The following is a 72,089-nucleotide window of genomic DNA, read 5'->3' as shown; positions in this document are numbered from 1 at the left end:
TCTTTGAATATTATTCCACTATTGCTTTATGATATCGTGATGAGATGTCTTACATGTTTGTGAGAGAATTCTTCATGAATATACGGCAGTTGACAGGATCCTGACTCACAATCTCAGATCGAGGGCTTGACATATATATGGGAGACAGAGGTAAAGGAAAACTCATTATATGAGATAAAATAGGATGGAAGGACTTGATATCTTAATATTTTTGATAAAGTATGATCATAAACTAATTGAGACTTAAGAAATAATTCATATACTCAATCCCAACTAATTTGAGATTAAGGCTTAGCTGAGTTGATTTGAGTACATTTATCATACCATTATCATTTATAAGTCTATCTAGTTACAAAAGATTACTTTAAACTACAAGAAGTTTGGATGTAAAGTAAAATTAAAAAATAAGGATTTTACTATTTTCTTGCCGGGGGGGAGGAGATAGGGCATCACTTTAAGACTGTATTCAAATGGAGAAGAAAAGAAAGAGCATTGTAATATTCTTTAATTGTCCTTGGAAAATAATTTTAGCCTATAAGGTTGGTCATTTGAGATTAGCCTTAAAGCAAGACAATATCAAGTATATATAATGAGCAGAAGCAAGACAATAACTTTCTAAATATATATTAAAATGGTGAATGCAATCTCACTTGATTGGTGTGATTGCATTGTTCTCTTTTAAAGAAGATAAAAAGAGGAGAATGTTTACTCAAAAACAAAGAGAAAACATGAATGCATTTATTATGCTTCATGTCGGAGATTTTAAGGTATGTATATGGAGGGTTGTCCATTGAATCAACTTTGCATAACTATCATTAAATCCTAAATTATGAAACTACAATTGTAGTCACTGTAAGCAATGCCTAAACTAGTTCCACTATTTGGATGCTTGCATAATCTATTCATGGAGTATTTGTATGGTCATTGGCGGGAATAAGTTAGTAGTGGAAGAAGAGGAATTCTTTCTCATAAATCTTTAAATCATCAAATCTGAAAAAGATCAAGATACTGAAAACCACCTTTTAGAAGAAATTCAATATCCTAATTATTTAGCAATGCACACTAGGGAGGAGCTTCAAATTCACTTATTAAGTTTCAATAACTGCTCTTCCTTTCTTTTAGACCTTCTCCAGGTTTATTTGTGGATAATTCATGTAGTCCATCTAAAGAAGACCTTATCATCCATGATATTTGGGATGACTATGATAATTAGCATTATCACATAATAAAGAAGTAAAAATTAGCTCAGGAAAGAAATAACTTCCAGGGATTGTTACATAAGCAATAAATTTCGAGGAATTGATCTTCTAATCAAGAAGAATTCCATAGTTCTACTTCATTGGCCTGATGACTGCCACAATCTAATAGTGATTACATACACTAATGTTTGATATTTGATGATAATTAAATCTTGATATAAACCCAAATTTTTGATCAATTACCATGCAAAATCTATAAAACATAGAACTTTTAGGATCCAAGGTGTTAAATTATGTATTTCCTACTCCTATAAGATACTTCAGGTCATAGTAATCACGATAGAAAGTACACAAAATCCACGATTAAAGTGCTTTCGATGCAAGCATAAGATGGGAAAAAATTTATTATTAATTGTTGTTTCTTTTTCTTTTGGAAAAAATAACTTCAGATATTTGTTGGAAGTCCTTTTGACATGAAATGAGTTCTTAAGAAAAAAAACTATCTCTAATATTTAAATTTCTTAGATGATTTTTGTTGAGCTAGCCCATCATGGGCGGCCCATCTAGACCTAAAATCCAACATCTCCCACTTGCACATGATGGGCTTAATAAGATTCAAAAATATTTGTATAAGAATAACTCACAACTTTCATCCAAATTTAATTCCATTCATATTCAATAACTGAATCGTGCAATCTACAAGTACACCTGCACTTAAGAGCTCAATGCTATGTACCTGTTAGAAAAAAATATATCGGCTATCACCTAAAAAAATATAATAATTAGAATAATTATATCTCACTGTGCCCCAGACACATTTTGTTATATAAGTTAAAGCATATCTAGTCTCTCTAGGACTATACTTAACTTTTTTTTCCTTGCCATATATCGATAATTATATTTAAGCCATATCAAGCAACATAACTGGTTAATAGGTGAATACAAGTGGTAGATGTAATCAATAATGATCTTTCTCTCACCCTTATACATCTTAGTTTATATCAATTATTTTCTTAGATATATTCCACAAGGCTAAATTATTTCATCACTATTAGAAATACGCTAAGATAGCAAATGTTGGCCTGTCAATTTGAAAACACAATTGAAAGTCACATAGGGCATCAATTGAGGCTAATTTTGAATGTTATGCCGCAAAGAGGAACTTACATAGTGAGGATGTAGTGATTACTATATTGAATTACTTACATCTCTTTTAGATCGAACCAAACATATGAAGTATATACTATATGCTATGATGATTTCTCTAAAAGAGTGTACACCTATTTATTAATCATTACCACATTATAGATCTTGACCTGACTGTAATTTTATATTACATTCATATGCAATTAGTCTAGGTTTTTCATTAGCTAACTATTAATAGTGCCTTATCAAGTACTTGCATCCAGCTTTTCATCTATGCTTATATGATTGCGGGACTTTATGTTTGGTCGAAGAATTGCATATGTATGTTAAATATGGACCTCATCTTGACTTAGATCAAGGCGACATTTATGATCCAAAAATTAATTTAAATATTTTAACTTACTTTCTCAATGTCAAACAAATATATTGGTAAGGTTACATATACAATGCCTAATATCATAGTATCTCATCTTAGCTTGGTCTCAACACCTAAGATGATCGCTTTTATGAGAAAACCAACCTATACTTAATGATGCACTTTTACTGTATGTATTCCTATGCTGGTTTTATAAAAAAATTATTTCATTCAATCATAAAATAAAATAAACTAACATAGAACAAATGTCAATTTATTAATGATAGAATATTATACATTAAATTTACAATGATCTTTAATAATATGATGTCCCACTAAACTCAATGCAATCCCAGAGTTTTAACATGAGATAAGAATATATCTCTGGGACTAGGTTTAGTAAAAGGGTCTACAATCATCAAATGTATAGAAATATATTTTAAGACCACTTCCTTCTGTATTACTATGTCTCTAACAAAATTATTTTTAGTATCAATATTCTTCATCCTATCATGATACTTAAAATCCTTCACATATGTAATGGCAGCTTGGTTATCATAATGAACCGCCATAGATTTTATAGCACTGGCTATAACACCCAAGCTTTAAAAAAATCTCGTAAGTTAAATGGCCTACTGCACTATAGCTGAACAAGCAATAAGCTCAGCCTCCATTATGCATAAGGTTGTATCATTTGTCTCTTGCTACTCCAAGAGAAGACTCTATTATTAAGTAAGAACGTATATCTTGAAGTTGATTTGTATTCATCCAGATCTCTTATCTAATCAACATTGGAATAATTACTCAAGTGCAAATCATTTTTCTGATAACATAAGAAGTAATATACAATGTCATTAAGATACCTTGAGATCCTTTTAACCATCTTTCTAGAATTAGCTTGATAGTAGCTCACCAACCTGATGATATAGTAAATATTGGACCGATATATATCATGGCGTATATTAAACATCTAATAGCATTAGAGTAAGGAATATTAGTCATTTCTTTCTTCTTATCTAGAGTCTTAAGATGCATTTTAGAGTTTAGGCCTTCACCTTTTGCTATAGAAGTGTCTATAGGGTTGCATTCTTGCATGTTATAATGTTATAAGATCTTTTTAATATAAGTTTTCTGCATCAATGTAATAAGCTTTCTCAAACAATCCCTATAGAATTTAACACCAAGCACATAAGTTGCTTCTCCCATATCTTCCATGCACCTCAACTTGTTGTATAGATGTGCCTCTAATATCAGGATCTTTCATTTTTGAAAAATTAAAAATTCTTATCAACCTCACCCTACTAGAAAAATTAGTCTGTAAGAACATGACACCTTGTAATTCAATTTTGGTCCAACATCTATCATCTGCTCACTAATAAACATATATTCTTTGGAGTATTCTGAGTATCTTATAAAAATACACTTCTTTTCTCTCTGACCCAATTTTTCATTTTTATGAGAGGAATTCTAAATATAAGCAATAGATCCTTAGGGTCATAAATTACTAAATCCACCGTTCATAAGATATGGAAGGGATCGATTTAGAGGATAGACAATTAAGTATATAGACAACTGTCAAAATAGCATCTCCCCAATATGAAATATAAAGTTTCTCTTGTGGCATTATTGACCTAACCATCTTCAAAAATATTTTGTTCCTTTTTTTCTATAACACTATTTTGTGACAAAGTTTCGGGAATACTCAACTATCAATCTGTACCTTTGTTATCATAGAGCATCCTAAATTACTATTATAAACATTCACACCCATGATCAGATCTCAAAATTTTGATTATTTTATCTAACTAATTCTTAACCAAACTCAAATATCATTTAAAATAATTTAATGCATGCGACTTATGGGATACTAAGTAAACATAACTAAAATGTGTGAATTCACATATAAATATGATAAAATATGAGGTCCTATGCCTCACGTTCACATTCATAGAATTATAAATATCATGATGAATTAATTATAATGGAGCTCCAGCTCTATTTTTTTACCAAATAGTTTTGTAGTTATTTTGCCTACCAGGCAATACTCACAAATAGACAATTCTATGTTAACAAGTGAGCCCAAATGTCTCGCATTGTGAAGGTTTTAAAATTGAGATGGTATTATAGTTCATCTAATCTCAGACAATATACGGTGCTTCTCAATCAACTCAAGCTCTTAAGTCATTTTGTAGAAAAAATTAACTTCTCCCTTCCTATATTTTTTCTGTAGAGTGAATGCTACAGTTTTCTATTCTGTGGTAAGAAATTATACAAAGTAATAATCTATTTCTGAATATGGACATTGATTCCATAACATCTAAGAGATCTGATTAAACTATCCAATCTTCCATGTATATTTGAATAGTATATTTAGAATTCATTTTATAATTTTTGAGCTCTTTATGAATAGTGTGCATTCCATTGTCTATTTTTTACTGTATGCATATGCATGTTGTATATAATATCAACATTATTTCATTTAACAACTTCATGCATAATATTTTCCTTAAAAATATATATTTTTTAATTATTTAAACCATTTTGAAAAAAAAATAAAAAAAATTATTGCACAACATCAGGACCCGCTGGTGTACAACGGAATGTAGTATTCAGAAGTGATGTGGATGCACAGCACAGCTTACCCAATTGTGGGACCTTGTACGTTGATGTTTCTTTTTTCTTTTTTCTTTTTAGACCATGTGGGATACAATGGCTAGGCACTTGCGACGTGTAATCATTTGGAGCGCAGTGATCATCCCATACACTAGATAAGATTTGAAATAAATTTTTTGGGGAGAGAGCATCTTTCACTACATTGCTCCAAAAAATACATATAATATATCATTGAGAAGTTTATTATGAAAACTTTCAAAGGATATACTTGAATATAAAAATCATTATATAAAAAGATATTTTTATTCAAAAATTTGATTTTTTAATTTATAGAATGCAATATCTTCCACTACATTGAATATTAGGCTATAAGATTTTTCAGATTAAAACAACACACGTACGAGTACATACCCCTACAAAATCTCAGTCTAACATAAGATATATAAAGAGATGGCTTAGGTTTTAAGAAAGCTAAGATTGCAAAATAAGAGAAAATTGATATGACAGTCAATAATAAAACAGATCACAAATTCAATCATTAATGCTCTGATACCAATGGCAATTAAAACTTGATGTAAATCTGAATTTTAGATGAGTTACCTTGCAAAATGTGCAAAAAATAAACTATTGGGATTTGAGGGGTTGAATCGCATGTTTCCACTCATGTAAAGCACTCCAGGTTGTATATGCAATTACAATGAAAAGTACATAAAGAAACCCATAGCCCAGGTTCTTTTGATGTAAGAATAAGATAAATATATATATATACATATTATTTCTTGTTGTTTTTTTTCTTGTTTTTCTTTTTGAGAAACCAACTTCGGATATCTCTAGGGTCCTTTTGACGTGAAATGAGTTTTTGAGAAAAAACGAGAGAGGGTGAATGAAAAAACCACCCGCTGCCCCCAACTATTCCATCCAATATTTAAATTTTTTAGATGACCTTAATCGAGCTAACCAATCATAGGTGACCCAACCGAATCTAAAACCCAACATTCAGGATGTGGGCTAGTTCCTTAACTATGTTAGATTTTTCAATGCATTTCAAGGTAGAAATCAAGTTATAAGTTGGGTTGCCAATAATGTTGTGGATTGTCAAAGTATTGTCACAAAGACTAGAAACCTACCGACATGATTGAAGGAAATTGTGTATATTGATTTTCTATATTTGTATGTTTATACGAGGAAGATAATCTTAGCCTTTGCCCGACTATGAGACCATTTGAACACTTAATAAAGAATTGGTTATACATCCTCTCTTTCATGTGCCATCCAAAGTACATTCTTGTCTTTTGGTCTCCTTTCCATCCCAAGCAGCTTGAAATTTGGATCCTCTCATCCAATACCTCTTGTTTAGGTTGGAAATCTATAAACGTCTGGCCCAAGGAGCAAGTAGGCTAAGCATTGTCCTATCTATTGCGATCAATTTTCTTTTGCATTCATCATCGAAGAAGAGTACCTGCAAAAAAAATTCACACTAACTGAAATTATATTCGACGGAGACCTTCTGAAGCCTAAGTAGGTGGAGAGTGATGAACAACAGATAAAGATTTTGAATAGTAGAGTCTCAGCCAAGAATTTCCTTAGCAATGCTATTCATTTAATTCCCTTTTATAGATGATTCAGATGTAATCGTCGAACATGTAGTTCTGCTTTTTATGGCATTAAAGGATAATTATGTCAATTATTGGATCATAATCATGGAGTTAATTGGCTGTTTATGTCCACTAATGATCGTAACACGTAGTTGATAACTGTTTATAACAGTTAGACATGTGGGTTCCGCACATTCCGATATTATGTGATCGTGAGAAATAAGCCGACTATATGTCGGTAGTCGTAGAGATCCGAATGAGCATCGGTCAATAACTCTAATACATCAATAGCCATCGGTCAGATATTAATTGAATTGTCATAATTGTCTGTTGATGGTTGAGAATAGTTGACTGTCGATATGGTGAACTAATTGTTAGTTAGCATATTGTATTTATGAGACTGATTTAGAGTTGGAATTGAGAATCAGTTGAATTGTCCCAATACTACCCAAAGGAGAAAGTAAACTATGGATAACCAATATAATAGCAAATGCACGTTAATTTTGTATTCATTTAACGTGATAGATGATTTGTGTAGATTAGTTGTTACCTATACATACGGTGGCCCCAAGAAGTAGTGTCCTTTGTCCTAATCAAAAGTCTCAATCGTTTGCCTTCATTGAGATAGGACAACGGGAGATATAATTATCTATTGCAATGCATCACTTATTGGATTTGTACAGAAGTGTTATGTAAAATTATCCATCGCTACAAAGAGCATCAAAATACCTAAAACAACCCATAAAGTCTGTAGTTGTATTTGTACTCTTATTGCATGATATACCAATTCTTGTTAAAATTGTAACAAGATATCGTTCTGTCCTCGTTATCCACTTCTTATCGTCAAGATAGCCGTATATGTATATCATGAAAGTGTGCAAGATCACATGTACACTTTGTAGTCTCATGTAATAATAATTATCATTAAAATGCTTGCATGGGAAGATGAGGTGATCTGCCATCTACTGCATCTCATTGTTAATATCCACCTCTTATAGGGCAAAGGCGATTACAAGGATCCTTGATTCTATTTCAAATAAACTAATAGATCTCATATCCCCGTTAGACTATTAAGAACTTTAGGAGGTGCCCAAGAGTGATCAATTTGAAAAAAGGTCCCCTACTATCTTATCTGGTCCATGAAGCAAACCAATGGTGAATGAGGCTTATACCAATGGCCAGGCCTCTCTGTTCAGAAACAAAAATTTCGAGTTCAAATGTTGAGTGATGCATCTCCAAGTATTTGAGCCTAAGTAAATATAATACAGGTAGGTCTCCCCTCACTCTAAAAAAATTAGGATTGGCCATTATTCGTATTGTTTAATGCTATAATAATATATAGTTTTATTATCTTAATTTTGATCGACAAATCATAGCCATTCATGCTTTTGCATATGCACACCTGCTCAATGCTGGTATACATAGAGAAAACTTGGGTATGACTCTCTCTTGTAAATCCAACTCTAATATTAATTATTCTACGGCGTAGCGATAAGGATAAGGGGAGAAGCTCCTAAGTTATAATCTATGTAGTATGGCTTATGCCCCAGGTATTACTGACTACAAGATGAAGCAAATCCAAGAGATTGATTGCAGACCAATATACATACTCATAAATGGTAGCTCTATATTTGGCCACCCAAACAATAGGCCAATTACCATCATAGTAAATATGAACAGCCTTATAATAGTCGATGATTGAAATAACAACTTGGATACCAAATGGATAGGGATAAAGAGGTCCCCTATCTAATGTTATCCAAGAAATGATTGTGCTTCAATCATCATCAATCAAATATTGACCACCCTTAATCGATCGGAGGATGTTGTAATCGCAGCAACTCAAACTCATGTGATTATTGCAAATGAGGAATGAAAACATAGAACCTGTAGAAAACTGAAGAAAAATGTGTAAGTTTGATTTCTAAATAACAAAAGATGAGACAAGCAATAATCCTGAACAAAAAGAAAATTAAGGGAATTCGGTGTAAAATTTGTGCCAACTAGACAGCTAATCTGACCATATGAGGCAATTAGAAAGCATCTTTATTACATATAGTACAAGAGACCCTTTAAGATTTTATATACACAACCATCTAACATTTCTTAGCTATTTGGCTTCAGCTTTATGGATCCTTCTTAGCCAAATATTTCTAAAGAGAGCCATCTCTGATGTTATCTCATATCCGAAGTTATTCATATTTGTGGTTCCATGTACACAGCTTCATAATACTCCTGAAAGCCTTTTCAATGGTTTAAGACATTGAAGACATGGAAGCATAAGAAGATTAAGAATAGTTGGAGGAAAGGAAATTGACAATCTAGCATATTTGTTTTTCGAAACCCAATAGCATATGTGGCAGTAGCTAGCTAGATATCCTCTTTTCATGGAAAGGCATATAGTATATAGCTAACTTCAGGAAAATTTTCAAAGTCTTGCATCAATCACTTATAGAATATTTCATTAATCCTTCTTTGCCATTGTCTTTGTTCCCAATAATCCACATAAAAGACTCTCAGCAGACACTTAGATGTATCATTTATGTTTTTCACAAAAAAAAAAAAAAAAAAAAAGGAAATACTACATCATTAATTTGCATTGCTTCAATCATCTTTGGCATTCATATAGAGAGGAAGTGGTGTTAATGCACAATTGTTTAGTGAATAGATCTAGGCAAGGATGCCCATTGGAATAGACCCCCCATCCCTTGGGTTCCCAGCCCACATTCTCAATTTGGTTGGATTTGCGGTAAGTTTTTGGTTGGGTTAGGTTGTCCTACCCACATTTCAGGCTTGACTTAAGATCACTGCCACCCATGGGTGCAACCTCATCTCCATCTCTTGTTAAGAACAAGTGAGGGAGAAATCTTCACCCTCTCCAAATTTCTGAAAATCATATAAAATCAATCATGTCACATCATGGATTATAAAGTAGTATATCTTCTTCACTAAATCGCCCCTGAGAAAAAAAAATATCCTTTCCATAATTCTATCAAAATAAAAGTCTTTAATTTACCTCCTTGAATCAGAAGTTTCACTTATCCAATATTTTTTTTTTGTTTAGAACTAAGCTTTTATAATTAAAAAAATGATAGATTAAAAATATAAACTAATATATTATTCATAAAATAAAAATACTTTTCATGTGAAAAATTTTATCCTTGCATGTGTATTCTACGTGCTCAATGCTAATATTTTTTAATTAAAGCATCATATTTCTCAGTCCTTAGATGTGTTCATGTTATTTAGTTTCCTTTTAGAGTCCCAACATAGGAACGCAATGGAATTTGGGGAGATTGGAGATTCGAGAGTAAGATGCTTTGAGATCAAAAAATATGGGACAGTGCTTATGGTTGTATGGTAGCATAATTCACCTTGCATTGCTACCATAGTCATGCGGATGATGGTTTCGATTATTAAGCACATAATTGTTGGAATGGTTTCTATACCTTCCTTTCCATAGAAATGAAATATCGATTTTTATTTATTCTTTTGAGTATCTTCAAAATTTTGTCATATAAAACAATCAAAAGAATGTTCACAAGGTCAACAAAACTTTTGTGCATTTATATATTTTTATTATATTTTTAAATAAACTAAGTAACCCATGATTATTTTTTATCTAAACTTCATCTAAAGAGCACTTCAGAGTGTACTTAACACTTAGGAACATTATTCTCACTTTGTATCCAATTTTAATATGTTTTATAAATTTTAATATATCTTTGTCAAAATATGATCTATCAAATTGAACGAATTGTCAAACTAGATAACCTAACCTCTTGGCCAGGCAGACCTCTTATGTAGATTTAATATTCATGGCTAGAAGAACAAGATTTTACAAACTTGATGGAAAATCCAAAAATGTTAGGTGACATTAACTAGATGAGATATGATTTTTACCAAGAGAGGTGCATATTTTATCAAACCTTTTATAAATTATCGAGCATACCCCATTAATCACTATTTGTATTGCCTCATTTATCTGGCATTTTATATAATGACTCATCTCGATTTAAAATTTTATTTTTTCGATACTTTTGCTGCTCCGGCACCACTTCATGCAGGAAAGTTCAGTGAATGACTTTGGGTTAACCAAAATAGACAATAAAATAAAATAAAAAGAAATGAAAAAAAAAAAAAAAGAGCAAACAAGAGATCCAAGTAATGATGCCCATTGGGATGGATCAGTCCACAGCCTGCTAACCTCAGACCAAATCTCTTTTAAGTGGGTTGCACCAAGATTGGTTAAAACATTGGAGGCCTAAGTAAATGCTGGGCTGGACAGAAGTCAGTGATTGGTGATCCTCGTTGTCCAGCCTGCTTTCACCCATAAGTTTTTGTAGTATCTTTCAACCATAAGCATATTGGGCACATATAAAGAATAGATACAACACCTATCAACTTAGCCACTCTTAGTCCAAGTTTAGAACTGTTTCTTGAAGCTAATATTGAATGTGAAAGAAATCAGTGCTTTCTGGTGTTATCTAGTTGTGATTGACAAAATTTGTGGCTAGCAAATGTTAGGTTGAACTTAGGCTAAGGGTCTGGTATTTCAGACCGAACTTGGCATCACTTGTTACCCATCCCAAGTGATCTGGTGTGCATCTCATAGCCTCAGTCAACAAGGTTTATAACTTTGCAGTAATGTTATGGTGGCTTCGTTTCAAGAAAGGTAGAGCATTATTATACTGTGGTGGCCAAAAATTATCCATCTAAAGATGGTATTGTTGTGCCAATGTGTAATGCTAAAACTATTTTCAATACCCTTCTCTCTTGAAAAGGGTATGTCACATTTTTGTACTCAAGGACCACTAACTCACGTTTCTTTCTGGAATAAGTTGTAACAAGCTGATTTTTGACACCATCAGGAGAAAAAATATGTCAAAATCTATAGAACATTGATTTGATACCAAATGACTGAAGAAAAAATAGGTAGTTCAAAGTATATATTTTTAAAATTTTACAGCAGAATAATAAAAAATTAAATATTCTAATATTCTAAATATGTCTTAAATCAGATTTAAACTATCATTAAGGATCTATGACATGAAAAATTTACATATAAAATCTGAAATAAAATAAAAAACTGCATCGATCACATCGATGCCTTGAATTTGATCAAACCTTTAGATTATGTCAATAGAGTTCCGAACTCATCACCTTTTCGTGAGTTGATGATCTCCACTGTTGGTAAGCGTGGTATGAAACTCTCGCTGATGTCGAGCAGCCGCACAAGTGTCCGACCTCTATGGATAGTCCACACGAAGCCCTTCTGACCGATCAGCCCTCCGTGGGAGTGCTAGCTCACGCAGTCGGCTTCTGATGACAGTGAACCTTTCCGATGTCGAAGATGAATCAGAGAAAGATGCTGAATGGTGGAGAAAATTTAGATGAAGACTCTCTTCTCTTTGATTTTTCTCTCACTCAAAAACCTAGAACAGTTCTAAGTCTCTCACCTAAGAGGAGAACGGTCTCCTCTTTTGTTCACGCCAAAGAAGAAGGAAATCCACCCAATCCTCATGTCCCAAAGAAGTATTTTTGATCCTCTTTCTCTCTGGTATCTCGTGGTAAAGAGTTCTCATCTTTTGGCATACAAAATTATGATCTTTTTATGGTTGTCACACAAACCAGATAAAACAGGATAAGGACTGGAGTTTGTTACAATTCAAACTCTTTTGAATTTCAATTTGACTTCAACTTTTTTTCACCCTTATCTAACTTAAAGAAGGACTTATCAGAGAAAATTGGGTACGAAAACTAGTTGGAAAAATCTCCTTTTCTCGTACACAATAGACTCCTTTAAAAATAGCCAACGTGTGGAAGGATATGGATAAGGTTTTAAGTTAAAATTCAAACTAATTTGAATTTAAATCAAAATCAACCAATTCCTATCCTTAATGAGCGACAAAAGAAGGATTATTTTCTGATTTTCTTATGTATAAACTAATTTTGTGTGGTGAGAAAAGATGTGAGACAATTTAGGTGGTGCAAGGACTAGAGTCTTACTTATTTGGGACTCTATGGTTTAACCAATTGGATATCTTTCAAACTCAATCTAATTAGATCCAAATAAAATATGATGAACCTAATCTAATTAGGCTCTTATAACCTCAATTAAATTTGATCAAATCAATAAATTAATTGAGCCATAGATCTGATCAAATCAGGATCATTTCTTTCTTACCAATTAGGTCATCTCATAACCTAATCAGACTTGACTTGATTGAATCAAATTCAATCATATTTGATCCAGACTTTAATGCTCAATCAAATTGAGCTAATTAGTAATCTAATCACTAATTAATCCTCCATTAATGATAGAGTCCAAGTCTAGTGGGACTTTTCTTTAGAGTCTCCGTCTAGTAGGACTCTTCAGCAGAGTCCCCGTCAAGTGAGACTCTTCACCAAAGTCTCCGTTGACTGGGACTCTTCAGATTAGCCAAGTGATCAGAGAGAAACTTCTAATATGTGTGACCCCATAGGTTCGAATCTAAGCCAGTAGCACAGAAATTGATTTCTGTACCAATCGGAGTAACCATCTAGTAATGGTACCTGACGTCCGGATAGATCGAATGTATGCTAAGTAATACTCAAGAACCTATTTGAATATAGTTACCATATAATTCATTCCTTTGATCCAAATGCTCAAGGTGGCTAGGGTTTAACTGCCAACCCTAATATAGTCATCCATATTGTATTTTAATTTTCAAAATCCATCACATGGATTATCCCAATTAAGATTTTACTGAATTGAAATACACTGATACATTAACTCCTACTTATTCAGAGGGATCAATTCCATCTTGACTCATACACCAACTTCACAAGTACTTGACTATGCCAAAAAATCTTTCATCGCTGAATTAAAAATTCAGATAGTCCGACATCAAAGCATAGTGAGTTGCTTGCAAGTCACCATGGTGATCTCAGATCAGAGGGACACTTATACCTATATCCATTCAGAGTGACTCTTGACAGTAGAGTACTTCGGAGTTGGTCACGTTCAATGAAATGTACTCCTATATTTCACCTGCATGCCATACCAGTATTTCCATACTCCTTGGTCAAGAGGACAACCAATCTATATGGCACACAACGACCTACACTGGATATGTCTATCGTCCTAGTAATAGCATATCATTTGGTTGCGAATTCATTTAAAGACTAAACGATATATCCTCCTATATCAAATCAAATAGTCCCAATGACTTCATCATATAGCAGAAGTTCAAAATGAGATGTACATAGTGATAAAAAACTAAATAATATTTATTAATTTAATAATTTATATATAATTATAATAATAAGTACAACTGTCAACAGGCTGACGATTGACTTTGGGACATAATTTTCAACAACTTTCACTTGAACTAAAGTCAATCGGTGCAGTATCGTATACCTATCTTTGATTTGTAGTCTTCAAACTCCTTGATGTCGAGGACTTTAGTAAATGGATCAGCCAGATTTTTTTTTCCGTCGATCTTCTAAAGCTCGACATCATCTCGATCCACGATCTCTCAGACTAGATAGTAGTGGTGCAAAATGTACTTGATCCGTTGATGTGACTTCGATTCCTTCGCTTGAGCAATGACACCAGTATTGTCGCAGTACAATAAGACAGGGCTGTCAAGGGAGGGTGCCACTCTGAGCTCATTGATGAACTTTCATAGCCACACAGCTTCCTTCGCAGCATCGGATGTCGCGATATATTCTGTCTCACGAGTAGAGTCGTCCACAGTGTGTTGCTTGAAACTTTTCTAGCAGATTGCTCCACCGTTCAGGATATAAATATATCCCGATATGCTTTTGCTGTCGTCATGATCTGACTAAAAACTAAAATCTATAAACCCTACAAATTTTAAGTCAGATTCTCCATAGATAAATCACTGATCCTTAGTATTTCTCAAATACTTAAGGGTGATCTTTACGACCTTCCAGTGATTCTCACCTAGATTGGACTGGTATCTGCTCACTACTCCAAATGAGTATGCCACATTCGTTCACGTACATGTCATTGCATACATAATAGATCCTACTATCGAAGCATATAAAATTCTACTCATATGCTCTCTCTTTTGAGGAGTTATCGGACAATCATAATTCGAGAGAAAAATTTTTTGGCCTATCGGAAGATAGCCTTTTTTGAAATTCTTCAAACTGAACCTTTTCAGCACAGTATCAATGTACGTCGACTGAGATAATCCAAGCAATCTTTTAGATCTATCTCTATAGATCTTCATCCCAATGATGAAGGATGCTTCTATGAAGTCTTTCATGGAGAAATGTGATGACAACCAAACTTTTATTCCCTATATTGCAGGGTTGTCATTCTCGATTAAGAGAATATCATTGACATACAAAATAAGAAATACTATCACAGAATTATTAATCCATTTATATTTGCAGGGTTCCTCTCTATTCTTAATGAAGTCATACGTTCTAATCACTTTATCAAAACGTATGTTCCAACTTTGAGATGCCTGCTTAAGTCCATAGATGGACCTTTGAAGCCTGGACATCTTAGACTCGTCTGTGGATATGAAATCTTCAGATTATATTATATACACCTCTTCTTCTAGCTCTTCATTTAGGAAGGCTGTTTTCATATTCATTTACCAGATTTCATAGTCTAGATGTGCTGCTATCGCAAGCATAATTCGAATAGACTTGAGCATTGTCATAGGAGAAAATATCTCGTCATAGTCAATACCATAACGCTGACAGTAACTCTTGGCAACCAGAAGAGCTTTATAGATCTCCACCTTCCCGTCTGTGCTCCTTTTCTTTTTAAAGATCCACTTACACCCTATGGATTTATCTCTTCAGGTGGGTCAACCAATGTCCATACATTGTTGATTTTCATGGACTTCATTTCAGATTTCATGGCTTCCAACCACTTATCAGAGTCAGACCTCTGCATCGCATCCATATAGATGATCGGATCCTCATTGTTCTCATCGAGTTCAACTGGATCTCCGTTCCGGACTAAGAAACCGTAGTATCTATCCGGTTGATGCAGTATTCTATCAGATCTCCTTAAAGATGTTTCTACAATAGATTTTGAATTTGATCTAATCAAGTTCGACTCTATGAGTTTACTAGATTGTGTCAGTTCTTCTACCGATCGAACTTTATCAAGTTCAATCTTTGAGGCATTAGTTTTTTCACCAAAGAACTCTTTTTCTAAAAAGATAGTCCTATTACTGATGAACACTTTCTGTTCGTCAGCAAGGTAGAAGTAAATCTTTTGATCTCTTTTGGGTACCCTACAAATAGATATTTATCAGACCTAGATTCAAGCTTGTCAGTTTTCAATCGTTTGACATAAGCCGGACATCCCCAAACCCTCAGGTGAGAGAGTGCTGGCTTACGTCCTCTCCATATCTCATGTGGTATTTTACTTACAGACTTACTCAAAATTTTATTTAAAATATAACAAGCTGACTCGAGTACGTATCCTCAAAAAAAAATCGATAAACTTGCAAAGCCCATCATGGATCAAACCATGTCTAACAGGATTCGATTCCTCGTTTCTGATACATCATTATGCTATGGTGTTCTAGGAGGGGTCTATTGTGAGAGAATCTTATTCTCTTCTAAGTATGTCAGAAACTCACTAGAGAGGTATTCTTCTCCTCGGTTGGATCGAAGAGTTTTAATACTCTTTTCAGTTTGTTTCTCTACTTCATTACGAAATCGTTTGAACATTTCAAATGATTCTGACTTATGTGTCATTAAGTAGATGTGCCCATACCTCGATAGGTCATTTGTAAATATAATAAAATAATAATATCCATCTCTGGCATTAGTATTCGTAGGTCCACATACATCAGTATGTATTAGACTTAGAACTTCACTAGCTTGCTCACCTTTTCTAGTAAAAGATAATTTGATCATTTTTTCAAGAAGACAGGACTCACAGGTTGAAAGTGATTTACAATCATTGACTTTGAGGATTTTTTCTTGTGTCAACCTGTTTATTCTTTTTTTATTAACATGACCTAACCTACAATGCCAAAGGTAGATATCAGAGACATCACTAATTTTAAGATATTTGTTGGATGTGTACATTACACTAACAGATTGTAATAATATATAAATATCATTGTTCAGTTGTCCATTCATCACATTAACACCATTCATAATGATATTAAAATTATTTTTTTTATTAAAATTTTATAACTGTACATAGCCAAAAGGCCTACAGAAATAATATTCAATAAAAAAGAAGGACAAAAGTGACATTCACTTAGAACAATTATATTAGATTTGAATACAAGCTTAATAGTCCCTAACGCTAGAACTGGAACTGGTCTTCCATCTCCAACATTAAGAAATCTTTCACCTTCTTCAAATCTTCTACTGACCTGTAGACCCTACAACGAATTGCAAATATTAAAAGAGCTTCCGATATCTAATACCTAGGTAGTGGAATCATAAATTGAAAAATTACAAGGTGTTATCATATAATTACATTATCCAGCAACAACTTGCTTTTTTCTCGATCTGTTCAGATCCAGAGAGGCAATGAATTGAGGATAATTTCTTTTTCAGTGCCTCTGCTTCTTATAGTAGAAGCATTCCGTTTGACTCTAGTCAGACTTGGATTTTTTAGTCTAACTAGGTTTGGGTGCCTCAGCACTTTGCATCTTTTTCTTGTTCTTCTTTTTTTTTTTAAAGGATCGACGTCCAGAAGAAGACCCTCCCACAACATTCACCGACTCTTTTTGGAGCTGGTGATCCTTTTCAAAGTTTTGTAGTAACCCCAGCAAACCGTGGTAGTTAACTGTAGGCTTTGTCATTCAAAAATAAGTAAAAAAAAGAAGATAAGACTTGGACAGAGAGTTCAGAATAGCATCTTTTTCCAACTGCTCATGCAGAAAAAAGCCGAGCTTACTTAGGCACTCAATCATCTCGATCATATACAATACATGATCAGTGACTGATGCTCCTTCCTTCATTCGAGTGTTGAAGATAGCATAACTAGTCTTATGCCTCTCAACGTCGTCGGGTGTGCTAAAGGACTCGTTCAACATTTGCAACATATCCTATGGCTGAGCATTCTTGAAATGATGGCTAAACTCATCATTCATCACCACCAGCATAATACAATGAATCGTAGTTCGATCGTTGAGCTACTTTTGATAAGTGTCTCTGATCGTGCTACGCACATTCGGAGCTGGCTCCTCCGGTGTCAGATCTGTCAATACATACAAGATCCGTTCGTGCTCCAAGACTGTTTTGAGCTTTCAATACCAGCTATTGAAATTTAGTTCCATCAATTTATCACTATCTAATAGTGATCAAAGTGACAAGATGGTGGCCATAACTGCAAAAAAAAAATCAGAACCTAATTAGTATATGAATTGATTAAGCCTAAAGACATGAATTTTAGTTTAAAGATTCTCTCACTATTTTATTCAAATTGATAATCTCTACTTTCAATTCGAGGAATTACACTAATTTCTTAGTAGGTACTAGAATCCACATAGACTGCATATGGGCCCGAGTGTGGCTCGATCAATCTTTGTGTACCCATGGATAAATTTTTAACTAATTATTTTATTAAATAATTTTTAATATTTAATTTTATCTCAGATACCTCTTCAGCAGGCATGTGGTGCCTCCACTGAAGGTTCTGGTTAGGTCCAACCATTAAAATGTCAGAATTTAGTGTATCTAACAAACGAGTGACCGGGTCCGAGTGTGACTCGACCAACCTGACCATCATCAGAAAGACACAACTAAAACAACATATTATGAATGATAATTCAGACAGCCAGATGAGCACCAGGCGTGTAGCGTCTTCAATGATCATTTAAACCATTGGACTCATTATCATCCAATTTAATCGGAGGCTATGATCTAGTTATCGCCATAACTATTTCATTTTAGGGACCTAATAATTTTAGAAGATTTAATTAGTTGAATTGAGAGATGAGATGAGACTTGATCAGTTAATCTGAATCCTCCCACTGACTTCACTAAGTCAGATTTAAGAAGATCAGGTATAAGCTGGTCCAGCCAACTAGTCATGAATCCTTCTACTGACTTCATCAAGTCATAAAAAGGACTCAAGATAAGTTGAACTAGGGACACCTAAATCAGTCACACTGATTTTTTAGTTAGCATGGGTCAACTCCAATCATTAAGTGATCTAATCAAAATATGATTCACCATGTTGACCAGATAAGTGAGATCGATGGGAGAGATATGTCATTAACTCGACATAGACTCAATTTATGCGAGTAGTTTTCAATTAATGACCATCGATCAAAGCTGCCATACTTATCTTAGACACCAACTGATTAGTCATTTTCAATTTGATCAACTTATAGACTTAGATTCGACCACGGAGCTACAATCAAAGTCCATTTTGGTTTAATCAAAGATATGAACTTGACCAACTACAACTATTGAAATTGATCAAGAGAAGAAATTGATCTAATCAGAATTAACTTTTAATTAGATTTGATCAATTACTAACATGATCCATTATCAATGATTTCTAACCCTATGTCTAATCCAGTTAAATGGACTTGACTCGAGCTAACCCATTAACCCATGAATTATGAAATTAATGCTTTAGATCTTTGATTTTCAAAACTAGATCGCTTAATTCTCAATTAAGTTTTGGACTGATATGGGTTCGGATTCGGTGTTTAAAAATAGTTTTTAATTTTATAAAATATTTTTACAATCAATCATCTAATGATTAAAATTTTAATTTTAGATCTAATATATATTATTTCAAATCTAAAATAAAATTTTAAAATTTTTTTCATTATTCATCATCATGAAAAAGATCACGCAGCACCCCTACACGTCATAGGAGATCCCATCGAATGGATAAATAGGATAGTGAAATCCTGAGTTTTTCTATGACCGGATGGCTATAAGGATCTATCCAATCAGATTACTATACTACTCAGATTCAAAATTAACTATTTAGATCTAATCTAAATAATTAAAATTAGATTATATGCAAAAAATTTATGTCATAAGAAATCTGGCTCTGATACCATATGAAGAAAAAATAGATAGTTCAAAGTATGTATTTTTAAAATTTTACAGTAAAATAATAAAAGATTAAATATTTTAATCTTCTAAACATACCTCAGATCAGATCTAAACTATCATTAAGGATCTATGATATGAAAAATTTACATATAAAATTTGAAATAAAATAGAATATTACATCAATCACATCGATGTCCTAAATTTAATCTAACCTTTAGATTATGTCGGTGGAGTTCAGAACTCATCATCTTTTTATGGGTTGATAATTTTTGCTGCTGGTAAATATGGTATGAAGCTCTTACTGATGTCGAACAGTCGCACAAGCATTCGACCTCTACGGATGGTTCACACGAAGCCCTTCGGACCGATCAGTCCTCTGCAGGAGTACTAGCTCGCGCAGTCAGCTTCTGATGGCAGATCTGACTTGATCTCCTTCTCAATCACCTCAAACTTTTTTGATGTCAAAGATAGATTAGAGAAGGATGCTGGATGGTGGAGAAAATTTAGATGAAGACTCTCTTCTCTTTGATTTTTTTTCATTCAAAAATCTAGAAAGTTCTAAGTCTCTCACCCATAAGGAGAACGGTCTCCTCTTTTGTTCATGCCAAGGAGGAAGGAAATCCACCCAATCCTTACATCCCAAAGAAGTATTTTTGACCCTCTTTCTTTTTGATATCTCGTGGTGAAGAGCTCTCTTCTTTTGGCATACAAAATTATGGCCTTTTTATGGTTATCGCACAAACCAGATAAAACAGAATAAGGGCTGGAGTTTGTTGTAATTCAAACTCTTTTGAATTTCAATTCGACTCCAACTTTTTCTTATCCTTATCTAACTTAAAGAGAAATTTATCAGAGAAAATTGAGCATGAAAATCAATTGGAAAGATCTCTTTTTCTCGTACACAATAGACCCTTTCAAAAGCAACCAACGTGTGGAAGGATATGAATAAAGTTTTAAGTTAAAATTTAAACTAATTTAAATTCAAATCAAAACCAACCAATTCTTATCCTTAATGAGCGACAAAAGAAAGATTATTTTTTAATTTTTTCATATACAAATTAATTTTGTGCAGTGAGAAAAGACATGAGACAATTTAGGTGACGCAAGAGATAGAGTCCTACTCATTTAGATCTCTAGAGTTTAACTAATTGGATATCTTTCAAATCTAATCCAATTAGATTCAAATAAAATATAATAAATTTAATCTAATTAGGCTCTTATAATCGTAATTAAATTGATCAAATCAATAAATTAATTGAGTCATAGATCAGATCAAATCAGGATCATTTCTTCCTTTCCGATTAGGTCATCTCATAACCTAATCAAACTTGATTGAATCAAATTCATTCAGATTTGATCTATACTTTAATGTTCAATTAAATTGATCTAATTAGTAATCTAATCACTAATTAATCTTTCATTAATGATAGAGTCCAAGTCTAGTGGGACTCTTCTCTAGAGTCCCCATCCAGTGGGACTCTTCAGCAGAGTTTCCGTCAAGTGGGACTCTTCACCAGAGTCTCCATTGACTGAAACTCTTCAGATTAGCCAAATGATCAAAGAGAAACTTCTAATGTGTGTGATCTCATAGGTTCGAACCTAAGCTGGTTGCACAGGAACTGATTCCTGTACCAATCGGAGTAACTATTTAGTAATGGTACCCGACGTCCGGATAGGCCGAATGTATGCTAAGCAACACTCAAGAACCTATTTGAATATAGTTACCGTATAATTCATCTCTTTGATCCAAATGCTCAAGGTGACCTAGGGTTTAACTGCCAACCCTGATATGGTTATCCATATTGTATTTCAATTTTCAAAATCCATCACATGGATTACTTCGGTCAAGATTTTACTAAATTGAAATACACTGATACATTAACTCCTACTTATTCGGAGGGATTAATTCTATCTTGACTCACACATCGACTTCGCAAGTACTTGACTATACTCAAAAATTTTTCATCGCTGAATTAGAAATTCAGATAGTCCGATACCAAAGTATAGTGAGTTACTTGTAAGTCACCGTGGTAATCTCAGATCGAAGGGACACTTATACCTATATTTCTTTAGAGTGACTCTTGACAGCAGTGCTCCGGAGTTGGTCACGTTCAGTGAAATGTACTCTTATATTTCACCTGCATACCATACCAGCATCTCCATACTCCTTAGTTAAGAGAATAACTAACTTGTATGGCACACAACGACCTACACTTAATATGTCTATCGTCCTAGTAATAGCATATCATTTGATCGCGAACTCATTTAAGGACTAAATGATATATCCTCCTATATCGAATCAAATAGTCCTAAGAACTTCTACACATAACAGGAGTTCAAAATGAGATATACACAGTGATGAAAAAATCAAATAATATTTATTAATTCAATAATTCATTTATAATTACAATGATAATTACAACCGTCAACAGACTGATGATTGATTTTGGGACACAATTCTCAACAATGACACCACCAAAATATGTAACAACTAACAGAATCAATTATGTTATTACCATGACATCAACAAAATCTTAAGAAGTATTTAAAACATAAAAGGGAATAAAAACATAATTTAGTTAGTGATTAACAGGAAGTCCTCAAATTTCTTATCCAAGGCATTCTAAATGACTTCAAGGTAGTCTAATTTTTATCTAAGCTCATACGAAGCAAATTGTAGTGGGTTTGTATTAATCAAATGTTAAGCTGAACTTAGGCTAAGCATCTAGTATTTTAGATTGAACTTGGTAGCACTTGTTACCCGGTCCAACCAATGCAATGAGCATCTCATAGCCTCCATCAACAAGTTTTATAACTTTACAATATTGTTTTGATGACTTCATCTCACGAAATAGATGGTATTATAATGACGACAGTTTGTAGTGACCCAAAATTATCCACCTAAAGAGAATATTGTCTTCTCTCTTGAAAAAGGAAATGCCACGTTCTTCCACTCAAGAACCACTAAGTCATGTTTCTTTCTAAAATAAGTAAATCACAACAAGTTGGTTTTTAACATCATCAGCTTTGTCCTCATTATTCAATTTTGACATCCAATTACATCAAAAATAATATTTTAAAGATCATTTACCGAAATTCTGTGCATTGGTGTCTAGCTTCTCATAATTCAAGATACATGTTAAATGTTATAGAACATTAATTTGATGCCAAATGACACCACAAAAATATGTAACAATTGACACAATCCATTATGTTGTTATCATGGCATAAACAAAATCTAAAGAAGTATTTTAAACATACAAAAGGAATAAAAGTATAATTTAGTATATGATTCTATGATTTATGATGCCATTTGAGCATCATAAATAGGTAGCCAAGCATTTCCCCCATCTTCTTGGCATGGCATGCATACGTCATTACATATGTCACATCTTGCATCCAACATAGACCATGGGAAATGTGATCCTCCAACAAAGTAGCTCCTTTTTATGGTAAGAATAAAAGAATCCTCTTTTTCAGAAGTGACGACTCGGAATCCGAGTGAAGCCCATAATTTAAATGGAATTAGATGGCCACGTGTCGTCCTCCAAACCTTGTTATCTATCTCACCACCCTTTGTCCCCATTCTTGATAGATAATTAATCAGTTTTAACTTTTAGGGACAGAATGCATCATTTGTTAATTGATTAACCCTCTCAAAACCTCGCTTTAAGTGCTAGGAATCTATTCCCACCCCTAACCATCCAAATAACTCCTCCCCATGCTTCATTTGTTGGCTTTTGCTTGCTTTAGTGTGAATGTTCCAAGGTCCCCTACCAATGCCAAGACAAAGAGAACCTCTGTTCTTCCTCGCTTAGAGTAAGAAGGTCAAGCTAGGCTTATCCAAGATCCATGAACAAACATCGTTAACCAACACACTCAAGCCAATTCACCTTGGTTAAAGCCATCTTCCACCTCCTTAAAAGGTGGCACAATTCATGGCATGATTTGAGGAAGGTTAAAGGCACACTTACAATGATCCTTAGCATACACGATCTGTCGTACACCCTACAAAAATATATGGAATTGACTACGAGGAGATGAGATATAAGAAAATTGATAAGTTGGCTTGTAATGGCATGCAGTCCCCGAGGTGCACGCCCTTGCTTGGGTATAAAAATGGTTAAATTGTCCATATCGTACAATGACACCTAGCCAATGGCAATTTGTGTTTGAGATTAGACTGCTTGTTGCTTTACTGATGGGGTGGGGGTGTGCTGGCTTACCATAATCTAGTAATAAAGCTCGATCTTTGAGGGATTGCGTGAGGATTATTTTCCTATATTCAAGATTTGGAGTAGTTGGGCATGGCATGGATGCCTTAATTAGTTGGAAATTGGGAAACAGGAGCTCAGGGTGTCTGGCATAAGGATGGCACCGTTTATTTAAGGATTTAATCTTCATTTATTCATTTGTCAAAGGATGGAAGATGTCAAAAGGAGGGCTTGTGCATGTGAAGGAATCCAGCACAAAGCATGCGCCAACTCACTCTTTCCATTTATCCTGCCATGTTTTCCTACTAAACAAGTACAATGCTTTGGATGCAATCAACCCAAGATTGCTGACTCAGAGAATCTCTCTCTCTCTCTCATGTTCATGAGTGATCCTTATCCATGTTTTATCTTTATGAATTCTTTTACTTCAAGTGGTAACTAGAAACTACATTGGCACATGAAACATTCCACAGGTAATAATGAGAGCAAATGGGTTAGACTGAGCCTGTTCTTGAATAACTTGAATAAATTGTTTGTATATGCTTAATTGAATGTGCTAGCTAGATTATATTCCCTTGATGATTCAATTAGAGACCTAAAACTGAATCCATCTCTTCAAAGTTGGAGGGCTTTCTTGGGTACCAAGGGATTCGACCAACTATTTTGACATAGTCCACTGGGACAAGGTCCTACTTTTACTAGTTCATCCAAAATTTGATTGGAGAGCAATGGATCTAGGGACAATAGCAAGACCAACTCACAAGTCCATGTATCAAGACCCGGTCAAGTGCAGCTCAGGTATCCAAATCAATTCAATCTATCAGCTGCACTCAAAAGAGCACGTATATCTCAAATCTAGCAAATCTAAATTGGCTATGGGTCTATTATATGGACCCATATGCATTTTTTTCTAAGGGACATTGTCGTGTCAGCCAAGTTAGGCTGATTGCGACTCTCTGAAGTATTTGCAAGGGCTTTTTAAGTCCAATCCAACTTTGCAACAGCCTGTAGTGCACCAAATTGGGGAAAAGGAGGCTAGATTTGGGATCCATATCCAATTCACATAAATTGGCAAATCTAAATCAGCAACACCTTTTATTCGTATATATCAATGTGACCCATGTGCATCCCTTCTTGATGATAATGGCTATACTAGAACAACATAAAGCCATTATTTGAATGCGAGAAAATCTTACAACTGGTCTTCTTACCTTTAGAGAGGATCAATATTTGCGAAGCAATTTACAAATTTGTTTTAATCCAAGAATATGATCTATAGAAGCCAAGCCTTGCATGACACGTAGCGATCTCCATCCAATCAGTGCACCGATTACATGCATACTTTTGGTTTATCCACCTGGTTCCACTGCTTCACATTGTCTCACTAGCATAGCCTCTCATGGCCTCTCTTAAGCCATGGACCATGCCGACCGAAAAGGCCAGAATCATACGTGTTGTCTCCTCCCACACTTTCAATTGGCCCCTTCCAGCAAGGCAATGGGCCCCATTTTAAAGGCTATATGACTCAAAGCCAAAGGTCACCAATATCCACAATTAATGATGCTTCTAGTGAAGATTTTTGCCATATATCTCGGATTCATGAGCTACAAATGTGTCACTAGACCTCCATGTGAAAGGATAGAGATAAGCATTGCTAGTATCAAGTGAAAGAAGGGATAAGAGAAGGTAGGAGAACAATACTAAGACTCATGAAACTTGGTGAGGATAACAATTTGATCCTCCAAATGTTAAGGGGACCCTTTCAAGCCTCCATTTCCTCCGCCCATGTGGATGAAATCCATTTCAAGGATTTGATGTGGCATGTTGATAGGACAAAAGCACTTGACCTAGAGTAGGACAAAAGCACTTGACCTAAGGTTTTTTAATGTCAGACGGCTCTCCCTCCCTCTTTAGGGTCTCTCACTGGTGACAATGACTAGAGTGTGGGGGTGGTGAACCTGCGATCAGAATTGCAGAAACCTTCAACTATAAGGGACAAATTATCCTCTAAATCTGGTTTCCACTTGCTTTCAAACAAGTGCAAGCTCTCAAAATTGCTATCATCACTAGACTTTTCACCACGAATTTATCTAAACAATTTGTTTAGTTTGACTAGTTCTAAGCATCAAGCTTTATTCCAATTCTCATTTCAAATAACTTTGAACTAATATCGTCTTAGATCAAAGTCAATCCAGTATCCTCCAAGTCTTCTTCATGTTCTTACATTTTAAGTAATCAAGACAAAGTGTCCTATCTTCTAGAAACCAAATTTGAGGGATGTTGCTATGTTATCCCTATAGTATAGCCGAATTAATTGGAACAAGAGATTGACGGGGCGCAAATTAGGTTCCTTTGGCGACTAAAATTTGACCATTCCACCAGCCCCAAGGAATGGACTTTGAAGCTATTTATTGAGGGTCCGGTTGTATCTTTCGCACGAAGGAAAGTAAATCCTTCTTTTGAGCGAAGCTATCATTGAATCATCTACTTGTCACTTTGAGATTTGTGTAGATGGACGAATGATGGAGTTCTGAGTGCTTTGAGATCTATGCGATGGGTGATCCAATGGTGATTTTGCAAGAAGGAACGTCAATCATTCCTTTGCACAGAAGATACAACCCTAGCCCATATGCTGATTCATTAGAAGTGACAATGAAGTTGCACAAGTTTGGAAAGGCAATTTTGATACATAATGCATTTAGGGGAAACTCAAATACAGTGTATCTAATTTGCAGCCATGACGTGTCCCATTTGATGTTTCATTGTCGGTCCTATTCATCATCCAGTTAGGGCTATTCTGCGAGGTCGGCGGTGGGTGGGATAACAGATTAATCCTTCCTTTATCCTGGATTAACCGGTCAAAATGACATTTTGACCCCTGAAACCTCAGATCCCCAACAGTTCGATAAACCCAGGAATAAGGTGGGGACCAGGGGTTCCTTAGGTCCCTTGGAACTGGACTTAACCCCATGTCTTATCCCACCTCCATTTTTGAGATAATATGCCATGTGTCTCCAATTCAGGTATATTTAAAGCAATTAACTACCATTAAAGGTACAATTGTGATCCTACCAGTTGAGGTGCATTTACAACTCATCCCAGATGGATCAAACCTCACTGTATGATCAGTGCGGTTAATTCTCCCCATGTGCACAATATGAGCACTATTATCGAGCAATTAAGGCCCGCTTCCGCCTTGGCCCTCTTTCTATACATGAAGTCACAGGGGACCTCTAGCTAGTCAAATCCTTTCTAAGCTCTCTCATACTCTCATTATCTGTGACTCTCTAAAATTTCTCTTGTTTCTCCAAAACCTGATTGATTTAAGCATCACAGGATTTTTCACTAAATAAACTCTAGCAAGTGGACTTTCTTCTTTGACTTTAGATCTAAGATGCATCAAGCAAGCTTTCTGACTAAGTTCAAGCCGGATAGTTGCCAGCACTCTTTTATCCGATCGTTCAGCTTGGATTCTAGCCAATGGACCTCAGTGCTTCATTTCACATTTTATCCGATCCTGAAGATTGAGTTCAGATTTTACGTACAGCCCAATCATCATATAGAGGAATTTTTTTTATAAAACTAGGAGGGAGGGCGCCCCACCCAATTCATTGAATCAATAATTAAAAAATTTCATCAAAACAACAAAATACACTTATCTTGCATTATTCTAGAATGAAATATACTATCAAAGATAACCTTGGCTTATTCCTAGTTTTCCTATCCCGTTTCCAAGCTAAACCCAAGTCGAATTTCCAAACTAACCCTGAGTCTAAGTGACCTGGCAACACATGGTCCTCCTTTTTTTTTTTTTTTGGAAAACTCAGTCACATCCTAACGAAGCAGGATAACTTTATGCACTGAAAAACCAAGGATAACTTTACCACAAAGAAAATGAGGATAAATTTGTCCTTCCCGCGGGCAACCAAACCCCTGTCTTCCTTCATGGAGAGGGAGTGAAGGGAACGGAGAAGGAGTGGAGTAAAGGGGGTGACGTTTCAAGAAGAGCATGTGAACGCAGCTGGCACAAGTGGCTGTCAAAATTTGTGTGTGATGTGAGAGGGAGAGGGAGCCGCGACTCCCATTGGGGTGGGCTGACGTGAGGACAGGCTCTGACACTTTTGGGCACACGAGGAGACGACACGTGGGAACATAGGGTCTTTGGTCCCCCCATCCCTCGGACTCCCAGGCTTCGCGACGCGTGTTAACGTCTATGGGTGCGCCCCATGTGCCCGCCCTCTGTCCTACAAGTTATCCTTGTCCTTCTTCCCTTGACCCCTTCCCACCAACTCCTGAGCCACAGCTTGGCTGGTGGCTAACGGTCTTAACTTTTTGAATCCCCGGATTACTACTAATCATTATCTTCGATGATAATTACAGCTCTGATAATGAAGTCTTTGGATCATAATTGAGTGCATTGGTTGCACTAATGTTTGCAATTTTAGTTTACCATCTTTATGCATTTGCGATTAAATTGATTTAATTTGGGGAGACGCAAACTATCGTACTTTGTCGTACATGATAACTTGTTTACATTTGTGTACCATAATTTTGTCTGTTTGCTAAGTGAACATGATACTAATGAAAATGATGCTGAATTATTATTATTATATTATTTGTATGTTGCTTCCAAACTAAATTATCTGCCATGATTTACGAAGGCTTCTTATAAAAAAACTTTAAACCTGCTGTTCTTTGGGTCAAATTTGTCATATTTTTTATGATTTATCTAAATCCATCAGTCGAACCCGGTTATTGCATGGTACAATGAGGTCCAAAAAATATCATTTTCATGCAAAATTCTATATTTTAGGATAGATTCTTTAGGGATATTTTTATGCTCATGCTTGCTATTATCAAATTTTTTTAGGATTATATATATATATACCCTATTAACTATAAAAAATTATATGCATACTTTTGTGAAGTTACTATTTGTATATATATACTAATAAAATACTTATTTTATATTTATATCTTTTTTTTTCTATATGTATCTATATCATTTAACACTATTAAAAAAATGAGCGATTCAAAATTAAAATGATTGAAATACCATCAACAGGTAGGCATGCAAAAAAAATTTATAAGAGTGCATACAAAAATAGCAACTTTGCAAGGATACTCATAGAATTTTATATATTTAAGAGGATATAAACTAAAAAAAAAATATTAAAAATGATCAAAACTTAACTGAAACTTGCCAAATCTTTCATGACTTTGTTGAATCAATAAGTCAAAAACAAGGACAAATCACATTGCCAATATTTTTCTATTTAAGATCTTAACTCAATCAAGTTGGAATATTGAATGACCATTTTGGTAAAGCTATTTTCTATTTGACTTTAATGTGATTCTCGTTATTGAGTTTATGACATCTATATATATTTTATTATTTTTAAAAGATTAAAATATATTGAATTTAAATTAATTATAATACTTAGATCAATTAAATTGTTTTAGTAATTTATAGATGGTGATTTATTCATTTATTGAAGCAAGAATTTCACAAAGATATCTAATTTAGTCCATAAGAATTGATTTTAACATAGAAATATGCAATATGATAATACCGATCTCTTTTAGCCACCCTCCTTGATCAAGAGCGAATGGATTTTTTAAACTAGAATTGACTTCTCCTATTTGAGCAAGTGCCCCAAGCCTATTAGATTAATCTTACAACTTATTTAATTTAATTTAAAATTAGAAAACATGAATCAAATCCACATCTACTTCTGAATTAAACAAATCATAGGATTAACTTAACAGGATGTTTACATAATTACCAGAATTGCACATGTATTTTACTACAAACATTTATAACAGGAAGTTATAAGCAAACTTAAAGCAAGACACAGGGCCACTAAACTTCTGAGCTGGGAGGAGAGCCGCGGAGCCGGCGCCCCTCCAACTTAGGAGAAAGGGGCCCCTCCCCCGCCCCGAGGATGAACAGGAGAAAAGCTCCCACCCGTACGACATCGTTAAGGTGGCAAAGCTTGGGATCCGAGCCCATTTTTGGGAAAAAACAAAAATAATCTCAAATAACCCCACTAAACTTACCCCCTCCCCCCCCCCCCCAACGCCCTGCCTCTCTCTCCCTCCCTCCCGGTTTCCTCATGTAAGCTCGACAATGGTGGCTTACAGCCTGGCATGCCAAGTATGGCCTTGCCTTGCCAAGCCCACGATGCCCCTTCTTGCCAAAATACCCCCCTTATCCCACAGCTTCCCAGACGACACGTGTCCTCTAGGGTGAAGCAACTTTGGATTAGTGTTACTTTAACGAGGAGCTGAACAAAATGGAAATAATCATTCACTCTCCCAAGTTGTGCACACAGAGACGTCTCTCTATATTTGTCACAATGGCACTACCGTGGTTTTCGTCACCCTTAGGGGCACCAGTGTCCTCTTGGTCCTATAAATATTGCCTCGAGTCTTTCACCACACTCTAACACCTAAACGGCCCCTCTCTCTCTCTCCCTCACCCTCCCATCCCCTGCAAGCTCCTCTCTTAAGGTTCCTTTCTTGGCCTGAGGGGACCAGTCTAGTACTGGTGACTGAGTGTGGAGAGAAGGCTACTGGTCTTGAAGCCTAAAAGAGAATAGGAACGAAGGAAAGTTTGAAGCATTCCTGCAGAGAATATGACAAAGGCCATCCCAAGTCAAGTGGAAGAAGAGCTCGCCTCTCTCATGAACTTTGGCATGCACTCCCAAAGGACAGAAGGTTAGTCCACTTTTAGTTTCCATTATTGAGCTTTTCTTTGGGACCATACATTTTTAAGCATGCAATGAGTAGAATGAATGTTAGGAGTAAGTTTGTCGTTCATCATCAACATAATCACATGGCACAGTTTTAAGCTTAGAAAAGATTGTGTAGATTAAATAGAACATGCCATAGAAAGATATAATTCTTGTGGTCAAACAAATTTATTGTTACAAATGGAATATATATATATATATATACACACACACACACACGAGAAAAATGATGCAAATGGAGACTTTAGTTCAAACCAAATGTAAAATAAAAAAGGGAAGTTTTAGTATATCTCCTCAATCAGTTCTGAATGGAAGTATTGCTTGTTAATAGAGACTCCTTGATGATGTTATTGGATCGTCTTTTCTTCTCTTTTGATTTGCTTTCCTGTGTAGGCGGACCCTTTTTTTCTAGTTTTTGCTGTTTATAGTTTTCTTTTCCTGTAATTATAGTTTTTCTTCAGGTGAGAGATCAATGGTTGTGCAGTTTGTTGAGTTGCTGGACAGCCATTGGGTGGAGTCTTGTCCAGCATCTCTTAGCTGCTCTTCTTCCTTCCCCTCCACCCCTTCTCTCTTCTTTTGCCTTTGTTTAATAACTAGTTCTTATCCCATTTCATAGATAAATAAAATATAAGGTAAATTTCCATGCTTTCACACACACACACACACACAGAGCTTGTGGTTTAATGAATCCTTCAAAGATATAAATATTCATCCATGTGACAACTATAAAGGCTTTACTTTAATCAGAGTAGCTTTGAGTGCTGGAGAAGTTCCATTAGTGTTAAGTGCTATTCTATAGAACATATAAGAATATATATTTAGTATTGAGCCATTTCTAAATAGCTAAACATGTTATGTTCAGGGGAGACAAGAACGCGTCGAAGGAGGAGGAAGCCAAAGGCGAATGGTGCAGAGGGAGAGGCGAGGAAGAGGAGGCTCACTGATGCTCAGGTGGAGTTCCTGGAGATGAGCTTCGGAAAGGAGAGAAAACTGGAGTCAGGGAGGAAGGTGCACCTCGCCGGTGAGATCGGCCTCGACCCGAAACAGGTCGCCGTTTGGTTTCAGAACCGAAGGGCAAGGCACAAGAACAAGCAGCTGGAGGAGGAGTATCTCAAGCTCAAGTCGGCCCATGATGCCATCGTCGTCGAGAAATGCCACCTCGAGAACGAGGTCTGCATGCATGCTTCAACTCTGATTTAGTTATAGTATTCCAGATAGATATATAGATGCCATCGGATAAGATAACCAAGTGTTTTTGTTGGTAGGTTCTGAAACTGAAGGAGAAGCTTTCAAAGGCTGAGGAGTCCATAAGGAAGCTCTCTGAAACAGTCAATGGGGCTTGTGGCGGCGGCGGCGGCGGCAGTGGTGGTGGCGGTGAGAGTGGCGGCAGCCCAACGTCGTCCTTCTCGACCGTTACTTACCATCCTCTGGTTGGAGAATTTGGAGTGGATGGAGAAGTTGATTTCATGTACATACCAGAGTATTATTTTAGTAACTACATGGATTGGGGTAATCCATATGGAATATTGTAAAATACCATGATCAGTATTGTCATGATTTATGTGATTAATCTATGTAAATTATGCTAAGTTCTAGTAGTTTCGCTAACAGAATCCATCTCCAGTCATGGAGCTTGTAATTAATTAGCGAAAGTAAGTTCTAGTTTAATGTAATTGTTTGCTCCTAATGTATTAATGGAACAAGAATTAAATGAAAAATGTGTATCGTTGTTTACCCTTCCTCTTGCAGTTTATAAGAACGAAGCTGTGTGTATGACCATGCTTTAAATCCGCAAGGAAAAGTGGGTTATTTGTCTTGGGATGTTTTGCTTCTAATGTAAATTTTTTAACAGTGGTAGTTCCATTTGCTTTTTGTTGTTCTTTTTTAAATTCCAAGCTGGCAGCTCATATTAAGAAAGATGTGTGCATATACTTCTGGCATTGTTCTAATAAACATCCAATTAAATCAAACTATGATATCCAGATTAGCCATTTAACATGTTGCTGGCACGGGTAACATGAGTTTTAATGGAACCAATCTCCATCTATCAATTTTAGTTTGGTGATGTGCTGATTTGACCTGTTGAGGGACAAAAGAGTTGCTTGAGAACATTATGAAATACCAAGAATTTCCAAGGAGAGAGAGATTGAAAGAGACAATTGTACGATCAAAAGTTCGCCAATGGATGTTGTTTACTTTCAACAAATAACAACCCGCAAGTTATGGTGTCCATCAGTGAGGCGACGAGTGTCTATGCCCTGCTCTATCATTGCTCTCTTTTGTTTTTTCCTAAGCCATTCACGCTACTATTTGCCATTTTTTCTCCAACCCTCCAAACCATCATAGTCCCTTTTCCTCCATGCAGATCTGTGAATAAAGGGCCAGAGGACCTCCGACCTGTACCATATTGAGATTTATTTTTTAAATATTTTTTAAATATTTATTTTTTATTTTATTTTTTTTATTTATTTTTTAAAATATGATAATTTGAATGAAATTGCATTAACGTGACAAAATTATATGTTGAAACCAAGCAGAAATGACATTTTTAACATGCAGTTTCAAATAAGTTGGGTAACAAATTTAAAATTTAAATTTAAATTAAATTTTAAATTAAAACTACATATTCAACTTGCAGTTTTAGTATTGGAGATAAAATCGATTTTTTTTCTATTTTAAAACGTCATTTTTTTTTTTATTTCTGACTTCGTACTGGACCGGGGGCTTCGCTGGACCGGGAAGAGAGGGGAGGGGGGCCGTCGGTCGGTTGGGACAATGGCCGGACGGCAAGGGCAGTGGCATGCGACATGGGGGGTAGGGGGGAGGCTCGTGGAGTACAGGCGCAGTGGCTAGGGGCATCTTCTTATCTTTTTTTTTTTTCTTTTTTTTCCTTGTTTCTCCCTTTTCTTCCTCCCAGCCCCCCGGCCAACCTTCCTCTGCCGGCGACTAACCAGCACCCACCCCCCTTCGGTGGGCCACTTGTAGCCTCATCCCGCTGCCATCCTTTGCATCGTCTGCCATGGGCCCCATGCCCGTTCGGCCCCTCTGTCGTGGTGTCTGCGCTGCACACGCCACGGCCCAGCCCCACCGCCATCCGCCTTCAGCTCTGCACGACCACCACATCCCTCCCCTCCCTCCGAGCCCCGGCATCCATCCGGGCAAACACAAAAGCCGCCGCCCCCCCCCACCAACTCTTCGAAACTCCCTTCGCCCTTCCCGAGCCGCTGCACCCGCAACCCACGCACCCCCCGACATCGCACGCCATCGCCCCCACCACCCAACCACTGCACCAGCCGACCGGCAGCCCCCCTCTCCTCCCTCTCCAGTCCCGATGAAGCCCCCAGTTCGATATGAAGCCGAAAATGAAAAAAAAACTAGCGGTATTCTAAAACGAAAAAAAAAAGAGAAACCACATCTTGAAGATCCGATTTCATCTTGAAAACTGAACTTCATGTTCAACATATGGTTTTAATTTTAAATTTATAATTAAATTTAAGTTTTAAATTTTTTATCTACCTCATTTGAAACATGCGGCTTCAAGTAGAAACCGTATCTTCAACATACGGTTTCGCCACGTCCGTGTTATCTAATCCAAACTACCGTATTTTGAAAAATAAATTAAAAAAAAGAGTAGATTGGGAAATAATTATTAAAAAAATAATATTTAAAAAAAATCCTACCATATTGTGGACATCATAAACTCAAGTCTTTTTTTTTTGGGTGGGGGGATCTTTACTTTCCTTAGAAGGAACAAGGCTCCTTCAAGCTCACCCTTATCCAAATCACCTTTAAATAGCATGAGGTTTTAAAGTTTTTTATATTTTCAAAATAACATTTTTTTATTTTTATCTGTTAGAATAATTTTATTTTAAAATTTTGATCTATTGTTTTCTTTTACAAAAAGATACTTTGTTTCCCCATTTTATCTGTTGGGAGAAAATTTGAAATTTTGACCAACTATAATTTTTGATGAAACATTATGTTTCTTCATTTCCATATGATACAATACACTTCAGCATACCCTAGTAAGTATTCTCTTTATTTTAAATATATATTTCTCTTTTTTACAACTATTCTCTCTCTTACAAATTAACAAATGTGTAGGTATTCATGTGCTGTACTTGAGATAGAGCTTAAAATATAGGAAATATGAGTTTTATATTTTAGAAATAATATTTTCATAAAATCACCTACATAGTGAAAAAATAATTATCTTTAAAAAAATACCTCAAGTGCTATGCCTAATCCAAAAAAATAATAATTGACAAATCTTTCATTGAATTAATACACAAAATTCTCCAACAATTCAACGATAATTTTACAAGACGGACTAGTATTCACCGTATCCATGTTGAAAATATGGTTTTTGCTTAAAATCACATATTCAACATGCGGTTTTAAATGAGGTGGATAAAAAAATTAAAATTAAAATTTAATTTAAATTTAAATTTGAAACTGCATGTTCAACATGCGATTTTAGCATTGGAGATGAAATCGGTTTCCTTTTTTTTCGTTTTGGAACATCACCATTTTTTTTCATTTCCAGCTTTATACTAGACCGGAGGTTTCGCCGGGACCGGGGAGGGAGGGGAGAGGGGGCTGCCGGTCGGCTGGGGTAGTGGCCAGGTGGCAAGGGTGGTGGCGATGGCATGTGGCACGAGGGGATGGGTGGGGTGCTTGTGGGGTGCGGGCGGAGCGGTCAGGGGCTTCCTGTTCTCTTTTTTTCTTTTTCTTTTCTTTTTTCTCTCGTTTCTCCCTTTCCTTCCTCCCACCCCCCCAGCCGACCTTCCTCTATCGACGACCGACCCACACCCACCCTCCTCCGATGGGCCACTCATAGCCCCGCCCCACCCCACCGTCGTCCTTTGTGCCATCCATCGTGGGCCCCAGGCCCGTTCTGTCCCTTTATCGTAGACATCTGCACCTCACACGCTGCAGTCCCATCCTACCGCCATCCAGTCCCAGATCCGCATGACCACTACCTCCCTCCCCTCCCTTTGGGCCCCGACGTCCGTCCATGCGAACACAAAAACCGCCCCCCCACCCCTCGAAACCCCCTCCGCTCTCTCCTGACCGCTGCACCTGCACCCCATGCACCCTTCTCAGTGCCGCACGCCACCAACCCCACTGCCCGGTGGCCCCCCCTCCCCTCCCTCTCCAATTCCGGTGAAGCCCCCGATCCGGTACGAAGCTGGAAATGAAAAAAAAACTAGCGGCATTGCAAAATAGAAAAAAAAAAAAACCACATCTTGAAGATACAATTTCATCTTGAAAACTAAATCTACATGTTCAACATACGATTTCAATTTTAAATTTTTTATCCATTTCATTTGAAACATGCGGTTTCAAGCAGAAACCAGATCTTCAACTTGTGATTTCGCGACGTCTGTGCTACCCCATCCAAAATATTGTATTTTAAGAAATAAGTTGGAAAGGGGGTAGATTTAGAAAAAATTATTAAAAAAATAATATTTAAAAGAAAATACTACCATGTTGTGGACATCATAAACTCAAGTCCTTTTTATTTTTTTTGTGGGGGGGGGAAGAAGAGGGGGATCCTTACTTTCCTTAGAAGGAACAAGGGTTCTCCAAGCTCACCCTTATCCAACTCATCTTTAAATGGCATGAGGTCTTAAAGTTTTTTACATTTTCAAAATAACACCTTTTCATTTTTATCTATTAGAATAATTTTATTTTAAAATTTTGATCTATTGTTTTCTTTTACAAAGAGATACTTTGTTTCTCCATTTTATCCATTGGGAGAAAATTTGAAATTTTAGCCAACTATATTTTTTTGACGAAACATTATGTTTCTTCATTTCCATATAATACAATACACTTCAGCATATCCTAATAAGTATTCTCTTAAATTTTACTATCTATTTCTCCTTCTTACAACTATTCTCTCTCTTACAAATTAACAAATGTGTAGATATTCATGTGCCGTACCCGAGATGGAGCCTAAAATATAGGAAGTATGAGTTTTGTATCTAAGGAATAATATTTCTACAAAATCACCTACATAGTGAAAAAATAATTATTTTTAAAAAGGTACCTCAAGTGGTATGCCTAATCCAGAAGAATAATAATTGACAAATCTTCCATTGAATTAATATACAAAGTTCTCCAACAATTCAATGGTAATTTTATAAGAGGGACTATTATTCACCGTATCCATGTTGAAAATATGGTTTTTGCTTAAAACCACATGTTCAATATATGGTTTCAAATAAGATGGATAAAAAATTTAAAATTTAAATTTAATTTAAATTTTAAATTTAAATTTAATTTAAATTTAAAATTAAAACCACATGTTCAACATACGGTTTTAGCATTGGAGATGAAACAGGTTTTCTTTTTCATTTTGGAACGTCCCTATTTTTTTTTCATTTCCAGCTTCGTATCGGACCGAGGCCTTCGTTGGGACCGAGGAGGGAGGGGAGGGGGGCCGTCGGGCAGTGGGGGCAATGGCTTGCGGCATCAGGGGGAGGCTTGTGGGGTGCGGGCGCAGTGGCTAGGGGTTTCTTTATTTTTTTTATTTTTTTTTTATTTTTTGTTCTCATTTTTTTTCTTCCCTTCCTCCCACCCCCCCGGGCCGACCTTCCTCTGCCGGCGGCCGACCCACACCCACCCCCCCTCCGACGGGCCACTCATAGCCCCACCCCGCCGCCATACTCCGCACCGTCTGCCATGGGCCCCATGTCGGTTCTGTCCCTCCGCCATGGCCGTCTGTATCACATACACCGTGGCCCCACCCTGCCGCCATCCGCCCCCGGCTCCGCACGACCACCACCTCTCTCTCCTACCCTCGGACTGCGGTGTCCGTCTGCGTAAACATAAAAGCCACCCCCCACCTCATGAAACCCCCTCCGCCCTCCCCCGATCAATGCACCTGCACCCCACGCACCCCCTCCGATGTCGCATGCCACCGCCCCCACTGTTAGGCTACTATCCCAGCCGATCGGCGGCCCTCCCTCCCCTCCCTCTCCGATCCCGATGAAGCCCCTAGTTCGGTACGAAGTCAGAAATAAAAAAAAAACAGCAGCATTCCAAAATGGAAAAAAAAAATCGCATCTTGAAGATGCGATTTCATCTTGAAAACTGAACATGCATGTTCAACATGCGATTTTAATTTTAAATTTATAATTAAATTTAAATTTTTTATCCATCTCATTTGAAACATGCGATTTCAAGCAGAAACCACATCTTCAACATATGGTTTCGCCACATCTGTGCTACTTCATCCAAACTACCGTATTTTGAGAAATAAATTAGAAAAGGGGTGGATTGAAAAATAATTATTAAAAAATAATATTTTATAAAAAAATCTACCACATTATGAACATCATAAACTCAAGTCTTTTTTTTATTTTTACTTTTTTTGGGAGGGGGGGAGGTCTTTACTTTCCTTAGAAGGAACTAGGGTTCTCCAAGCTCACCCTTATCCAAATCACCTTTTAAATGGCATGAGATCTTAAAGTTTTTTATATTTTCAAAATAACACCTTTTCATTTTTATCTGTTAGAATAATTTTATTTGGAAATTTTGATCTATTCTTTTACAAAGAGATACTTTGTTTGCCCACCTTATCCGTTAGGAGAAAATTTGAAATTTTAGCTGACTATATTTTTTTAATGAAATATTATATTTCTTTATTTTCATATAATACAATATACTTCAGCATATCCTGATATATCCTGATAAATATTCTCTTTATTTTTACTATCTATTTTTCTTTCTTACAACCATTCTCTCTCTTACAAATTAGCAAATGTGTAGGTATTCATGAGCCGTACTTGAGATGGAGCCTAAAATATAGGAAGTATGAGTTTTATATCTTCAGAATAATATTTTCGCAAAATCACCGGCATAGTGAAAAAATAATTGTCTTCTAAAAAATACCTCAAGTGGTATGCCTAATCCAAAAGAATAATAATTGACAAATCTTCCATTGAATTAATATATAAAGTTCTCCAACAATTCAACGATAATTTTATAAGAGAGACTATTATTCACCGTATCCATGTTAAAAATGTGGTTTCTGCTTGAAATCACATATTCAACATGCGGTTTCGAATAAAGTGGATAAAAAATTTAAAATTTAAAATTAATTTAAATTTAAAATTGAAACCGCATGTTCAACATGCAGTTTTAGCATTAGAGATGAAATTAGTTTCTTTTTTTTCCCATTTTGAAATGCCGTTATCTTTTTTTTTTAATTTCTGGCTTCATACCAGACCAGGGGCTTCGTCGGGACCGAAGAGGGAGGGGAGGGGGGCCGCCGATCGGTTAGGGTAGTGGTCGGGCAGCGGGGGCAGTGGCATGCGACACAGGGGGGAGGCTTATGGGGTGCGAGCGCAGTGGCTGGAGGCTTCCTCTTTTCTTTTTTTCTTTTTTTTTCCTCATTTTTTCCTTCCCTTCCTCCCACCCCCCGACCGACCTTCCTCTGTCGATGGCTAACCCGCACCCACCCCCCTTCGACGGGCCACTCATAGCCTCATCCTGCTGCCATCCTCCACATCATCCGTTGCGGGCTCTATGCCCGTTTCACCCCTTTGTCGTGGCCATCTGCACTGCACATGCTGCGGCCCTGCCCCACCACCATCCGCCCCCAGCTCTGCACGACCACCACCTCCTTCCCTCACCCCGGGCCTGATTATCCATCCACGTGAGCATAAAAGCCGCCCCCCCACCCCCCGGAACCCCCTCCGCCCTCCCCCAGCCGCTGCATCCGCACCCCATGCCCTCCCCGGCATCGCACGCCACCGCCCCCACCATTTGCCCACTGCCCCAGCTGATCGGCGGCCTCCCATCCCCTCCCTCTCCGATCCCGAGGAAGCCTCCAATCCGGTACGAAGTCAGAAATGAAAAAAAAAAACTAGTAGCATTCCAAAACAAAAAGAAAAAGAGAAACTGCATCTTGAAGATGTGATTTCATCTTGAAAACTGAACCTGCATGTTCAACATGCGGTTTTAATTTTAAATTTATAATTAAATTTAAATTTTAAATTTTTTATCTGCCTCATTTGAAACATGCAGTTTCAAACAAAAATTGCATCTTCAATATGTGATTTCGCCACGTCCGTACTACCTCATCCAAATTACCATATTTTGAAAAATAAGTTAGAAAGGGGTAGATTGAGAAATAATTATTAAAAAAATAATATTTAGAAAAAAACCTTACCATATTACGGACATCATAAACTCAAATCTTATTTTTTTTTTTTTTTGGGGGGGGGGATCTTTACTTTCCTTAGAAGGAACAAGGGTTCTCCAAGCTCATCCGTATCCAAATCACCTTTAAATGGTATGAGATCTTAAAGTTTTTTATATTTTTAAAATAACACCTTTTCATTTTTATCTATTAGAATAATTTTATTTTAAAATTTTGATCTATTGTTTTCTTTTATAAAGAGATATTTTGTTTCTTCATTTTATCCGTTGGGAGAAAATTTAAAATTTTAGCCGACTATATTTTTTTTTGACGAAACATTACATTTCTTCATTTTTGTATGATACAATACACTTTAGCATATCCTGATAAGTATTCTCTATATTTTTACTGTCTATTTCTCTTTCGTACAATCATTCTCTCTCTTACAAATTAACGAATGTGTAGATATTCATGTGCTGTACTTGAGATGGAGCCTAAAATATAGGAAGTATGAGTTTTATATCTTAGGAATAATATTTTCACAAAATCACTTGCATAGTAAAAAAATAATTATCTTTAAAAAAAATACCTCAAGTACTATGCCTAATCTAAAAGAATAATAATTCATGAATCTTCCATTGAATTAATACACAAAGTTCTCTAACAATTCAACGGTAATTTTATAAGAGAGATTACTATTCACCGTATCCATGTTGGAAATATGGTTTCTGCTTGAAACCGTATATTTAATATGCGATTTCAAATGAGGTGAATAAAAAATTTAAAAGTTAAATTTAATTTAAATTTAAAATTGAAACTACATGTTCAACCTGTGGTTTTAGCATTGGAGATGAAATCGATTTTTTTTTTTTTCATTTTGAAATGCTATTTTTTTTTCCATTTCCGACTTCATATCGGACCGGAGGCTTCGCTGGGACCAGGGAGGGAGGGGAGGGAGTGCCGCTGGTTGGTTGGGTCAGTGGCCGGGCAGCAGGGGCAGTGGCATGCGGCACGAGGGGGAGGCTCGTGGGATGCGGACGCAGTGGCCGAGGGGTTCCTCTTTTTTTTTTTCTTTTTTTTTCTTTTTTTTCCTCATTTCTCCCTTTCCTTCCTCCCACCCCCTAGTCGACCTTCCTCTGCCCGACGGCTGACCCGCATCCACCCCCCTTCGATAGGCCACTTGTAGCCCCACTTAGTCGCCATCCTCCACACCATCTGCCGTGGGCCCCATGCCCATTCCGCCCCTCTATCATGGCCGTCTGCACCATAAATACCGCATCCCCACCTCGCCGCCATTTACCCTCGGCTTCACACGACCACCACCTCCCTCCCCTCCCCTTGGGCCCTGACATCCATCTACGTGAACATAAAAGCCGCCCCCCCACCCCTCGGAACCCCCTCCGCCCTCCCCCACCTGCTGCGCCAGCACCCCACACGCACCCACCACCCGCCACCGCCCATGCCCCCCCGCCACCGCCCCAGCCAACTGATGGCCCCCCTCCCCTCTCTCTCCGATCCCGACGAAGCCCCCAGTCCAGTATGAAGCCGGAAATGAAAAAAAATAAACTATCGATATTTTAAAATGAAAAAAAAAGGGACCACATCTTGAAGATGCGATTTCATCTTGAAAACTGAATTTGCATGTTCAACATACGGTTTTTAATTTTAAATTTATAATTAAAATTAAATTTTAAATTTTTTATCCACTCATTTGAAACATGCGGTTTCAAGCAGAAACCGCATCTTCAACATGCGGTTTCAAGCAGAAACCACATCTTCAACATGCGGTTTCGCCATGTCCGTGCTACCTCATCCAAACTACTGTATTTTAGAAAATAAATTGGAAAGAGGATAGTTGAAAATAATTATTAAAAATATAATATTTTAAAAAAAACCTATCATATTGTGGATATCATAAACTCAAGTTTATTATTATTATTATTATTATTATTTTGTTGGTTGGGGGGAGGGGAGCACGGCGGATCTTTACTTTTCTTAGAAGGAACAAGGATTCTCCAAGCTCATCCTTATCCAAATCACATTTAAATGGCATGAGATCTTCAAGTTTTTTATATTTTCAAAATAATATTTTTTTATTTTTATCTATTAAAATAATTTTATTTTAAAATTTTGATCTATTATTTTCTTTTATAAAGAAATACTTGATTTCCCCATTTATATATTTGAAAAAAAATTTAAAATTTTGACCGACTATATTTTTTTTACTAAACATTACATTTCTTCGTTACATTTCTTCATTTCCATATGATACAATACACTTCATCATATTCTTATAAGTATTCTCTTTATTTTTACCATCTATTTCTCTTTCTTGCGACCATTCTCTCTCTTACAAATTAACAAATATATAAATATTCATGTGCCATACTTGAGATGAAGCCTAAAATATAAGAAATATGAGTTTTATATCTTAAAATTAATATTTCCACAAAATCACCTGCATAGTAAAAAAATAATTATCTTCAAAAAAATACTTCAAATGGTATGCCTAATCTAAAAAAATAATAATTGACAAATCTTCTATTGAATTAATACATAAAGTTTTTCAACAATTCAACGATAATTTTACGAGAGAGACTACTATTCACTGAATCCAACCTCCTCTTTGGTCAAAACAGCCCACATCCGTATGCGATCCTCCTTTCATCCCTATGCTTCGTGTCCCCATGCTCCTTAACAGTGCACGCACAATGCAAAATGTAAATAATAATTCAAATTACAATGCTGGCTATTCACAAGTGCATGCCCAATGCAAAAAAATGTAAACTGTAATTCAAATTATAAGACAGCTCATCAAACAATAGAATCCCGGAAAAAAATTGTAAACAGTAGTTCATACCATACATTTGGCATTTGTCCCTGGTGCAACATTACAGCATCTCAAAGACTTGAGTGAAAAATACATCAGTAGAACACCGAGCTACAGGGCAACATGAGTTTATCAAGCGTCAGTATTTCAGGAAAATGAGAACAACAGCATGTCATAAATGGGTTACCACCCCTGCCATGACAGTATGACAGCATTGCAAAAGAAAAATCATCAGACAAATACAGAGTTACAGAAGACAGTCGTCACTCAGTACACCAGCCTAAACAAAATCATATAAAAACTAAAATACTGTCCATATAGCATCAAACAACATTTTTTCCATAGCCCTTCCCTGTGGCAACTTTTCTGGAAACGCTTATATCTTGTTTTGTATTGCCATAATGTCATACCCCGGCTCACAAACTCATCAAAGCCTATCCACTGGAAAAAGATGTCTGATATGCATTTGCTGATTTTTGTTGGAAACAATCAACAATCTAGAACTTCTGTCAACTCTCCTTCAACAGGATGGCGCCAGACCTTTTAAACTCCCATGGTGGAAGGCACCCTTTTAGGGGAGAAGGCAAGAAAAGAGAGGATGCTGACAACTGCCTCTGACACGTAGAGATTGAAGATAGGCAGCTGAAGGCACTTCTCAGACTCCTTTTCTCGCCATCCTCGGCTTGGGAATCTGGATCATGACGAACAGCAGAAATCTTAAGGGCCTCAGGCAGTAAGCAGTTGCAGACAGCGCCTGCAGAAAAAGAGCATAGTTATATTAATATATTATGGAAGGTAATAAACGGATGATAGTTTCAGGATAAATAGAAATGATACCAAAAACATGGAGTGGCATAATTGATATGCTGCCCAGTGGTTGCCAATCACAGACAGTTGAAAACTAATATTATGCAAGAAAAGCTGCTTTCACACTTTGATTATCTTATCAATTCATAGGAAGAATTATATGATTAAATATCCTAGCTTCATCTGACCAAGTTGCAGCTAATTGTTATTTGTATGTTTACAACCATTCATTATGTTATTGATAAAGGCCATTAACTCAGATGAAGTGAAATGATGCCTAGGGTCTTGCTTAATTGCCACATCTTTGAAGTTGTGGCAATATTCCTTATCCAAAATACTGAAGTCTGTTTAGAATCATCGGGCACAAGAGACCCATAAATCATAATAGAATTTATACCTTTGGCCTTTGGGAGACTTGAAAAGAAGACCATATGCCTCAGGTTTAATAGACATACCATCCCTTTCATTTAGTCATCTCTAAGAAACCTGCTGAATACTTCTTTCAATGGTCACTATTCACTAATATATAGAACAAGATGTGGTGCAATGATTGACCCAGTCCAACTCTATTTGGCAGATATTCTTCCTTCATTAAATAATTAATGTAATGGATTTCCGAAAAATGACCAAGGAATCATGTCAAAACATTTACATGGATGATTGTGAATTTTAGGGGTATCCACGATATCATACTTTAAAGTTTGATCTATGTTCGAATTTCATGTATGAAGATACTCTTCTCATGTAATACAAAATTGTGAATTAAATGACAATCAGCGTTCATGTCTCATCCAATCATTATAGGATTACTTAACTACAGAATTTGCTGCTTGACGATCAGAAAATATTTTCAGTCTTTCCTTCCTATAAAAGCCCAATTAGCGCACAAATATCTCAGCCACTTCATCTATTCTGCTTTGATACTTGATCTTGTTTCACATTTCTGTAGGTGACAAGAATTCCTCCCATGTATATATACATAGTCAATCTGTGGATGAACTAACCCAGTCTATATAAAAGTCTCTCAATCTCAAAGTGACAATTTCTCTTCACCATGGAACTCTAGCCTAGAGTACTTTTGACTATATCCATAATACAACACAGCTTCCACGGAGGTTACTAGAAGCACTCAAGAACTGACTCATCACAATCATTTCAATGATAAAATCAGGATGAATAATAGTCAAATAGATAAGTTTCCTTACTAGCCTCCAATATCTTCCCAAACCTTCAGATATTTTTCTCACTGAGCAAATTAACAGTTATGAAGTGTCTGGTTTCAGCAACTCATTTTCAGCTAGACAACTAGTCACACGTTTCTCCTTTCAGGAAAGGCTTACATCAATTTTCACATGGGTCACTTCAACGTTAAAGAAATAGCATGGCTGAGTAGGCTTCTTTTCTTCAGAAAGTCATCTGACATGATCCTTTGCTACATTAATTCAAGGTTCATATGTCCACTGACATTAGTATCATTGACAGACACCACCAATACAAAAGGACATAAAAAAATATTTCAAACAAAAAAAAAAAAAAACTATCAACATGACTCTCTTAAAACCCATGAGGCCAACATAGATCCACTAAACTCATAAAACCAAATGGCAAATGCCAAGAGTTTGTTGAGGAAGGGAAATATCTAAAACTCCAGCTAATAAGAGTGTTGAAGACTTAATAACCTAGATATGCTACCTATTTTATGCTAAAATATCTTGAGCTCCAAACAATTGCTTCTTGGCATATAACTTTTGGATCCATTCTACATGTATAAGGACTTGCACGATCATGTGTTTAGTCTCACATCGGCTGTCCATTGGATAGACCTTGGGGACTTATACAGAGCCAAGAAACCTAAAATAACATCTTTTCGCTAGTCTTTTTTACATAAGATCTGAGGTTACAAATTGAATCCGACCCACGGCCTATGTAGATGAGGAGACACTATAGCATAGACCTTTTCGGGTTGATCATACACTGACCATGGCAGTTGTGATTGGATTTGGACCCTTGGTCCAACGAGGATGTCAGAGCTTATTAGGAGAAGTATGAGGACCCGTACAGGCATGTATTTTGTCCTACATCAGCTATGCATTGGATAGATCTTGAGTACTTACACAGAATTAAGGAATTGAAATAATACCTTCTAGCTAGTATTTGGGTGAGGTCATAGGTTGTCACAATGTAGTGAAAATATTGGTTAGTGGCTGGCTGCACCCCCAAAGAGATACCTTGGGGGGAAAAGAATGAGCTTCAAAAACCAAGTTTCAGGACACAATTTTCCAAAGATTCAGAACACGAATCCAACTGAATTTACTAAATAACAACCAGAAGAATCTTCAATAGGAGATCAAAATATTCATATCATTTTCCCTTCTTACAACATTTAAGGAGTTCAATTTGTAGTTGATAAGTCTGAAACTTAAGAAATGACAATTATTTTTATATGAGATAGACATTCTTTATGTGATGGCATTTATTTCTAAAAGTGAAAATGTTTCATGTCTAATTTTATGATGAATTCATAAACATAGAATTTTTATACTTTCCCTCAACCCTTTTTTTCTTTTCAGATCAGTTGAATATTGCCCATAGCCTACGTAAAGTCCAAAACTTATACCCATACCTATGCAACACAAGAAGCATTCATCAATATACCTCTTTAGTTGCAAAAATACATCATGTACAAATTTTAAATGATGAGAGTATTTAAGGAAAGGAACCCTGCTAGCAATGATTAAGATCAATAACTGTGAAAGAGAAGCACAGCTATTTGCATTTGCAAAAGCATGGGCCCTGTTTGGTATTGGTTTTATTCTGTTTTCATTTTCAAAAACCCAAGAAGAAAAATGAGTTAAGACTGAATATCTTCTATGATGAGACCCTTTCATTTTGTTTGAAAATTGTTTCTAAAATATTTAGAGTATTTGGTAGCAAAAACATTATTACTTTTGAAAAAGAGTGAAAACTAAAAGCAAGCCATAGCAAAAGTTTGTTCAAATACTATCTTCAACATCAATCTTCAAGTGGTGTTTCACTAATTTGCAGATAAACAAAAACAAGAACACCGCTAAACACGCCCTAAAAAGTGGCTCTTTCAGGTTGGAAATGAGACCTTCATTTATCTTCCACAAGCAACACTCAGCAACTGATTTAGATATAATTGAGTTCAGATCATTCATGATGCAAAGCTGATTGCAACATAATGTCTTATGGAACAAGGCAAGGTTTTTATTTGTTATTCTTCATCACATATCACTATCAGCTACAACTGAGGTCAGACTGAGAGCACTGCAAACCAGGTTTCCCTTCTCACCACATAAAAATATTCGTCCTCTTCCTAGTACCAGCGGAATGTGAACTCAAGAGCTTCTACATATTCTATGTTATATAGAGATGTTAGATACATAATGCTATCAGTCACAAGCTAATCCTGAAATCTAGCCCATCTTATAGGAACTGAAGTCTCCTCCAAACAAATATTCTGTACAAATACAAGTAGTTTTTATATTTAGGTAAGTCCTAGAAGCCACTTTAACAACAGAAGTTTGCATTGAATGTTGCATCTAGAAGGTTGGCTGACTCTGGTAAGATGAACAGCAACTTTACAAACTGAAGGCTAGCTGTATTTAGTTTTTCAAGGAAAGCCATCAAGCCACATTAGAAAGAAATCATAGCTAAAAAAATTTAACAACTATATCCATTAAGTCAGTTGCTTGAGATTCTTGCAAGTTTTTTTGGTACTTAGTGGATTAGCAAGTCATAAATCTTGAAGAAACATTCACCACAAAACAGAGAAGCTGTTTAGGCAAAAGGGAAACAAAGACCTCAGCTTTAAAAAAAAAAAAAAAAAAATCCACTCTGATGAACCTGGATTGTAAGTATTTATCAAAATCATCCCTTCTTGAAGAAGAGACTAAAAGACATGGTGGCTAATCATCCATACATCATTTAAATTCGAAAATTAAGCACTTGGATAAGTGCTTGATCTCTGGAAATGCTGGTGGTAGGCTGTTATTTTGGCTAGATACTTGAGAAAAGGTTTTGCATGTGTATAAGAAGTACATAGCAATTATGAGGGATGAGGGAAAACCAAACTCATTGCGCACCCCCCCCCCCCCCCAAAAAAAAAAAAGAAAGAAAAACCTCATAAAAGAAAGAAGGAACAAATATCAACAATACATGGGAACACATGGTGGGAAATAGCAATGTTGGTTGAATGATGAACAATAAGCCCTGCAGCAACATTCCATTAACAGGAATTGAGTGTCAAAGACAAGCGTATTAGTAAGGGCAATAAAAATCTATGCACAAGGTGACTCTGTTTTTCCAGATAGTGACATCACTAAAGCAACAAACAATAACACCAGATGCACAAGAGGCATGTTTGAGGTGTAGAATTACAAATATAATAAAAAAAATCGTGATACGTAAAAACATATTCATAATTCACCTAAACCATATAATCCATGATGTGGACTAAAAGAACCATACCTATCCTGGCAAGTCGATTCACCCATTTTGGAATTTTGTTACCAGTCAACTTATAACAAATGTCCTTGCAGAAATGGTTGCAGTTCTTAACAATCAAATGATATGTATCTCCATGGTAGTTTACAGAATGAAGCTCCATAAACTCTCTAACCTGCAATGGGTCTAAGCAGGTTGTACCCATGAATATTGATTTTCTAAACCTGAAGCCTGGACATTGCCGAGGCTCAACCTCAAAGACCCCACTTGTTGGATAGTCATGTGCCCCAAATGCATATTCCACACCATGAACTGCAAGTACATAAATAGAGCATTAAAAATGTGGAATATTCTTTGTCAGATAAAAATGAATTTAATCATATTGGTAGGCAAAAAATTCTAAGATATGAACAAATTTACAGAGATGAGATTTAAATAAAGTAACATAGGCAACCACCTTTTTTCAAATTGTCATAACTGGTTATCTGAAAAAATTAATGAAAAAATTGTCATAACAGAAGATCAAATTCATGAAATATGTACATCTTTTATTGAATGTAAAATGCTGAAAGAATTTACTGATAATTCTGCATAATTTCATGGTTTATTTTAATTTACAATTAGAATCCAACAGATTAGCATTTAATATGCCCCATCACATCTTTTGCTTCTGCAAAAAACCACATGTTTGTCTGAAACCTACTTCTATTACCACAAGAATCCAAGAGCTATGCATTTTGAACTGACTTCCAAGAAACCTACGTCTATGAATTCTTTAGACATGTTGAAACAAATGGACCCTAAATGTATTTAACATATCTAAAGCATATGCTGAAATAAATCATATTTTTGCTTGATGTGCATTTGACTTCCCCTAAACTGGGGGGTACCAAGCCTAATTGGTGTCCTTGCTTGGAAATTGAGGATAGAGTTCCTCTACCTTTTTCTTAGTTTGGGAATTCTTTTATGTAATAGTTACTTCTCCTTTGCAATTATTTGCATGGGTGTTCATGTTGCTTTGGTTGCAGCTGCTATTTTCCCTTTCAACACTGCAGAAAAATAAATATGCTCAAATCTATATATTCACACAAATCACACATGTGCCTGCACGCAGTCCAGGATTTACTGTGGAAGACTGAATCATCTGCCAGTTAGAACTTTCATATGCTACAGAATTGCTTTAACAATTGGGATGCCCACTATACAAACTTAAAGCTCCTTTCTTTTTTACTTAAAATAAATTCAACAGCATAATCCTTTTCCTTCACAAAAAAGGTAAGAAAATTTCTATGATTTGAGCAATTAGAAACCAAATGAACATCCAATTAACTTGTTCTGAAGGTTTGCCTGAACTAACCTAAACACTTGGTACATTAGAAATCCCAATTATCACAGCTCCAATAAGAATTTTCCTAGGACTTCTTTATAGTAAAGAAAATAATAAATTGAACTTGCTAACTAAAGAGAACTCCTTGTCAAACTATGCCTACTAAATGAATTCTAATCAGCTTCAATAGACCATCTGAAGTGAAATCCAAAAAAATATTTCAAATTCAACATTATCCTACATAAATCAAGACTGCAAACTTTTTGATGTGATGGGTTGTCTCTAGACCTGTACAAATCAGCTTGGCCTGCCCAGCCCAGCCTGGTTTTTGCTGAGCTTGGCCCCAGATTTTGGCCTGAGCCGAGTTGGTTTTGAGTTTTCTAGGCCCGAGTAAAAGCAGCCGAGCTCGAGCTTGCCAAATTTTAGCCCATTCCAGCCTGAAAAATTTAACATATATATTAAAATCATATTTAAAATAATATATTTTTAAAGAAATTGAAAATATACAAAATGAGGAGTGAAGAGGGGAAGATAGAGAAACACTAAAATCTCTTCTAGGAGGCAAAGGTACTTTAAATCACATGCTGTGTGTGTACCACATCTATATTGGATACTGATACTCGATAGATACTTCTCGGATACATGTTCAACACATGTGTTAAGTATCTTAGTTGCAAATAAAAAAGATAGTCTGGATACTTCCCAAACACGTTAGATACTACCCCCGCACCTCCAAAAAAGAGGGAGAAGCTCAATTTTGATATTATTATTAAAATATAAAGTACGGATTATGGTCTATGGAATAATAACTAACAATGAGTTTCTAAAAGTTAATATGTATTTGTGGATACTTACAAACACACACACATATATACATACATACATATCTATATTCCTAGATGTATCCTAGCAGTACCTTATCGTACTTTTCATTATTTACCATATTGGCATATCCACGTCATGTTGTATCCGTACCCATATCCATGTCTGTGCTTCATAAATCTCTCCCTTCTCTTTTCTCCTGAGCCTTAGTCTCCGCCTTCACAAATCCACTCCCCCTATCTATTTCCCCCTTCCACTACAGCCACCCTCCTCTCTCTATTGCTTACGCCTCCCCCCTGTTCCCCTTCCTACCGGTTCGGTGGGGACAGGTCAGTTTTGTTCAGATCGTTGGGCAGCTAAGCATGAGATGTCCATTCCTACCAAACTAGTTGGGTCAGGCTCAGGCCCAAAAAATTTACTATTTTGCCAAGCTAGACTCTAGTTTTTAAGCCCAAGGTCGAGCTAAGCAAGGCTCAAATATGATAATGTTTTCCCGCTATTAGATCCGGACCTCACCTAAAATTGGCCTAGCTTGGCAGATGCTCAAGCCTAGCTAAGTCAACTGTGAAAACAACATAGTAATTTAATGCTAACAAGATCACCATCTTGTCAATTGGCTGGCCCATCTGCTACAATTAATTGGAGAGAATCGCTATAAAGCATTTAAAAGTTATACAAACCTAGATCCCAATTAGTAGCAAATTAGCAATGCATTCAAGTTTCCATGTTCTAACCACTATGATCTCATATATTTGATACTCAGAATCAAGGTTCGCCGTCTCACTACAGGATCCCGTACAAGTATCATCCTATTATGGTATCAGTACATGGTTCGATATCGTACGAAATAGTATACTGAGTGTCACTACAGCATGAGACAACACGTCAAGTGTCAGTACGGTATGAGCCAATACAGTATGATATGCCCCATACCGTCCGATGGAGACCATACCTAGAATGGAATGGATGTCCTATGCGATGGTGGCTCATTATTTGGTTATGGTGACTAGGGCTCAGAAGGGTGTCCAAGTTTATAGAGTAGGGCTTCGAAAGGGATTTGATGCCATAGTAAAGATTTAAATTAGTGAGTCCATATTGTCGGTTTCTATTATTTTCGACTTACTCATGTTGCATAAAGATTCACCCCTTCAAAAATATTTCAAGCACTTTGGAAGGTTTATAAATTATTCATGTCATTTCTACAAGACAAGTGAGAGATTTTTTTTCCTTTTCTTTTAAAAGGTTCTTGACTTCCCAAATACTAAGAAATTAATCAATAGTTACCATCAAATTTTGAGGATCAATTAATTGAGCTTTTCTATCTTTTGAAGTAGAGAAGACAAATTCAAGAAATTCATTTCATAAATAATCTCACCACATGGCTTAAATAAGGGAATACCTTCAATAAAGACATGTTTGGTTGCACGTAAGTGGATGGATGGGAGCTCACTTTGCCGAAGTGACTTCAGTGACCCACATTTTTTGGCATTGTTTCTCTCATATTGAGAACTCACTTTGGGTTATTTTATGCCAATTCAAGATAACTAAACACCTGAAAATGACTTCCTACATATCCAAGATACTCTGCATGCCCACTTAGGGACAAACAAACACACTCTAAGCAACAAATTTGCAAGCTAAATGGAAAGTGCATAAGCAGTGGAAGAAGACAGAAAAGAAAAGAACAAAGACTAAATATTTTCCAACTTAAGGACATGGTCATCCAAGAAATTTTAGAGCTTATTCTTGGATTTGAAGGTTTTCAAAACTGAGAGCGATCCACCTTGCCTGAGTTTGCCTTCATCTCAAGAATTGTTAAACTTAGTCATCTTGCTGAGTTGGATTTAATGTTGAGGAAAGGTACAAAACTTTTCAACTCCACGAGAGACCAAATAGCCAACAAGGTTCGGAGGAATGTTCGAGATACTGAGGATCGACACCCTGCTGACCAAGGATGGGTATGACACACATCATATTGAGGATCATAATGACTAAGAAAATTGATAGGTATACACATATAAGCCCCAAACAACATTTTTATGGCTTTTTTTGACCTCTAGTTTTTATATCATGTTTCTATAAATGATATAATTTTACAAGAAATAAGATACAATAATCAAATTGGATGCCCTACTTAAGGTTTTCTGTGGGAAGTCAAAATTATTAACACACATAGTATTACATAACATCACGAAACTTGCAATCTAAAATAATTTTAAAAGATGTGTTAAATTTAGCAATGGAAATGCAAGTAACATCATCTAAAACTAGTCACACCTCAAACTTTCTAATAGTCAGTACTATCATCATGGACCAGTACTAGCCACTAGCTTATTTGTCCATTTTTTCATCAATTCTTAATTTTCAAAAATTTTATAGCATGTCTTAAAGTGCAAGTTTGTTGCATGCACTTTCTTATAGCATTCAACTTATTTATTTTGATGTATTAATTTATCTTCTTTTCTTGGTGATTCAACAATATTGTCAAATTATACGTCTTCAATTAATTGAAAGTGACCAACTAATTTAAAATTTATGATAATCTCGAGCCCTGGCCTTGGTAGAAGCTAAGCATGCCCAAACCATACCAATTTGGATCAAATTTTGGTAGCATTTGAGCATTACTAGTGCTATAGTTGTAGATTTGTCAATCCTATATGAACCTTGTAGCAGCTTATTCCTCTGCTTTCCTTTTGTTTCCACCTTCAAATGATAGAAAAAAAGAGAAAATCACCTTTAACCCACTTTCAGAGCAGTACCAGGGCATATCGCTTGGTTCAAGAGTGATTCGAGGATGGTTTGGGATGAATCAACCTTGATCCATCCCTGAACCACTAGATCTGCCCTCAGTTCAGGTGATTTGAAGGTGTTTTCAACATCTTTCTTTTCATCTGAACTGAGATTCCTTGTATTGACCAAGCCTCTTTATATTGAGGAGGCCTGGGTATGGTCCGTATCAAGAGGTATGTACCTAGCCACTCAATATTTCATACCACGGTTGGTAGTCACCTAAGAATGTAAAGCTATAAGTCAAAGATTGGAAAATTGATACTTGCAACCTTTGCTGTAAACCATAAAGTTACAAATACATAAACCATATGAAGTTAACTGATTAGAATCCAAACTTGGTCAAGGAAAATTTTTTACAAGACCAGCTAAGCTGAGGCTTGTGAACCTAAGGTTCAAAGACTTATGAACACTAGAGACATCTAGCAAATTTGGACTTAAAGTTGGTCAAAGGACTAGGTTGTTAAACTTGCAGAAGTTCCCCCAAGGGTTGACAAGAGGCGCACGGAGCCCACCATCCCCTAGTGATAAGTTGAAGCTTGTTCAAAGTTTTACTGCAAAGGGTCACAAGAGCCAAAGCCTATTGCTACTCATACAACATTTTGTGGGATTATAAGCTATTTAGCTAATTGGTGCATGCCATGTAAGGCCAAGATCAATTAAAAATGTCCAGCAAACCTAATAATTAGTGCAAAGAGAGAGACCTTAAAGCCTTTAATTTACTGATATGGGTTTTTAAGGCGAGAATTGGTAAAGAGAGGAACATGTGGTGATTGGTAGATTATTGTGGGCCTTATGGACAAAAAAATTCTCCACACATAGTTTCATGGGGCATTTGTTTGCTATTCATGGGCACATTGACCCTCAGCTGAGCTGAAATGGATTGGCCGTCCCTGAAATATCAGCAAAAACTGACAAATTCATAAGACTCAACATGTCCATATGACTTCTATTGGGTCAGGTTCAAATTTATACCAACTTCTACATTTAAATCAGGATATGGATTGCCTGTGATATGACACAAGCATGACCAGAACCATTTATGAGCATAGGATGGACATAAAAATGTTAGCATTCAATCAAACCTAACCCATTTAAATGATTTGCCTATCCAACCTAATAACATAGAGGATAGACTATAGAGGAATGAATTTTAGTATTTTACAAGACAATGATTTACTTTTGCAATCAGTTCTGCTGTGCATCATATATTTAAAAAGGTCTACCAACATAAATTTAAGTTCTCAGTCAATATCAGTGTATCCCAAGCAATTAAGGATCCTACCAAGTCATGTGTTGTTTATGACTGGTATTTACAAGATTTCAGCAATGTATATTGATCTTCTATATTCAGTGTAATAATAAAAATGGGAGAAGTTTAACAAAATTCTACAATCTCTTGGGGTTATTAACACTAAAATAAGCTGGCCAAGATTATTTGCTTTCCAAGTCAAGACCCAGGAGGGATGCTCTTTGTTTTAGGTTCATCTACTCTCTTGACCTAAATTTAGCATGGGTCTCTCTAGACTTATCATCTTTTATGAGAAAATGACTGGCAAAAAGATTCTTACAAATAAGTTGCTAGTACATGCTCCATTTTCATGATTGCTTGGTGAAAGGATCATATTCTTACTCATCTTATCACATCCAAGATGTAAACTACCATCTTTCAAGTCCTTGCATTAACTAGACATCATTATCCATCAATTGCTCTATATTTACTGATAGGTAATGTAACAACCACTCAAAAAGGCTAATTGAAAGGTGTTGTATAAATATCCAAGTTCTACTCAGTGAATAGCCAATATAAGATTAAACACGCATCCACATTGGTCTTCACATGCACTCCTCACCACACTAGGGGTCCAAATCCATTCTTATTTAATCATAAGTACCATAAATCCAATTACGAACACCAGGATCAGCTTGTAGTTAGCCTAAATTAGCCCATGCCATAGTGTCCCCTAGTCCACATAGGTCATAGGTGTACTCTGCTTGGATATCATTTGTAACAACCTAGGACCTCACCCAAAAAGATAGCCAGAAAATTTTTTTGAGGTTCTTTTGCCTTGTATAAGTACCCAAGATTTATCCAATATATAGCCGACATAAAACTAAACACAAGCCCACACAGGTCCTCAAATACTTTCCCCATTTAAGCCCTCGCATCCTCATCAGGCTAAGGCATATGAAATATCTTAATTAGATTTTTGAGAGAGAGTATTAGTTAGATTTTTATTTGATACCTATTGTATCTGAACCTTGTATATTAGACAGGTATTTATGAATGTTTTGTTTATCTTAATTTCTAATCTCCAATTGTCAAGTAATTGGTTCAAATCTAAAGGCCATGCATACTCTCTTGGGGCATACACTAGAAAGCAAGGTTCGCCGACTCAGAACCGGATCCCATGCCAGCCGGCCAGTAGTACAAGTCATTCACCCTTATACCAGATTGTACTGAGCCCGAACCAACACGAAAACGAGGGAGAACTGGGGAAAAGAAATAGAGAGGGGGGAAGGAGCAAGCAAGCGAGCGGAGAGGGAGGCTAGTAGAGATGCCGTTAGTGGCCATCGGAGCGCCACCAAGGCCCTCTAAGGCCGTTGAGGCCTTCATGGCTTCGTAGTCCTTTGTAAGAGAGATTAAAGAGAGAGAGATAGAGAGAGGGGAGAGGGAGAGAAATAAAGGGAAGGAAAGCTAGCGGGAAGATCGCCGAAGGGCCACTAGGTGGTTGCCAGAGGGCCGTTGGTTGGCCACCATAGCCACCGGATAGCGGAAACCACCCCACGGGTGCCACAGTTCGAAACAGAGATGTCACTTAAGTGAAGCTGGCAAATCCATTATTGGCTTCACTGTGAATCTGTTAAAAGAATGCGATAAATAGAGACGACCACCGCTGTTTCAAACCCACGACATTCGGCGGATGGATTTTCGCTGTCCGATGGCCACAATGGCCATTGGCAACCCTCCGAAGGCCTCCCCATTGTCTTCGCCTTCCTCGATTTCTCTCCCTACCGCTCTCTCTACCTCTCTTTCTAATCTCTCTCATGGAGGACCACGAAGCCTTGAAAGCCTCAACGGCCCTCCGATGGCCTTGGCAGGCCATTGATGGCCTTAACGGGCTACCAGCGGCCTTTCCATCTCCTTCCCTCCCCTCCTCTCTCTCTTCCTTTATTTTCTTTTTCATTGCTCCATTTTCACTGACGTTCCTGTTAGGATTTGATGCCTCGAGATTCGATCCACATTGAGCCCACAACGAGATTCACGGTGAAAAACGGAGTCCAACGAGATCAAGATCACCTCAAACAGAGCTCAGACGGAGGAGATACGTGCTTTTGAAGCTTGCACGGAACTCGAGGCAATGGAGGACCGCCGGTGGCCGGCGGAGCGGCGGCGGTGCGGCCACAGGCGGCGGGATGCGGTCCAGGTGCGGCCAGCGAGCAAGGCGCAGCCCGGCCAGGGGCGTGCGGCCCGGCCTGGAGTGTGGCCCAGGCGCAAGGCACAGCCCGGGCCCAGGCACCCGACGCGGGTGCGGCCCAGTCCTGCGCACACGAGCCGGCCCAAGCCCAAGCGCCGCGCGTGGGGCCTGTACCCTGATCCACCATGGATCGGATGGTCCACAGCCCAGTGCGTGGACCGCATGGGCATTTTCCACTCGTTTTGCATGGTCCACGGCACTATTCCATGGACCGGTCACGATCGAACGGCTCTGGAATGTCCCGATCTCGATCCAATGATTGGAAAGCTTATTTGGTTGTCATTAGGAGTCCTTGACACATCCTAATTGGGTTTTTTAGCCTATAAAAGGCCTGATACTATGAACAGAAGGTTTGTGGTTTTGGTTTTCACCGCCTGCGAGCACCCGTGAACAGTATTTCTCACGCATGGCTCTGTCAGCCACAGGAAAGCAGAGAAGCCGTGAAGGAGGTGACGCGTGGACGCCATGGAGAGAAGGAGCAGGGCTCCTGGATAGCGGACAGCGATCGCTTCCGGAGTTCAGGGGGATCTTCCAAAAGAGAGAGCTTTTGTGAGAGAAACTTTCTGTAAGAGAGAAATTGGGTGTACGAGGGTTGAGGGTGAGATCTCCTCTTGTAAAATTTTTTTTTCATAGTGAAGTTTGCATGCCCTGTGGAGGCGAGTCCTTTTGTGGTTGATCCACGTATTTTGATTATTTTTGTTTCTTCTTTCTTCCTGCTGCATCACGCAGTACCGAAAAGGTCTTGGGAGATGGTGTTCTGGCCAAACATTCATCCAACAAGTGGTATTAGAGCGAGGCGGTACAAGAACGCAGATTGCAGTAGTGGTGAGCAAGACTGAAGATGGAGAAGACAGGAACAATCAAGATGGAGATCAACAAATTTGATGGTAAGAGCAATTTCTCCTTGTGGCAGGCAAGGGTGAAAGACGTGCTCATCCAGCAAAGATTGATCGATGCTCTCTTGTGCGACGAGAAACCAACCACCATGGAGGTGCAGGATTGGAGACAGCTACAGATGCGGGCGGTGAGTACCATCCATATGTACCTAACGGATGAGGTAGTGATCCATGTGTTGAGCGAGACTTTCCCAACGGTGCTGTGGTCGAAGCTCGAGAAGTTATACATGACGAAGTCTCTCACCAATACTTTTTTCCTCTGGAGGTAGTTTTACCAACTGCGGATGGCCGAGAGACAGAACATGCAGGAGCATCTCAGCTACTTCCAGAAGATCCTCACCGACCTCCTCACCGTTGGTGAGAATGTTGAGGAGAAGACCAGGACGCTGATTTTGCTAGTGTCGCTTCCACCTTCGTACGAGTCCTTGGTGACTGCTCTTCTAGTGGAAAAAAGCACCATCAAGATAGACGAGGTTACCGCGGCGATACTCCAGAACGATGTTCTCAAGAGGGAGAACCCAGCTTCGAGCTCAGGTGGCGGTAGCTCAGCTTTGGTGGCTTGTGGAGAAGTAGGAGACGGTAGATGGAGTGACAAGAGATCGCGATGAGGGCGATCCAAGTCAAGGAGGGACTTGAGCAAAACCAAATATTACCGGTGTGAGGAGTTGGGGCATCTAGCCAGAGATTGCTCTCAACTCAAAAATCAGACGATGGCTGCTGTAGCGACAGCCGATAGCGATTTAAATGGAGATGTCCTGGAGATATCTGACGAGATATCTACTTCTTTCCAGCAGTAGATATTAGATTCTACATGCACCCATCATGTATGTTGCAGAGAGAAGCAGTTTGACTCCTTGGAGAACAGTGAGGGCATTGTATATCTATCGGATGAATCGAGCTGTGCGATCAGAGGCATCGGGACGGTCAGCTGGAGGACACATGATGGTGCAGTGAAGAGATTGGGAGAGGTCCGATACATATCCGATTTCAGACGGAGTCTTATCTCACTTAGCAGACTAGATTTGAGAGGCTACAGGACGGTAGTTGAAGGAATCCTGAGGGTGCTACGTGACAATAGGATTGTGCTGGAGGGGAAGGAGAGCAGAAGACATTATTACCTGATAGGAAGCCCAGTGCGAGGTGGAGCTTCGGGAGCCAGGTAGAGCCCAGAGCGAGGTGGAGCTCCAGATGGAGGTGGATCGGGCACGAGACAGAAGACTCGAGAGGAGAAAAGATGACATCGCAAGATGAGATTCCTATTGCCGCAGGATGATGCCCCGAATAGGTCTCAGATCAAGAGGAGCACAGCATACGACGAAAATGAGATCGAATGGTCTGGCTCGACTCCCATGTTTGCCCATCCATGATCAGCAAACGATTATCCCAAGACATGTGGACGAGGAGATCCAAAAGCTCTCGGAGTTAGGAGGAGACCGAATATCGAGTTGAGGTGGAGATTGTTAAGATTTGACATCTTGAGATTTGATCCACATTGAGCCCACAGCGAGGTTCGTGGCGAAAAATGAAATCCAACGAGATCAAGATCACCTCAAACGGAGCTTGGACGGAGGAGATATATGCTTTTGAAGCTTGCATGGAACCCGAGGCAATGGAGGACCGCCGGCGGAGCGGCGGCCCAGGCGCGGCCAGCGCACGGGCCAGGTGCGCAAGGCGCAGCCCGACGCAGGGCGGACGGCCCAGCGCAGAGCGCGGCCCAAGCGTAAGGCGTGGCCCGGGCCCAGGCGCGAGCGCGGCCTAGACCCGCGCACGCGGGCAGGCCCAGGCCTAGGCGCTGCGCCTGGGGCCTGTACCCCGGTCCACCATGGACTGGGTGGTCCACGGCCCAATGCGTGGACTGCGTGGGCGTTTCCCATGCGTTTTACGCGGTCCATGGCACTATTCCGTGGACCGATCGCGATCGGATGGCTCTGGGACGTCCCGATCTCAATCCAATGATTGGGAAGCTTATTTGGTTGTCATTAGGAGTCCTTGACACATCCTAATTGAGTTTTTTAGCCTATAAAAGGCCTGATACTGTGAACAGAAGGTTTATGGTTTTGGTTTTCACCGCCTGTGAGCACCCGTGAATAGTATTTCTCGCGTACGGCTCTGTCAGCCGCAGAAAAGCAAAGAAGCCGTGAAGGAGGTGACACGTGGACGCTGTGGAGAGGAGCAGGGCTCTTGGACAGCGGACAGCAGTCGCTTCAGGGGTTCAGAAGGGTCTTCCAAAAGAGAGCTTTTTTTAGGCGAACTTTTTGTGAGAGAAAAATTGAGTGTACGAGGGTTGAGGATGAGATTTCCTCTTGTAAATTTTTTTTTTCATAGTGAAGTCTGCATGCCCTGTGGAGACGAGCTCTTTTGAGGCTGATCCACGTATTTTGATTGTTTTTGTTTCTTCTTTCTTCTTGCTGCATCGCGCAGTACCGAAAAAGTCTTGGGAGGTGGTGTCCTGACCAGACATCCACCCAACAGTTCTGAATCAAACATCCAAACCACACTAATTAATCGCCGATACAGTTCGGCATTCGAAATGGTTCGACATTCCATGCTACGAAGCATGCAGCTATGTCACATGCCAAGCCTGAGTGGCCGGTTTGCAATGTGACAAGTAATTTCCTCTTCATCTAAATATGGTTATATTCCTTAGCTTAGTGAAAGAATGTCCAATGATGATTAAAAGATTTCTTAAGGGGTGTTCAATGCTTTTATCTCATGCATTGCTACATGTAGGTCATAATACAAGAAAGTATTTGGTGTTCCTTTCATTGAGTAACCTTAAAAGTATCATAAGTGGATTCATGAGCATGGCTAAGCAGTGCCAACCATCATCCCCGAATCATGAAACACAGATCATAGTTCATTTCATGCACATGACTTTTCAACAAAGTCCACAGCCATGTGTAAACATGTAAAGGAACATGAGTGTTTTCACGTTATAATTTAAACAAGCACAATCAATAAATAGATTTCTGGCATTAACAATTTCTTGGTAATTTAATGGCATGTTCTGAAAGGTATCAAAATATTGGCAGCTTCCTGTCAAGGATTAGCAATACCTAATTGACTTATCAATTGTGATATACCTTTAAACATCTTTAGTTTGTAACTTTCCATGACATACCTGTTTGAATACTTGACCACTAATTTTATATTGTGGATCATTTTTTTATTTTCTGTGATCATCAGGGCTTTCCTATAGTCAACAACATACTCACCTTCCTACTTGTCAAAGAAAACAAAAGTGCAGAATTAGAAAACTATCAGAAACCTAAGATGTGGAAGCAAGCAAACATGTAAACCTACTGTACATGAAGTCACTGGCATCAGTACAACAGTTTATGAGAATAAACCTGTTGCAGCTAAGCATCTCCGGTTTAGGTTTGAGGTTTATATAAAGTAAGCTGTGGAAAAATTTTAAGCAAACTCATATAATACACATTTTGGTTGCACAAAGTCATGTAGCTTTATGTACAGCCAGTGAGACTCCTTAGTTGAAATCTGATGGATTTGTTGATTGAAAGGACAGAACATAATTTGATACATGCAGACAATTTTCCACCAACAACTCATTGTAAGAGCAAATTGTTCGAAACTCATGCAACACATAAGTCTTTGATATAAAAAGACAAGGTTAAGCCAAGCATACCTTCAACCCCTGTGTGATAAATCCCAAGGCCTGCCCAATAAACATAGCCATTCATGGGTGTCAAATCATAGACATTCAGATAAACTGGTGCATTTCCTGGTGTTTGGCTGGCAGAGCGGACCTTGGGAAACAAACAGAAACGGGTGGCAGATTTCCTACCCAAGCGAAGAGGCATGAGAGATTTCCAACCCTTCTTTGACCTGAACTTCATGGTCCTTCGAGTGAAGAAAGAAAATAATCAATGTCCAACGCCTTTTCAGCATATACAACTATTGGCAAAATCACAGTGAGGGCTGCAGGGGTAGACAAAGATGCAATTTAGGAGTGAAAGAAATTATGACCTTGCATCAGACCCCTAATTTCCAGAACCAGTGAGCTCACAACATCTTAACTAAACCATCCCTTATTTGTGAACAGATAATTCTAATAAAACATTTTGGGAAAGTTTTCTCATTAAAATATAATATAGAGTAATATTGAAATGAATGAGCACAGCGACAATGAACAACACCGAGAACTACACAAATCCAGCAAAAAATCAGCATAGAAAAGATAAAAATCAGTGGTATTGGGAGATCCACAAAAGCCCGAAATAGAATGAGCTGATGACACTGCACTTGTCGAAATAAATACAAAAAAACAGCATGTCAGAACTACCAAAGAGAGTCAACCAAATTTCTTAGTCTTAAAAACATCCATAAATCCATCATGAGATGGCAATGATCCACTAAATTCTGCCAAATAAATAAACAAAAATAATCTTTTAAAAATTAAAAGAACAATTCCCAAAAATCAAACAAAACTGAAAAGCCAAATAGAGAATTGTCGAATTTGATTCATTGTGGAAACTAACTCGTAACCCGTTACGACCAAAAATGTTACAAGTGAAGCATATTTAGAGGGGAAAAAATAAATAAAAAGAACGTCTTTTTTTTTTGGAACGCCTACATCTCAAGAAGTGGGTAACCGAAGTACGTTTCCAAGAGAAGGGGATTCCAGTTCTTGAAAGAAAAAACATCACAAAACAAAAAAAAAAAAGAAGATGCGAAGAGAAAATCTGTCTACATTTTTATAGAATGAGAGAAAGATCTCACCTTGTGCTACTTCCCCACAATAATTCCAGGAATGTCGCAAGTCAAGAGAAATCTTGAGACCTTATTCAAAGAAAACATACAAATATAACCAAAAATAGAGCTCGATTTGAAGCATATACCTATCAAACAAACTCATTCCCACATTTTTAGCAGCTTAGGAGGATTTAAAAGTTCTCAAGAACCAATAAAGAAGCCAAAATGACCAAAATTTATAAGAAAAAACTCCAAAAGAGAACGAATCTTAAAAGGAGGAGGCATCAAATGGGGACAAAGGAACAGCACGAGCCACTTACCTGCTTGTGATGAAACCCAACTCAGCGTCTCAGAAGCCGACCTCCACCCGCATGTGGAGCCGCCATTCCAGGACCCAACGAGCACCACCACCAACCCCCTCCACCCCAATTCCCACTAAAAATCTACTAGCAGGAATAAAATAGAAAGGAATTGCGAGGAACGAGAGCTGGGTTGAGAGATCTCTGAGAAAGATTTGGGGGGAAGAGCAAGCCTCCTCTCTCTCTCCACATCAATCACAGGGAGGCTTTGGCTTTCTCTCCCTACAGTAAAAAGAACGGACAGGCTTTCTCAGAAGGCGCGCTTTTTATTTTATTTTTTGTGATTTCCAGTTGGAATGAGTTCAGTGATAAAAGTACTTCTCTTATTATTATCATCCTCACCTGGTTAACGGCCTTATTACTAGCCAATCAAGTGTCACAGTTTATTAAATATTTTAAAAATTAACATAAAAGATTTCGTTATTTTGATTTTTTTTTTTTTTTTTTGGTACAAATTGATGGAAGGGAAACAAATTACGGTAAGGAATGAAAAAAAAAAAAAAAAAAAAAAAGAGCATTAGAAAACTACGTAAGCTAAGCCCATTGGATCCACTTGCGGTAGAAAATCAAGCTCCAAAGGAAAAAAACAGAGTCTGCATGAAACTCATAATTAGTATCACCATCCATCAGCAAATCCGTGATAAAGTTGGTTCCCTTTAACACATGTTCAACTCGGAAACAATTTAATAAAAAAATAATATAGTGGATGTCATAAAGCAATAGAAGCTGCAAAATACATTAGAACATTGATTCATGTAATAATAATGATTGAATCACCATCTAGAAGTATTTTTCTTGTACTGTAGATGCTTGATGGCATTGGTGGGTCCTTCTAGATTGCCCTTATCTCCACCGTACGGACCGATATAGCATGAATTTTTTTTGAAACAGCTAGAATCATATAGCCATTATGCCCTCTAATAATGAGCAATCCATAGGGAGGAGGCACCCAAAAAACATGCGAGAAGGGAGATAAAGGGAAGGTATCGAAGCTGCAATGTTTTGGTGCCATGAGTTACTTGACAGGCCATTACTATTAAGATCATAAACTTTTGAAACCAATCTTGTAGCATGTTCAGCTATTAAGAGAGGATTAGAAGCCTTATTTTGAAATACTCGGCTATTTTGAGCTGGCCAAAGCATCTAAATAGTATGAGAAATATTGACCACATCACTGAGTTGTTACTAGAAATAATAGAATGTAATAGAGCTTGCAATAAAATATAATAACCATAGCATCCAAATCCGTAGGAGATCACCCTCCATGTATAATGATTATTATGACAGCACGATATGAATTTTACATACAATTCTATTTAGGTATAAAGTTTGCATGAAAATTTAGATCAATTCTCTAAATGATAGTTAAAATGAAAAACATATAGAGCACACAATACATTCTGAGGTTTGGTGGACATGTATCATCCGTCTTCTTAAATCCAAGAGCAAAATTATTCATAAATCTCAAGATATATATTATTTTTATAGATATCACTGGAATCAGAATCATTGCTCTCTCCACACATATCTGGCCATCAGGTTATCATAGAAAGCAATTATAACAGTATTGCTATTTATTTTTTTTGGCACAAATATTGCTATTTATTTTTTAAAAAATAATATTACTGAAAATAAGTTTGATTACCTATTCTTGACAGATAACTATGGCTAAGATAAATTTGATTACCTGTCATAGCTATGATTATTTTTATATATAAGTTTATATTATGATTATATAATTTTTCATAATTATTATATTTTTTTATTATTGGAATTCGATCTTTTGACGACTTGTTTATAAATACATAGCATTTAATGAATATGGCGGGAGATTAACATCTGAAACAATTCGCCTCACAGCCGTTATTTTAAACATCGAATATGCTTACCAATTACTATTGATGCGTTTATTTTGGTTGTATGAGCCACCCGTGACTTTCTTTATCTGGCTCCACCTGGCTGCAAAGTGATGGCACTCTCGCTTTCTGAGAGTCGACTGGCTGTTCGGCAAGAACAGATGGATAGCCACATTTATTTTGTTAGAATATGGAACATTGTACTGCATCCAAGAGCCGATGCTCGGAGAACCCCACACTAAAGTGGTCCCATCGGTCGGAAGGTATTGCCAGAAGTGAGTGCAGACAATACTTCAAAATGAAAATTGGATTATTAGATAATGGGAGGGACATTATGAATCTTACAACAAAAGCATAGATAATAAATACTTATTCTAAATTATTTCTTATTTTATTTGTCATGGTACAATGTAGATGCACACTTGTTTACACTCTCAGTTTTCTGTGGATATACTCCTAAGTATAATATATGTATATTCTTAGAAGAGAGGACACAAATAATCTATAGGTTTTGCTATGAGACTTCTATATTATTTTTTAATCAAAATTAGATGATGCTCCTAGCTGTTCAGTTATAAGGATACGTCAGGAAACAAAGTGGCAATCAGTTGAGCTTGGATGCGCTACCGACTCATTCTCTCCGTCCCACGAGTTCGGTCAAGGTGGGTTCGGCCCTAGCAGTACTCCAATGGTGGGGCAATGACAAGTTAGCCAGATATGGGAGGTGGAAGGAACAGAGACAGCATTGACAGTTGGGACCCGTTAAAAGACTCCACAATGCAGCTCAGGCTGCTAGACTAGGGCAATGGTAAAAAATTGAAAGGCAAGATTAGATGTAATATCCAATCCATCAATCCAGTTAAAACAACCGCACGAATCTTAAAGTGATGAAAAAAATTAGAGGAAATATAGAGAAGACTCTCTCCCGATTGAAATCAGAATTGTTAGATGTGTGTCCTAAAAGTCAATTGTTAGCCGATACATTTGTATTTTCAAAATTTTTTTTGTACTTACAAAATTTTATTATTAATAAAAAATATTTTTATTTTCGATCATGTCTATGTGTCCATAATTTGTCCTAGAAATTAACAAAGATGATATTGTATATTCTCAAAGTGTTTAGAATTTAAGATATACATTATTAGTGGTTAGTTTCTAAGTGCTCCCATTCGTAGGATTGTCACAGAAGATGGTGATCAATCCATTTAAGATCAGTGCATAGATCACCTACCTTATGGGCAGACGAGTCTCGAATCTATGGTGTGGTGACACTGGGGTGAGAGTACAGATGGTTGTTAGAAAATAATTTGCACTGAGCGTGACTAATACAAGAAATCACTTGGATGTCTACTCATTCATCAATAGTCTTCTCGATGCTGCAGTGGTGTGAGTGATCCTTTGACCTGTAATGTCATTGGTTATTCGCAGTGATGTTACTGAATTTGATTGCACGTTTTCTTGATTCCTAGCCATTTGGATCTTTGCTGTATATGTTGGCTATAGTATCTTCAGATTCGCTATTAGAGGAAGATGCACCTAGATGGAATCTATCGACCTTAGTAAAAAAGGAGAAGTCCTATGCAATTAGCAAGACTGAGTTCAGAAAGTCTTCGATCGAAGTGTGAATATTGAAAAAGAGTTTCCACAGAATTCACAAGTGAACTCAAATCGAGCCAATCTGACATATGACTAATGATGGAGTTTGACGAGTTCTCCATGACCTCCGTCAAGTCAAGACTCATGATAGAAGGACTGAATCATATGATAACTGTACCTACAAGCTCATATTTTTGGGTTCTGCTGGATTGTCACTACATACTGCTAGGTATTACTGATGGATTGTGAGAACTCACTAAGATTATTTTCGGATCAATGATCCTTGTTGGGGTGAGCTAGAATTGTTCTGATTATCGAAAGGAGTTTCGATGATACTGTCATGGAGATGATAGTATACCTCACTACCAGATAATAGAACCTGAGGGGTCATATATAAAAAGAGTTTGACCCGATCAACAGCTTGAATCAAATTTGAATTATTAATTTGATTGATGATTTGAATTTGAAAATTGCTAATTTGAAAGTATTACAGATTCAGTAACTGCTAATTATTAGTACAGGAACTTAATTATAAATATTATGATTTAATTGAAGCTAATTAAATTATAGATCAAGTTTTAATTAATTTAAATTTAATGTAATTTAATTAGATTTGATTTAATTTAATGTTAATTGAATTTAATTATCCAAATCAGATTTGGATTTCAATCCTGATTAAATCAGGTTTGACAGCCTTTCGAATTTGATTCGATTCAAGCTCAATTTAAATCTGATTGGGATCCAACTTGAACCAAATTGACTCTAATCCTTAGAGCTCAGATTTTTTAGGTTCTCTCTCCATTTAGTGGACTAGAAAGAGGAGTGGGCAATGATTTTTCTTGCTACTTTTGTGCATGTGCGCGTGAAGGGGTATAGAGAGGTGGTTTCTTAATATTTCTTGATTAGTTAGGATACCTATTTGGATAAAGATAAAGTCTAGCTAATTCAAACTGATTATTATCAGTTGTTGGGATGGGAAATGAGGTAATTTTGTGTGATAAAATTATAAAAGAGGATGGGTTATGGAGTGAGAAAAAAAAATGGGTTATTTTGTGTGCTAAATACCTCATGCTCCCTTTCCTTCTCCACGCTAATCACCTCTCATCCTTTCTCTTCCACACCCCTATTCTACATCAGATAGAGATCTGAGAGAGAGCCTTTGAGAGAGAAAAAATTTAAAAAAAAAATAATTTTTTTTATGGTTAGGATCAATGCCCTAGATCCTATACGGGGCTGCTTCAGGTGATATCAAGTATAATGGCCTAATTCAAGCCAAAGAACGAAGCCTGCAAGGGAACTAGCATCTTGAGAATTTTGAAGTTCTGATCGAAACATCTCTGTGTGGATATCAACGGAGGTCAAACGCTTGTGCGGCTATGACAGCAATCCCAGATATTCGCAGGATCCAATCCGACGAAGGAGGAGAGAAAAGCGATCAAGTATACCTTCTTCTTACTGTTTCTGATTTTAGATCTATGTTTATAAATTTATTTATATATGTTAAATGATCCTAGGCTTGATTATGATTTAAAATCAGCATGCTTAGATTAGATTAAAAATTTTAAAATCTACTTTCACTTTGATTAGCATAACCATATCGATCTATCCATGCGAATCAGTTTATTTTCTAATGGTGGTATCAGAGCCACGTCATTCTAACATATTTTAAATAAATTTTTGATTTGAAATCTAATTTATGAAAATCAAATCTATATTATTTTCATGAGTTTAACATCATTCTGAAATAAGATTGCTTTGGCATAACTTTGTTATACTCAAAGGTTGTCCTAAAATGATATAGAACATCGTATTTTAGTAGATCTAAAAATTATCACAGTTAGAACCTGGTTTTTATAAATATATGATCTGATTTATTGTTCATATATCTGATATATGAAAGATAATCTGATCTAAAATTTAATAAATTACATATTTTAATATGTTAGATTAAATTTCTAGTAGCCTGAAGATCCTAGATGTATGTGATATAAGTTTTAGATCTAGTTTTTATTTACATGCATATTAGATATGTATTTTTAATTAATTTTAGATTGTAAAATTATATATATGATATATAATTCATTCACACATGATTTAAAATTTAATTTTTGTAAAATTGTAGATCTGAAACCCTAGGATCTATTTTGCATGAAACTCTGAACTTGTGGTTGACTTGCCTGTCAAGTCGATTCGGATTCAATTCGAGTCGACTCGAGTTCTTAGTGACTTGACTCATCCTTGTTAGAGTCGATTCGAGATCCTGATGAGTTGGCTCATTTATATATAAGTCAACTAAATCTTGCAGGCATAGGCTTACAATTTCTGTTCGTCACAGATGAGTCAACCCAAGTTTCAGGATGAGTCGACTCGAGTCTGTTGACAGCAAAATTGCATATGATGCAATTCAAATTAGTTTAGATTAGAAATTGATTTAACATCTAAACTAAACCATGTTCATAATGCACTTAATTAAGAATTAAGATTTAAAATGAAAAGATCTAAAATTATAAATTTAAGATCCAAATTTTAATTGCATAAAATATGGGGTTAAGGGTATGGGTAGCTCAATTAGATCTCGTTTGAGCGATTGATCAAATCGAATTAAATGTTGATTAGGATTAGGTCAAAGTATGCTTATGATCAATTCAATTAGTTATAGTTTGGTCGGATCGATTAACAGCCACATATTATCGATCAACTTAAGATCTAATTAGGCTCAGTGGATCCAGTCCGGATTAATAGGTTAATCTGATCGATTCTAATTAACCAATTTGATGTCTAAGATAAGTACATAGATGGTGGTTATTTAATTAATTTTATTGTCTGATTTGATCAATTCATTGGTATCTAAAGAAAGCAATGGGGGGTCCCATACATCTTAACTTACTTGATCATTTTGAAAGATTATATTTTATATTAGATTACTTGTTGATTCGAGCTAGCTCATACCAATAGGTTAGTCATAACCATTATGACTAATTAAGAAAGAGATTTGAACATAAATCTCCTTAATCAAATATTAAGTCTAGTGGTCTTTCACCATGTAGAGATGCGGGTGCCTTTCTGACGTTGATCGTTCTCGATTGGTACAGTGGTTCGATTGCATTAGAAGGGCACAACCACTCTATGGCATTGGATGCCCCAGAGGTATAAATGGGGTTGGGCCCAATAACTGTTAGATGAGGGATACAAGGATAGCTTTACGTCCGTTGGTATACAGTGGGTCTGACTTAACTAAGAAATATGTCAATAACTATTAGATGACGTCAGAGAATTTAGAGACCGAACCTACTGTATCTTGCTTAGTGAAGTAATAGATAAAATATTATCCACTCATTGGTTCATGTGTCATCAATAACTATTAGATGAGGTGCACATGAATCAGTAGGAGCATAGTACCCACTAGAAACTGATCAAATATAGATTTTTGTTTCTCCATCTGAGGGGTGTGGGAGATTCATAGAAATAGTGAGAGTCTTGTTTGTTTATTAAAGTCTCTATAACAAATATTTACAAATATAAATATCTAATTAAAAATTATTTTTCTCTGCAGTTAATTAACCATGTCAAGTTCAAACCCTCTAGCCTGAATCTTTGAGGCCAATAGGTTGACCAAATTGAACTATAAAGACTGACTCTAGAATTTGAGAATCGTTCTTAGCTATGAGAAATTGATCCATATCCTAGACTAAGAGATGTCTGTGTTGTCGGCTCGCCCATCCCCTGATCAACGAGCTACACTTGACAAGTGGATGGATGAAGACAACAAGGACTAGGTGCTATATTTTGCGTCTATGTCTAATGATCTTCAGTGTTAGCATGAAGATATGAGGACTGTCAAATAGATTTTGACACATCTGCAAGAGTTGTATGATGAGTAAAGTCACATGACTCACTTTGAAGTCTCCCGTAGACTTTTTAAAGTGAAAATACATGATGGGTAGTCCATGCATGATTATTGTCTGACAATGATCAAGGATATTGAAGAGCTTCAGAAGCTTGGTTTGGTAATGAATAAAGAACTGTAATTAGATCTGATCCTGCAGTCCCTTCCTGATTCGTATGGGTAGTTCATTATGAACTACCATTTGAATAAGATTGATTGCACCTTGTTGGAGTTGTTAAACATGCTAGTGACAGCTGAAGGCACCTTGAGAAGTTTAAGAGGAACGATTTTTATTGTAGAGCGAATTTCTTCCAAGAGAAAGTCCACCAGAAAGAAGAAGAATAAAAAGCTTGCAAAAGAGTAAAAGACCGAGAGTGGAAAGAAGAAGAAAGCTCCAAAGAAAGTCAACGACAAGGAAAAATATTTCCACTATAATGTCAAAGGCCATTAGAGAAGAAATTATCCTGCATACTTGGCCATAGTGAAGAATAAGAAGAAGGACGCATCTTCTGAAGGTATATTTGAATTGCTCGTTATTGAAACTAATCTAATGATTTTCTCTTCTTCTAGTTGGATTTTAGATTATAGTCCGAGTGCTCATTTATGCACTTCTATGCAGAATTTAGAGAAAGTTAGAGGATTAAGAGAAGGCGAGATTACCCTTCGAGTCGATAATGGGGTAAAAATAACTACTGTGGCCATCAGGATCTACTCTTTGAAGCTACTGTTAGGATTTAGTTTGCTTTTGAAAAATTATTATTTTATATCTATAGCCAGTAAGAATTTGATTTTCATTTTTATGCTAGCATAGGATAATTTTAATTTTTATTTTAATAAAGGTATATGTTCAATTTATTTTAAAAATAAAATTATTACATGTGCCTATTTGATAGACGGTCTTTATCATTTACATATAGATGCGAGTGTAAACCTTAATAAGCAAATTATGAGTACCGTAGGGTCTAAGAGACTTAAAAATAGAATTAGCCAAAAGTATCTATGGCATCTTAGGCTAGGCCATATTAGAGAGGACAGACCTAACAAATTAGAGAAAGATGATCTTATCAGGCCATGGACTTCCTAGTCTTATTTAATTTGTGAGTCCTGTCTTCAAGAAAAGATGGCTAAGCTGTCCTTTGTAGGATAAGAAGAAAGGGCCACTAATATATTAGCCCTGGTGCATACTGACGTGTGTAGTCTATTTGATGTACAGGTCAGGGGTGGCTATATTTACTTTATAACCTTTACTAATGACTACTCACAGTATGGATTTATGTATTTGATGTACCATAAGTCAGAAACTTTTGAAAAGTTCAAAGAGTTCAGACATGAAGTAGAAAAATAAACTGATAAATCTATAAAGATTCTTTGATCAGATCAAGGAGATGAATATCTTAGTGGAGAATTCTAGGCCTATCTTAAGACTAACGGCATAGTCTCAAAGTGGAGACCCTCAGGGATGCCTCAACTCAACAGGATATTTGAAAGGAGAAATCGGACTCTATTGAATATGGTCCGATCCATAATGAGCTTTATAGATCTTCCAACTTTTTTCTGGGGACATGCGTTACTGTTTGCTATTCACCTTTTAAATAAGATTTTCTCTAAATTCATTCCTACCACACCATAGAGTTATGGCATAGTAAGAAGTCGAGTCTTAGTTACCTCAAGATTTGGAGATGACCGACCTATGTCAAGTGACAGCAGACGGACAAGTTGGAGGCTAGGTTATTTAGGACTCATTTTATAAGATATCCTAAGGAATTCATGGGATACTATTTCTATCTTCCAAAGGATCACAATGTGATTGTGAGCCATCATGCCATCTTCTTAAAAAAAAAGTTTATCCAAGATAGAGGCAGTGGGAGGAAGATTGAGCTCATATAAAAGGTTTCTGAAAAGCATCGAGTCCAAGACTTTGAACCCATTAGTGAGCCAGTTGATATGGTACATCCTCTACCTCGTAGATCTAGTAGGATCTTCCATCCTCCTGAAAGGTACTTAGGTATTCTTACAAAGGATTTAGAGAAAGTGCCCCTTGTGGGAGATAGAGACATTAGGAATGATCCCAATACTTATGATGAAGCGATGCAGGATATAGACTTTGAGAAATGGATGAAAGTGATGAAGTCAGAAATTGACTTCATGTATTCCAACCAGGTTTGGACTTTAGTAGATCCACCTGAACATATTGTACCCATTGGGTGTAA

At 36.9% G+C, this 72,089-nt stretch overlaps 2 protein-coding genes across 5 annotated transcripts; one reads left to right on the top strand and one right to left on the bottom strand.

Annotated features, from left to right (window-relative positions):
* The first annotated feature begins 30,583 nt into the window (after nt 1–30,583).
* LOC105060963 (homeobox-leucine zipper protein HOX12) lies at nt 30,584–32,618 on the top strand. The gene is made up of 3 exons (XM_010944862.3): nt 30,584–30,865; nt 31,763–32,070; nt 32,166–32,618. Exons 1-3 carry the CDS (start codon nt 30,784–30,786, stop codon nt 32,430–32,432), a joined length of 657 nt encoding a protein of 218 aa, XP_010943164.1. The 5' UTR covers nt 30,584–30,783; the 3' UTR covers nt 32,433–32,618.
* Nucleotides 32,619–42,886: 10,268 nt separating this feature from the next.
* LOC105060964 (deSI-like protein At4g17486) lies at nt 42,887–62,818 on the bottom strand. Of its 4 annotated transcripts, none has more exons than XM_010944867.4 (5): nt 62,503–62,818; nt 62,210–62,269; nt 61,116–61,330; nt 48,183–48,470; nt 42,887–43,638 (listed from the first exon to the last, which is right to left on the bottom strand). In XM_010944867.4, the coding sequence occupies exons 3-5, from the start codon at nt 61,324–61,326 to the stop codon at nt 43,394–43,396; spliced, it is 744 nt and encodes a 247-aa protein (XP_010943169.1). In that variant the 5' UTR covers nt 61,327–61,330; nt 62,210–62,269; nt 62,503–62,818; the 3' UTR covers nt 42,887–43,393. The 4 variants fall into 4 exon arrangements, with proteins under 4 accessions (XP_010943169.1, XP_029116502.1, XP_010943165.1 ...); XM_029260669.2 differs by having other exon boundaries at nt 61,116–61,408; nt 62,503–62,817; XM_010944863.4 differs by lacking the exon at nt 62,210–62,269 and having other exon boundaries at nt 61,116–61,408; nt 62,503–62,816.
* Between the last annotated feature and the right edge of the window lie 9,271 nt (nt 62,819–72,089).

The sequence above is a fragment of the Elaeis guineensis genome, chromosome 13 (assembly GCF_000442705.2).
Source record: "Elaeis guineensis isolate ETL-2024a chromosome 13, EG11, whole genome shotgun sequence".
In the NCBI taxonomy this organism is placed as follows: domain Eukaryota; kingdom Viridiplantae; phylum Streptophyta; class Magnoliopsida; order Arecales; family Arecaceae; genus Elaeis; species Elaeis guineensis.
Note: the sequence above shows the minus strand (reverse complement) of the source record. Positions and strands in the feature narration are given on the sequence as shown.

Coding starts and splice junctions, on each gene's coding strand:
- LOC105060964 (XM_010944867.4), bottom strand. CDS start 61,326: ATGAAGTTCAGGTCAAAGAAGGGTTGGAAATCTCTCATGCCTCTTCGC. Junction 48,471..61,115: donor TTATCACACAGGGGTTGAAG/GTATGCTTGGCT, acceptor ATGTACTTGCAG/TTCATGGTGTGGAATATGCA. Junction 43,639..48,182: donor GAATCGACTTGCCAGGATAG/GTATGGTTCTTT, acceptor CTTTTTCTGCAG/GCGCTGTCTGCAACTGCTTA.
- LOC105060963 (XM_010944862.3), top strand. CDS start 30,784: ATGACAAAGGCCATCCCAAGTCAAGTGGAAGAAGAGCTCGCCTCTCTC. Junction 30,866..31,762: donor GCACTCCCAAAGGACAGAAG/GTTAGTCCACTT, acceptor TGTTATGTTCAG/GGGAGACAAGAACGCGTCGA. Junction 32,071..32,165: donor AATGCCACCTCGAGAACGAG/GTCTGCATGCAT, acceptor TTTTGTTGGTAG/GTTCTGAAACTGAAGGAGAA.